General features: G+C 39.4%; 3 protein-coding genes across 3 annotated transcripts; all 3 read right to left on the reverse strand.

The window, feature by feature from the left end:
- Positions 1 to 24972: 24972 nt before the first annotated feature.
- LOC116265808 (probable LRR receptor-like serine/threonine-protein kinase At3g47570) lies at positions 24973 to 27740 on the reverse strand. The gene is made up of 2 exons (XM_050080747.1): positions 27108 to 27740; positions 24973 to 26937 (listed from the first exon to the last, which is right to left on the reverse strand). The coding sequence occupies exons 1-2, from the start codon at positions 27217 to 27219 to the stop codon at positions 26582 to 26584; spliced, it is 468 nt and encodes a 155-aa protein (XP_049936704.1). The 5' UTR covers positions 27220 to 27740; the 3' UTR covers positions 24973 to 26581.
- On the reverse strand, positions 27292 to 28408 carry LOC126409209 (receptor kinase-like protein Xa21). Its single transcript, XM_050080881.1, has 3 exons — positions 27771 to 28408; positions 27509 to 27654; positions 27292 to 27464 (listed from the first exon to the last, which is right to left on the reverse strand). The coding sequence occupies exons 1-3, from the start codon at positions 28406 to 28408 to the stop codon at positions 27292 to 27294; spliced, it is 957 nt and encodes a 318-aa protein (XP_049936838.1).
- LOC126409200 (LRR receptor-like serine/threonine-protein kinase EFR) lies at positions 28395 to 29845 on the reverse strand. The gene is made up of 2 exons (XM_050080746.1): positions 28599 to 29845; positions 28395 to 28490 (listed from the first exon to the last, which is right to left on the reverse strand). The coding sequence occupies exons 1-2, from the start codon at positions 29757 to 29759 to the stop codon at positions 28467 to 28469; spliced, it is 1185 nt and encodes a 394-aa protein (XP_049936703.1). The 5' UTR covers positions 29760 to 29845; the 3' UTR covers positions 28395 to 28466.
- Between the last annotated feature and the right edge of the window lie 42244 nt (positions 29846 to 72089).

Below are 72089 nucleotides of genomic sequence, written 5' to 3' on the forward strand. Positions count from 1 at the left end.
CTTAGGTTGTCTTTTTTTCTTTTGATCAGAGGGCTCTCCTTCTCAAGGCACAACTTTCTTTTTCTATATGTCTAAATGACAGATATCTCGGGTTTGAGATATTGGACCAATTCTCGCAAGTTGGTGGAAATATTTTTTCCTCCGGTTCTGTTAGGACTTATCCCGACTTAGACCAAATCTAGGCAAAGATCAGCCCTAATAGCCAGGATCTCCGAGTTCGAGCCTATCTAAAACCGAAACCTAAGAAAGTTAATTACAAACAAGCTACCTGGCCGGACAGACACCCCGATGCAAAACCCTTAGGACAGAGATACAGGTAAGTTTTCTCAACCCGAGAGGTATAACTTACTACAAAGACCAAAGGATAAAGGCTTTACAAAACGCAACGATACAACAAGACACTCACAACTCACTCAACATATATCCACAAACCATGCACACCACAACTAACGTCACAATCCACACCCAGAAACCCAGTAGGTGGCTAGCTGCCCTTCGGTTGTGTCCTTGGCCATGGGCCTCAGAGGAACCGTGCAGGGTAGCGATCGCTTGTGCCGGGCTAAAGCAGTAAATACAAAAACAATAAAACAAATACTACCGCCCCGGAAACTACAAGGGGGAGCAAGAGAGTTGCCGGCCGAGGTGATCTCGGCAATCTGCAAGTGACTCTAGGGGAAAACCAGTGGCAAGCCGCTCCCTGAAGTATCTCAGCTTCGGGGGTAGAGGGGATGAGAAGGCTCGGTCCGCCTGACCAATTGGAAGAGATGAGTTGAGGAGACAGAGGTCTCGGCCCACCTGGCTGAGGGAAGAAGAAGTGCAGAAGCAGAGAGAGGTCTCAGCACGCCTGGCAGAGAGGAGAGCTGCGTGAGGCACGATCAAGATGCCGACGCCAAGAGGAAGCAACTATGGCCGGAGGCAAGACTGGCAGGGACTGGCGCTGCAAGGTTCGGCCCGCCTGGCCGAGCGTTGGCGACGAAGGCTGACGAGTGGCAGCCCACCTGGCCGCAAGGACTAGCTAGGCAATGATTGCCTAGAGACTTGATTCGATTGGACCTAGGCTAGACTTGGGTATGACTAACTAGGTTCGGGTGGGAGACTAAGGGATAGGGGTAGGTCACTGGCCTTCTTATTCTGGATCCTCTCACAAGGGAGTGAGGTCGAGAGGTAGACTCAAGAAGGTTCAGACCTAGGTTGGTCTAGACCGGAGAAGGCTAAGTCAAGGTTAGGGGTTGACTAGACCGATTGGGTTAAGAGGGTAGGTTGGGTCCGATGGGGTTTGACTTGGAATAGGTTTGACTGGGTTCAGACTTAGCTTGAGGTGGGCTAGGTCCGGGCTAGGGTTGACCGAACAAGGTAGACTAGGGTTTGACTTAGGGTTAGACTCGGATAAGGCTAAGGTTGACTCTTGGCGATATGGCAAGGGGAGACCTAGGTGGACGGCGGCTATGCTAAGGTAAGGGCTGCCGTTTCCTAACTAGGGAAGTTACACGAGAGGGGGGGGAATGAATAAGGAAGGAAATGGCTCCAAGGGGACAAGTGGCGCTCAAGAGGAGGGCCCTTATCCGCGTGTGACCGTTAAGTAAAGAAGAGGAAGGGGTTGGCGCTTTGGGAGCATCGGTTACTAAAGAGGAAAGCACATGGGGGTAGAGGCGTGTGATAAGAAAGGAAAGAAGAGTTATGAGGCGCACAAGGAAGGTTATGGATAAGGAAAGAGGAAGGGTTGGCGCTAGAGCTTACCAAAACGGCCAAGGCCTTGCGTTAGGGAAGTTACGCACAAGGCAAGTGGTGCAATTAAGGAGTTAGCGCTAGGAGGGGAAAGTGAGGCTAACGGGCACCGGTTACCAAATAGGGAGATTGGCGCGCCCATTAGGGAAATGAATGTTATGGCAAGTAGATCACGCAGCCTGGCTAGAGAGCTGGATGCGTGACACGTGGCACAATGACCGGTGAGGATTGAGAAGATGGAGGCGAGAAGCTTACCCTAGCTCGCTATGGTGTTAATGGATAAGGCAAGTGAAGAGGCAGCCGGTGGCTAGGGGAACTACACCCTAAATGCCGAGCTGAAATGGATGAACTTGCCCTTGCTCAAATATACTTAATTCAACAAATAATAACTCAAGCAAGGGGCAAATCAGGCAAAGGAATCCGGTAACTTCCGATGATCGGAATACTAACAACGGCGGCGGAATAGAGAGGGATCCAGCCGAGGCTAGTTCTCCCACGAAGGTACTCCAACAAACACCCAAAGTATACCGAAATGAACTTTGGCTTCGGGCGATCACTTGTGTATTGTTTTGACACAAGAATCTAACCCAGAGCAAGGATGAAGACACCGATTTCTTGGCTGATTTCCGGCTGGTTGAGCAGGCCCAAAACTGAGAAGACAAGCTCCTGATTTAGGACTAACTCGTCACGAATCCGAACATCCAACCGGTAAACAAATCTAGATTTCGCTTGGCCAAGATCTAGGGGCTTTTCGAAGGAGTTTCACCTTGATTTTGTGGCTGTGGCTGAGACCAACCTCTCGGTATTGCCGAGGGGTAAACCTAGCTTTTATGCCTTGGATCTTGCTAATACTCCTTCTTAAGATTATACCCAAATAACTTAAACCAAGGAAATCGTGTACTTGCCTCTAGAAGGACGACAGGGATCGATTTTCTTCTTTTGAAGGAGCCGGTGCTCAAGAGTTGATCCGTCGTCTTGGTGACTTATCTCAAGCGAGTGCTGGCCTCTAATCTCCCGGCTGGTTTGGGAAGATTGCACCGTGTACACTAGCTTTTGCCCTTGGGGGACTTGCAGGGAAGAAGAATCGGATGCTATCAGAGACACCCGAAACTCCTAACTTCGTAGTTCTTTGGACACGCGATTTGGAGGAGGAGGTTGATGTGCGGGATTGAGAAGAAGAAAGCACCAAGATCCTTTTGCTTGTGGGAAAACGTCGCTCACCACGTTGGAGAGGAATAGCTCCTCGGTTGGCACCGAAGAGGGTAATGCAAGAGGAAGAAGAAACACACACTCGAAGATGGGTGTGAGAGAGCAAGGACGATAGATAGAGAGGAGAGAGAATGTTGATGCTCCAAATGATTTCTCTTCAATTCAAAGCATACGAAATACAAAGAACGGAAACAATTTATACTTCCTAATGTGGATTGGGTCCTACGTGCTTGACCCACCCACGACTCAAATCCAAATGCAAAAGCAAACAGCACGAGGCCAAATGTCTTGGAAGTTCAAACACTAAAGCAAACAAAGCAAATATTGTCTTTCGGCCTTGCCGCTAGGCTTAGCCATTAACTCACCTAGGTTCGGTGCTAGGCTCACCCGAGTGACCTGGGTTGGACTAAACTCTTGACCTACTTGGTCTAAAACCGGGAATAAGTCCTCTTAGCCCTGTATATCAGTCCTCTGATGCTCGTGTCCAGCCCTTGGTGCTCCGCTCGCTGTGCCCTCAATAGCACCTTAGATCACTTTCTTTACCTCCTTAGGCGCATCTATCCCTGCGCCTAAGCTAGTTATTGCCCTGGCCTCTGCTGTATGACTGGTTCCTGCCCCTTTGGCCGTGGATTTATATCTCCTCGCAGAAAGGTATCTAACAGGTTCGAAGTATTTCTTCCTTTTTAATTCCCTTCCACTTTGATTCTATATTTTCCTCTCCACACTACGCCATTTTAGATAAGCGCCGACAGGCAGCCAACCGTCCGCAATAAGAATGTACATTTGCCGTCGACTGAAACCATCGAAAGTGAAGGTCGTAACATCAGTCTACAGTAGAGACCATTGAGCGCCTGAGAATCAATTTCTCCCCAACATCAGCGGCACCATCGAGCTCCTCCACACAAACCCTGATTTCACCTTTCTCATCTCTCTCTCTCTCTCTCTCTCTCTCTTTCTCTTTCTCTCTCCCTCTCCTGTGCATAGTCAGACTTTTGAGTGCTTTTATGTGGTAGGCCCTCGGACGTCACAGGTAAACCGCCCCTCGTCGCCTGCCAGAAGCTTCGCTTTCGGGAACTGTTGAAATTGTTGTAGTAGTAGATGGAACATGAAAAATTCCCATTCTCCGATTCATAGAAAAAGTTTAGTTGCTTTGCTAATAAAGATGTTGCGGTAGTAAAATGACAAATTTTTCCCTTGTGATAGTGCAACAGTGCTATTTCTATGCAGAGTTTCTTGGATTACAGGTACTTGCCAAAAGTTGTGATTATTTCTCTTTTAGTGAGATGTACATATTAGACTATCATTGAATCTAGAAGAAGGACGCTCTGGAGATGTTCCAGTTTTCTGAATCTTGATTTTCTCATAACCTTTTTTTTTATGAAAGACAGGGAGGGGGTTCGAATGGCCGATGGTTGTTCACTTAGAGATTTTATACTTTTTATTTGATTATTTGCATGTTCATGGAGATATGACTGTTTATGATTTACTTATCATGTTGGACGTTGAATTGAGTGTCACAATTTAAAATGCTAAGTATAGCAAGGCTTTCAGTAATTATTTATTTTGCATGTATATTTTTAGGGAATGGTTCACGGGTAATCTTCTATGTGAGCCAAATAGAACTTTTAAGGGTAACCTTCTCTTTGCTTTACTTCTGTGAAGCTATACTGCCAGAGTACATACTTTGTATATTCATACTTGTAATTTCGTCTATATGTCAAACCTTTAAGAAGTCTACAACTTCTCATCTTTCATTTCAAGCGTATGGTTTTTTGCAGGATGTTGTTGGTGAGGGTATGACAAAATGTGGATCTTTGTTTACACTGTAATCCTTTGCTGCATTGTCATTGCCAGTAAGTAGTTAGCATACATTTCAAAAGTATGCTAGCATCTCCATCCATGTGACATTCTGTTACAGCTCTTGTGGCCAAATCTGGATTCAACATAACTCACCATACCCATACACCAATCCATAACCGTGCCCATGAGTTAGCAGTTAGGTCTTATATCAACCAAACTTACATTTGGTTTAAAAATTCAGCTCCGAGGAGAGCTTAGGCAACAGAACGATAAGAGTAAAATAGAATTTGGCCTTGCGGCCATCAACTAGACTGTCTTCACATTCTCTTTCTACATCTAAGTAATAAAGTGCAATCTTGAATTTTGAATCTAAACCATGTTGCTCAAAGTAAACTATAATTCAACTTTCTTCAAACTTAAAACATTTTCTGATGTTGTCCTCTTAACATCCAGACCAAATACTAACTAAACTTTGTCGGTTGACAGATGTTGTCGTCATAACATGGTGGTCAAGAATATTCAACCAAAGTTTTCTAACCGGTATAGGAGCATATCTGATAGTGTTGTGTTGCATAAAAAGGCCGTGCTCCATGGAGTTCCACAATATGGTGGGTCCTACAGGGCATTCGAAACATCAGACTGAGGAACAAGAGGAGCCCTCCGCACAAACAGCGGCGATATGCGTTGCCTTTCTGGCATACTCCTGTAACATGAAAGAGAGAATAGGGCATTCCCTGGCTACATGTTCATGAGATTCTCACATGTTGCTGCATTCAATATTCTTATTCTGTTATAGTTTATTAAATAAGCAGAAATAACGTTGTTTTTTATTTGTTATATAATTCCAGGTTATTGATGCCTTTCACCATAAACTGGAGGCCGGTAGGCATGGTAGGGAAGAGGAGGGTGTCGGCCTTGTCTCCTTGGCAACTGAAGCTCAGACCAGGGAAACCACGTGATGTCAGATGTAGAGGAAAGGGAGAAGGGATAGTTGACGGGGATGCCATTTTAGGACTTTAGGCCATAGACCATGTACTGTTGCCTGTCTGCTGCTGTGCAGAGTGGGAAAAAATAGATCGACAAGAAGGAGAAGGAGAAGGAGAAGAAGACATATTTCAACTGACTTGCGAAAAATGGTCCAATATCTCAGGCCGGAGACATTCTATTAACAGAGATAGAGAGAGAGAGTCGTGTATTGAGAAGGAAAGCTCTCTGATCAAAAGAAAGACAAGCTCAGGCCTCGTACTCCTCTCTTTGGAGTTCGACTGCTTGGTGGAGTGACGCCCACAACATGGTTGTGTGCAATAAGAAAGACCTCCCTAAGAGATCAACAAGAAGATTAACCCGGCCGTGATTATGGGGACTTGTGTCTTTATGGATTCATCCCTTCTACCAAGTGATCTCGTGAATCTCCGCATGCGCAACGATGAATCTCCGCATGCGCAACGATGAGACACTTGTGCCTCCATTGATTCCTTCCCTTCTACCAAGTCTCGTGATCTCTGTACACATAACAACGACATCCTTTGTATGCTTCTCATTGTTTGTGTTACCTTTCTAGGTGATGACAATTGGTCCTGTACAACAAAGGTGCATGAGAGATGGTGAGAGAATGCATCTATAAAACCACATGGCACATGAGAAATCTCTCTCACCTAGACCGTTCCTGGACTTTGGCTAAACCTGGACCGACTTGGACCAGGTTCTGATTGAAAAACACAATCATGAATTGGGTATTCTAATTCCCATAGCTAATGGCTCGGGATCACTTAGATATTTAAATTCAGATTCAGATTTATAGATTTGGTTTTGGATGTCTCCTTTTTATTTATGTGTGCCCAATTGGGTTTTCAATGTAAAAATTTTATGAATTTTGAAAAAGAAGAAACTGACAAGGAATAAGTTATGAAATTCAAGAAACAATTTCAAAAGGACAAACCAACTCCTGAACTGTTTTTTTTCTCATCAGATGAATTTTCATCGTTGCAATTGTGCATTAAGTTCTATGTTGGTATAATAACAGACCAATCTACTGAAGGTTTCCAAAAGTAAAACCAACAAGTATCAAGAAGTGCCTTATTAGATCTAGACCGGAACTGAGTCCTGTTTCCTTAAATTCCCCTGTTTTGTGTCTGGGTCTGTTGGAGTTATTTGAGCATTGCCCAAATATCAATTGTGCTGATGGATCGGGCGGGGATTATTTAGTTGATAACAAACCTGACCATCTGGTATAGATGATATATACTTACTCAAAGAGGGAATCAAAACCCAAACGACGATGAACATGCTCTTTTAGAAGCTGGGCTTCAAGTGAGAGCGTGTGATCCATGTTAGCCAACACTAGCATCCATGTTTCCCTCCACCGGTTCTTCAAGTTCTGTAGCTGCCATTTTGGATAATCATCTGTCACTGCGTAATGATCTGCCGTTCTTCAAAACGTGCCGATTTGCTCTGGTTTTTAGGTTATGATTGTGTAAAAGTTTACTATAAATTTCCTTAATTATATATATATATATATATAATGCTTGTTTGTCTGGCCTCTTGCTTAGGTTATGCTTCAAAACCTCCAATTTTCCCTCTTGCTTATGCCATTGCTGTTAATTTTTGCATAATCTCACTATGTTGTTAAGTGTTAATCGTTATGCCCTCATAGTTCTCTCTATTATGCAACATAAGTACGTCTTCCTATTATATTTGTGTTGCTTGTTTATTTAGTTAACGTTGTTTGTAGTATTTTTGTTTTTTTAACTTAAAGTCGATTTATGTCTTAACTTAAAGTTTATTTATGTTTTTATGAGATTATACATATGATTTTTTTTTTTGGAATTTATAAATTTTACCATACCACCGTACCAAGATTTTTTCAATTCACCATATCTGTGTCTGCTTACTCATACCCATACCTATGCGACAGGATCCAGGCCATCATGCCATAAAAACTGCGTAAATTGATGGACTTGATTTCCTATCATTATAAACTATCTGAAGTGAAAAATTTGTGAATATAAACATACCACAAAAGACATTAGGAGAAAATGGAAAAACCATGCGGATCCTCCAAACTATGACAGAAGTTAAAATTGGATCTTACTGAAGAAAAAACCAAAATGCAATAGCAGTTCAATTTTTAGAGTCTTTCGCTCAAGCAAGAAGCCAGGTGTCGTACCAAACACAGTTGACATGTATATCAGTAGTTAACATTCCTTCCAAATCAACTAGAATTTATCATCTTTTTGCATGTAAACCACAATTTCAAACTCTTTTTTCTCCAGCAACAGGCAAAAGTTTGAGAGATTGAGCTAAACTGAATTTGGAAGAACAACAGCACCAAACCCACTCCTTGCAGTGCTTTGAATCAGACCCTCTACATTCCACGATCCCCAGAATAAGACTAATGGAGAAAAAAGGGAAAGGAAAGCAATTGAACGGTTAATTGCAGAACATGTTCCACATGTTGCCATACTTCAATTACAGTAAAAACAGTATGCGTAAAGCCATGATGGGAGTTATAACTTTTTGAACATACAGTTTATTGGTTTTTGCCACATGGAGACGATGATTTGAATCAATTTATGAACCACTTCTCTTGGTTTTTTTTAAGAACAGTTTGTCAACACACATAACAACAAACTATTCTAAAAAATTTCCATTCAAAACTAGATATGCACAAAAATCAAGATAATAAAGGCCAATATCTTCACTATAAATCCTGAAACCACAAAATTAGGAACCAAAAGTCAACGTTTGCAAAGGAAAACGAAAGATGGAAAAAATCTAAACAAAATACCTCAATTGATATATATGATTGTTGTTAACTTGTTATCGAAAGGAACTCAGCTAAATTCAAACAAATCTGGTATAATTCATGGAATCCTAAGAAGAAAAGGAAAAACTCCAGACTGTTCACCTAAAAATCAAAACAACATGATATAAGACAGAGAGAGGGAGAGGGAGAGAGAGAGCCAGCGAGAGAGAAAGAGAGGCCGGAGTGACCTCTGCCCAGGACGTAGTGGGACGAACTATCCACCGAAGAAGATGATGTTGCTGGTTTTTTTTTTTTCTTTTTCTTGTAAGGAAAAAAAAGGACTGAAACCCTTTTTTCATCGCCTAAGGTGTGCAAGGTAGAGAGAAGGGCTTGAAGCCCTTTGCTGAAAATAGAGGGCTTCGGCACCTCTTCCTACCACAGAAAAGGGAGTCAGAGCCCTCATTTTCGACAAGGAAAAAGGGCTTGCTGGTCAGTAAAAGGGCTTCGAAGCCCTTTTTTCCAACCGGCCAAAGAAGGAGAGAGTGGTTTGAGGAGAAAAATAGAAACCCTCTGCCCAATCGAAGGCTTGTGAGAGGGAACGGTACACGAATCTAAACCCTAACTTTCACTCTACACACACCCTCTCTCTCGCGTCATATTTGCTGTTCATTACCGTGGTTCAGTTTCTTCTTTATTATTACATGGGAATGGGTCCAACTGATGCACCCGATTCCATTGAGCTCTAGGCGAGGTTCTCATGCTGTAGCTAGAGTTGATATTTCTTGCAGTGGTTGCTCAACAATGCCATTTTGTTCAGGCATGTGAGGATATGACAATCTATGCACAATGCCATGGTCTCTAGGAATGTAAAGAGGCCTTGATGTATACTCTCCTCCCCAATTAGAGTGGAGATATTTGAACCAGAACTCAGCATGTGACTTAAATTTATGAAAAACGTGCAATATATCCAAGAACATTTTGAGAGAGCATCAACAAACAAAACACAGTTTCAAAACCCATCACAAGTAGGGACTAGAGCTGAGATCTGAATAAACAATATCAGGCAGTCCAATAGCATGCAAGAAAGTCTTGTTGAATGGGAGATAGTGAATTTTTCCCAGTTGACAAGATTCACACGCTTTATTTTCAACTAAGTTTTCAAATAGCAAACTAAATTTATGTAAAACAATTGTTCACCAAGAATAAGGCCAGATGCCCCAACTGCTTATGTCTAGTATCCAATGAAACCTTCTTGGAGATATTGACTCTTTCTTGCTAGTTAATGACACCTTATACAGTGCATTTTTACTTTCCTTTGAGAGGTCTTTTGATTGTTGTCCATTGAAACATGATAGACAAAATGTCCTATCCATCACGCTATTGTCCTGTCCTCATGGACAATAATGTTCCTTGTCTACCTTTTGATGATTTTAGAGACAACATACTACGTTCTTCTTATCTGGCATTTCTTTCGCATATGTCTATTCTGCATATTCTGTCTGTGTTGTTTGACGTTTGTTTTTATTCTGTCTGATCTATTTGTTCTGTCCGATGTTTGCATCTTTCATGGTCAGTTCTATCTGTTATGTTTGTCCTGTCTGGTGTTTGTTTATGTTCGGTTTGAACTATCTGTTTTATTCGGTGTTTATGTATTCTATGATCAGTTTTGTCTATTATATTTGTTTTGTCCGCTATATGATGACAAAAGTATCTCATTTTTTGAATCTTTTATATCAAAACAAATATAAAATTCATAACATGTTATATGCAAATCAATACATTCGATAACACGATCCATAATATTATAGCAAAATCAACTCTTTCAATAGATTCATATATATAAGAAAAACATCATTACTGTTAAATGTTCAAACATCCATATAGTCACTAGTCAGTATCAAGTAAAACTACAAAATACAAATAGTCTAAAATGTTCAACTGTTGTGAGCCATATGTTGGAGTACATTAATACAAAAAAGGCATAAAAGTTTAGACTGAGTTATAAATACAAAAATAGCTATGACAACTCGTATTATATAACTAGTCTTTTGTTTTGTCTGCTATATGATGACAAAAGTATCTTATTTTTTGAATTTGTTATATCAAAACAAATATAAAATTCATAACATGTTATATGCAAATCAATACATTCGATAACACGATTTATAATATTATAGCAAAATAAACTCTTTCAATAGATTCATATATATAAGAAAAACATCATTACTGTTAAATGTTCAAACATCCATATAGTCACTAGTCAGTATCAAGTAAAACTACAAAATACAAATAGTCTAAAATGTTCAACTGTTGTGAGCCATATGTTGGAGTACATTAATACAAAAAAGGCATAAAAGTTTAGACTGAGTTATAAATACAAAAATAGCTATGACAACTCGTATTATATAACTAGTCTTTTGTCCTACACACAACTCTTCCCATCGAAACCATGCAATACTTGAGAAGAGGCGTCACCGTCTGGTTTCTGTATTTCAGAAATTAAAAAGACAAACAAATAATTAGATTATCACCATAAAGTATTAAAATAATCAAATATAATTAAAACAATGACATATAATATAATGAGAATGTTAGACAATGAGTATCTTACTTGAAACATAATTATTCCACATTGTTGAAGTAATTTGTTCATGAAGTTCATTGTTGCTACCACATATTTGGTTTCTTTAGTATTTTCATCATCATTTATAATTTCACTTACTTCACTATCATTTATATCATCAGAAAGATATTGGCTTTTAGAAAAAGAGACCAAAAGAGAGAGAGAGTGCTGAAAAGAACTATAATAAATGAGACAACATTCAAAAGAGAAATGAATGCCAATAAATGAATAAAAGAAGAAGAAAAAGTGTCACAATGAGTAAAAGCTGGTGGCCAAAAGCCTTGACCACAGCTAAAACGTTTGATCGAAGAGCATGTAACAAACGAAAAAAATCAAAATGCATCCCATTTCAGCCCAAGCCCATTGAGCCAATAAAAGGAGATATAGGAGGCCATGGGCAGCCCAAAAAATATGGCAACACTTGACTTCATGCAATGAACAAGTGAGATGACCTACATTAACATGCTTTCGGCCATATTTGTTTAGTGATGGAGTTTTTTTTTTGTTTTTGTTTTTGTTCCACCATCAAATTTTCATGTGATCCAAGTCACTGACTTCCACCTCTTTAAAGCACATAGATATAAAATGTAAAGTCATATATTCATACATGTCTTCTATTAAATACAACATCACATTTTATATATTTATACTTTCAAATTAAACAAAATTGTTTTCCAAGAAGTGTTTATACGTAATAAAATAAAATCCTGTTTGGATTTTCTATGCTACAATGTAAAATTGTTTCTTGTCTCAGTTTTGTAGCTTAATTTCTCTCACTAACTACAACAAAAGAGGCCAGCAAGGACTCTAAGATGGCAACAAAAGAGGCCGGCAGTGTCTTTAATATTTGGACCATAAAAAAGAAAAAGCTAATAAAAGTTGGAGCTGGCAAATTAGAGTATGATCAATCTGATGGTGTTCTTGGAATGGGTAGAACATGACGTCGAGAGGACGTCCTTTTTGTAGTAACTATAGACTAATAGAAGTAGCAGAAACATTGTTCTTTCTTCACATGTCTGTTCTCCCATGTATTTGGTTTTTCTATCATAATTCATAATAGTTTAGACAATGCGCGGATGGTGCATTTTCTGCATTCTGAATTCAATGTTACTTGTGTCATGGGCACCGTATCTGTGTAACATCATTTTGACACAGTGGCTGCACGAAGTTCTTAAATGTGAAAGGGGGTTTGAATGCTATGGACAATAGAAAATGGTAGAGTACGAAACCCCAAAACAGTAATGGAAGCAAAATGGCAGAAGTCCAAAGCAGCATATAACAACTTTTGAAAATAGAATGTGGCTGCACAAAGAATATCATCACCATGAAAGGAAATACCATAGTTATTAAGGACCGAAGAAGGTTATGTGCATAATTTTGTGAGGCAATTTGGTTAAAGAAACGTGTGTTGGCATCGTCTAATTTCAATAGTCTGACTCTAGATCGCTGCTTTTAGTAGCTTTCATTGCACGATCTATGGAAAGTAAATTGACTAGCCAAAGAAGCTTGCTGTATATGGAGTTGTTCCAATTCCGACATCTTAAGTGGCATGGAGGAGAAGAGAAGAGACTGAATATCATGAAGCTCAAAAAATGAGAAACATTTGTTTATATGATGTGTTTTGATAGTATATAAGAAGTGAATAAACTTTAAGCCGCTATCATTCTTAGAATACGTGTATGAGAGTCATGTCCATATTGACCACATGGTAATTGTGAAAATATAATTTCTTGAATCATGGAAGTAGGATGCTCAATGAAAAAATACTTGCTCAACTATAAAAGACAGACAACCATGATCATCATTTTTTTAATTTAACAAATACATAGAATACTTAAACCAAGCAAACAAAAAGAAGCACTAATGCATATATAAAAGTCCACTTAGTATGTTAATATTAAATTAAATAATATATTTCTAATATTTCATAGTCATTTAAATCTCAATTAGTCTCACACTTAACCTTTAACCAATTCAATTTTAGATTGTGACATAAATAGAATAGGTCATGAGACAAGCTAGAGCAAGCTAAGTTGACTCAGTGATGTAGATCAGCCTAGTCCTGCACTAACCAATGGTGAAGCTTCAAGATGGGGTTTTGGATTCGATGCATTTAGATCCACATAGTTAAATATGGATCTCACCATTTAGATACTTTGACTTTCATTAAGAAGAGAGAGAGAGAGAGAGAGCCGAGAATGTATATCAAAATTTAGGGACAAGAAGTCCCTTAGATACTCCCTAGATACTAAAATTGGGGACAACAAGTCCCCAAGTTACAGTAACAAACTGCAAAAAAGAAGCAAAAGAGAAAATATACAATACAACTCACAAAAAACGAAATAAGAGGGGTGGGAAGAGAGTGGAAGGACGAAACGATATCATCACCCAGCCATAGAATGAGGACACCGCCGCAGCCGAATGGCAAAATGAGCATCTCCCTTCACAAGCCGAGCGACAGACTGTGGCGAAAGGAAGGTGCCCCTGAAGACCCTATTGTTGCTCTCTTTCCAAATGCGCCACCAAGCTGAAATGAGCTACAACCTCCAAACACGATCTCAGAAAACAGCCAAGTTGGGGGAAGGACACAAGAGAAAAAGAAGACGAATGGAAGGTGGGTTTGGAAGACTACTTACAAGGGAAGGCCAGACAGAGGTAAGGACACTAAAAAAGAATGGACAAGAGGTAAAAAGGTGGACCCGAGACTCAGCCACGGCGAGACAGAGGGGACACTGGTTAGCTAAACTGATGCCAAGGCATTGCAAGTGGTCAAAAGTGTTGATGTGGCCAGCAAGAAGAAGCCATGTAAAAGCAATGACATGATGAGAAGGGCCAGGGGACCAAAGGGATCGGGGTGGGAGCGACGCCACGGAAGAACCAAAGGAAGCCAGGTAGCAAGAGGAAAAAGTGAAACTCCAAGAAGGTGAAAGAGGCCAGGAAGGGAGTGCAAACGTTGGGAGGTCAGCAAGGCAGAGGAAAAGAGGAAGGGCGGAAAGCAGGTCGCACCAAAAGTGAGAGGGAGATGGAACCATTCCAAACACTAGAGGAAGACAGGTCAAATTTGGAGCAAATGAATAGGGTGATGAGAGAGTGATCAGTTGGTAGACGCCACCACCAAGAACACAGAGAAGACTCACAAGCCCGACTAAGGTTGGTAATCCTAGCACCCCCAAGAAGACGCGGAAAGACAACCATATTCCAGCGCGTAAGGCGATCTGAAGGCCGATCACCATCCCAGATGAAATTACGAATAATTCTGTCAAACCTATTCAGAAGAGCCATAGGAGGTCGAAAGATCACCAGAGCATGGAGGGAGACAAACGCAAGATAGTGTTTAGCAAGAGTAATACGACCTGGGAGAGAAAGCAGCTTTCCCTGCCAACACTGAAGGCGATTAACATACTTCTGCTCCACTCCATCTCAAAAGAGGGAGCAGGAGAGGACAACGAAATCTAAAGACCTAAATAGTCCATAGGCAGGCCAGCAGCCATACACCCAAAGCAAGCTTCTGCAAGAAGTACCATGGCCGGATCCGCATAGATGAGGTAAAGATGACACTTAGAAGAATTAATAGAAAGACCTGAGATGAACTCAAAAACCCGAATGATGAGCTAAGTTCTCACAATCTGTTGGCGAGAAGCGGTGCCAAACAGGAGAAAGTCATCAACATACTGAATGGTGGAAAGGTCTATAAGTGGGGGAGTGAATGCGGTGTGAGGAAGTAAATGGCTGCCGCGTGATGCAATAAAGCAGAAAAGCACTCGGCAACCAAGTTGAAAAGCAAAGGCGATAATTGACAACCATGACGAAAGCCACGACCAAGACAAAGGAAATCACCACACAACCTATTGAAGGAGACCGCAAGCAGGGCCCCAGTAACAAGCGAAAGGATCCACTGCCTAAATGACAGACCAAAAGTAAGACGAGTAAGGAGGTCAGAAAGGAACTCCCAACTAACCGAATCAAAGGCCGTAGAGATGTCCAACTTCAGGATGAAGGAAGGAAGATGCAAACAGTAAAGGGAGTGAACAACCTCATTAGCGAGGACAACCGCGTCATGCAAATGCCGACCATTGATGAAAGCAACCTGGAAGGGGTTAATGATAGAAGGCAACACAGACGCAAGCCGTAAGGAAAGCAACTTAGTAATAATCTTATAAGGTGTGCCTAAGATGGAGATCGGGCGAAAGTGGGTGACGTCCGTAGGGTTAGGACGCTTAGGCACCAAGACGTAGGTGGCTTGATTAAATTCTTTAAGAAAGACAGAGTTGGAGGCAAATTTATCACAAAACGTAAACACATCAGTGCTACAAGCCTCTCAAAATATGCGAAAAAATTCAATAGGAAAACCATCAATGCCGGGTGCTTTACCAGAACCAAGGGCCCAGACAACGTTTTTGATCTCTTGGTGCAGAAAGGGCCACTCAAGAGAGATTGCACACGAGACGGAGAGGGAGGAGAGGTGAAAGTCTGGCAATGGGGTACAAAAGCGAAGAGGCTTAGAGTAGAAATCTAAAAAACGAGCAGTCAAAGCTGGGAGAATGTCATTACCAAGAAAAACCCTTTGCCCGATAACCATGGAATGGAGCAACGCCTAGCGGTGCCTTTGAGAGGCGGCCAAGTGGAAGAATCTAGAATTCTGGTTTCCATTCGAAAGCAAACCCAACCTAGAACGCTGCTGCCAATGGATGGACTCCCTAACCCGCCACTCCTGAGCAAGACACTAGAGACAGAGGAGATGAGAAGACTGATCCGTAGAAATATTGTCAGAAGTCTGAATGGACAGGATCTCCTCATCCCAAACGGTCACCTCAGAAAATTTGCCACTCCAAAAAATGCGTTTCTAGGTGAATACCTCCTTCCTGATGGAGTGCAACTTCCGTGAGAGCGTAAAAGCAGCACACCTACCATTGATGGTGCGAGCCCACCATTTAGGGACGGCGGCCACAAAGGACTCATCACAGAGCCACCAAAATTCAAAACGGAACCTGGCAGGCCTGGTACCAGCCCTACCTCGAAGAAAGAAAATGAGCAGCGAAGCATGATCAGACAAGTGCCTCGGTCTTAGAACCAAGGAGGACGAAGGAAAAGTAGAGAACAGCTCAGGCGAGAGGAAGACACGATCCAACCTACAGAGAATGGGAGGATTCCTATTGTTGGACCAAATAAACTCACCATTATTTAGAGGCACGTCAAAAAGACAAAACTCTTCAACGAACGAGCGAAAAACAGACATAGACGGACCAGAAGTGATAAGGGAGGAAGAATCAGCAGGGCTAAGCAAACAATTGAAGTCTCCTGCCAAAAGCCAAGGCGAAGGAGCAAGCTCAGCCCACAGCTAGTCCCGCAAAGCCCCAATGCAAGGGCCATAGACCGCAGTAACTAAGACCGGGCCATTGGGCCAGAGACCATTGAGAGAGGCAGAGATAGAGTACCTACCAACATGCACAACCACCCCTATAAGAGCTGGAGACCAAGCAAGTAGGATGTGCCGCCAGTGGCCTCATTAGTAGGCAGGAACCCAAAGGACAATTGACGCAATAACGTATGAACACAAGCATGAAAGATCAACAACAACTTGGTCTCAACCACGATAAACACTGAAGGTCCATGTCGACGGACCCAAGATGAGAGATATCTACACCGATAACGGCACTTAGGCCCGCACATTCCAGCATGCAACCCTCATGGGGAAACCACGCGAAGCGACGTACACCTGGTGTCCTAGCCGCATCGGGGGGGAGGATGGAGGCTACAGAAGCCCCAATCCTACGCAATTTCCTCCGCAACCTAGCGAGGCTGGAGTGGGAGATCGGCGTAATAGCGGCAACAAAAGAAGAACATAGGAAATCAAGTTGTTCCTGTGGGAGTGAAACCTTAAGAGCGGCAAGCGCATCTGGAAAGGAGATGCCTAGCTCAATATCTAACAAGGGAGAGACAGGTGGCAACCCATTGGGCAAGGGGGGACTAACAACAGGTCCAGTGGTGGGACCAGACAATTGAGCAGGAGAGAAGCGAGGACCGGGGGAGGGGGGGCAGTGGACAAAGAGTCAGGATGCAGGGCAGGGGAAGAAGTGTCAACATAAGGGAAGTGGGGGAGGCCAGGGCTAACATTGGGAAGGGGTTTGCAGGCGGGGTTGCAAGGACAACCACGACTGAGTCCAGAGAGCAGTACGTGTAGGGAAGGCAAGGCGGTGGTAAAGCTACAGCCAAAGGAAATAGAAGAAAGCCTGAGTAGGTGGGCGAAGGAGGTGGTCCTGGTAGGTAGAGGAGGCAGAGGGGGGCCAGTAACCAGGGTAAAGAGCAAGGAACAGGCAACAGATGGGTATGGGCTAATTGGGGGTGATGAAACACTAAAGGTCAAGGCAACCGAGGCCGTAGTAAAAAAAAAGTGAGCAACAACAGCAACCTCAAGGGGATGACCCCAGCAAACAGGCGGGCAGCCGGCTGTGATGGTGCAAAAGACCAGACATAGCCAAGATCAGACTGACCAGCGAGCAGCGCCGTGTCGGGGAATCCCGAGGTGGACACGCGCGAACCCCCAGCACACAAAGAACAAAAAGGAAGGGACGAGCAAGGTACCTCAGGGGAGTGCAGCAGAGAGTAGGCAGGACTCCATGAGAAGGCGAGGCTGGTTCCAGTGGTGAAGGAAGCAAGGGCGGGAGCTGTGACGACAGGAGCTCGGCAAGCAAAGAACACTGGTGCGATAGACCACATGGGCTGAAGATCTGCGAGACCTCTACTGAGAAAGGCAGACCCCGTGTGCCAGGAAAAGCAGGCCCAGGTCAAGGAAGTTTGATAGAGCAAAAAAAATAAAGCTAGCATCTGAAGAAGGCGACAGAGGAGCAGCTGGCACAGGAACCCAGACCCAGAAGGAGGAAGCAACAGCTGCAAAGCCATGCCACTGACCAAAAAGTTACAGATCATTCTGACAAGCAGGAAAACGACAGCGAGAACACGTAACGGCCCGACGGCCGTTCAAGGTAGCACACCTCTGACACCACCACTAGCACCATCTGACGCGAATAGAAACGACAGACCGAAGAAGGTGACGAAGCCTGGAAGCACGACAGGAAGAGGGGACACACCAAGGCGAGGGGGTTGGCCTACCGACTGAGACCACCTTAGGCTGCCTCTGCTGCAAGGAACAATCACCCACTTGCAAAAGGAGAAACCAACAGCGTGTAGGAGGCCGTGAGCATCTTGCAGCTGAAGCGAGCCGGTGAAGACACAACTGAAGATAGTAGACTGCCAACTGAAAGACAACATGAAAGCCTGATGGGCCCTCTCAGCTGAACAAAGAAAACTGACCGCAGCATGACAAAGTAAGCGATTAAGGGGGAGGGAGTTACTCGGCTTGATACCATGGAGACTGGTACCACCAACCCAAGCCCCCTACTATGGACGCAAAGGCGGAGGAGGAGGGAGGGTGGCCATTACACCAACCCCACGCAAGAACAAAGTGGTCGGTCCAAAACAACGAAGTCAATCACACGTGTGTGCCCACCCACTGCCAAGGCAGCTACGTTGGACCCACTCAAAGCCTAAGCTGAGCACGGTCCCGTAGGTTGGTGAGACACAACTTAGCACAACGTGAAAGCAAGACACCGATAGAGGACTAGTCAGCTAACAAAATGATGTAAAAGACAATTCATCGAACAGTTGTCCTACAATTCCAAAGAGGTGAGAAGATGGGAGATGAGCAGATGGGCGGGAGGTGGGCAGGCGGGAGGTGAGCAGACAGGAGGAAGGAGACGAGAGGTCAGTAGGCGGTCAGGCGGGAGGTGAGGAGACAAGCAGGTGGGAGAGACGGGTGATCAGGCGGGAGGTGAGGAGACGGGTGGGTGGGAGAGACGGGCGAGCAGGTAGGGAGGCAGGTGAGGAGATGGGCAGGTGGGAGAGAGAGAGAGAGAGAGAGAAGCTTTGAGATCTCAATAATTCCTACAACAACTGTGGTGTAAGTACTAAATAGTGATGAGGGCTTACACAGTAGCAGTTTAAATGGCACCAACTGTGACAAGTAGCAGGTGTTTGAACAGTACCCCAAGTTGCTCTCTCTCTCTCTTACATTCATTGTTTCTTTCAGTAGTTGTACCCATTGAACTAGAGGAAATCATGAACGAACTTCACTTGTACTAAACGATATTAATTGTAAAAACGGCCAATGGAGCAAAGGGAATCTATCATTTAGTTGGGGAAAAATTGAACTTGTAGTATCTATTGGAGCCAGGGTTGTACGATATGTACAATACAAGGCCATACGTGCGATACGTATCTTTTACAAAATACGATACGATACACGCCCCGTATCGTACAATACAGGCTAATTTCAAAAAATGGGGGCTGGAACCCTCCTTTTTGAGTTTTTTTTATAAAAACACGGCGCTTCTTCATTTTTAACCTAGAGATTGTGCTGCTGCGGAGGGAAATTATCGATTTTCATCGTTAAATCATCGATTTTCAAAATGAAATCATCGATTAAACCATGGATTTGTGCGTGGGTGGCTGATTCTCGTGGGGAGGATAGAGGTTTTTTTAAATCGTAAAGATGAAAATGAAGAAGATGGAGATGAGGATGAGAATGAATATGATGAAGATTATGAATGAGAGTCAAGAGTGCTTTCAGTTTATATGTATTGACATTGAACATTTTCATAATTTCATTATCATCTTGTGTTGTAATACATAACATCTAAAACTTGTTTTTTGATGTGGTATCTCATAGACTTATAGACCTTATGACTTATAAATCTATGTGTTTCTATGAAGAACATATTATTCTTGTTTTTTACTGATTTTTTATGATTTTTTTGAATTTTTTTCCTATTTTTTGATTTATTAAAAAAAATGATACAGTTACGATACGTTACGATATTTTACGATACAGTGTATCTTAAAGCCAGACCGATACGGCTTACGATACGCTTTTTACAACATTGACTGAAGCTATAATTCTTGAGCTTGCGCAATAATACGAGGCACCGACATGAAGTGTTTGAATGGCAAACTATAAACCCTAGAATGACATAAGTTGGACATGCTAGATAGCCTTTTTCACGTAGACAAGCCATAAATATGAGTACCACCTAAATAGTAGAGTTACAGAAAGAACAGAGTTATATGCACAGTGCTGACTTCTTCAAATCACAAGAAGATGCCAATATATATATATATATACTTTTGATTTTATTTATATCTGGTAAGGATGTGCTTGATGCATTAATAATTTTTGCCTGGTGCTGCCATATGCGCTTAAAACAGTGTTTGGCCTTCCCTCCTCTCAAGTTTCCATGACACTAATATCAAGATCTGTAAGTACTACCAAAATCTAGCTATTCATGGTTTCATTTCCTATACTGCCTGAGATCTTAATTTAGGAGTACCACTGTAGAAATGTGAAAAGTAATAGCTATTCCTATGCAGGCACTATTGCAGAAGCAACTACCTAGAAGAGAACAGATCGGAATCTTTCTGGCAGAAGGAACAACTAGAACGAGAATCCCCAAAGCATGGCCATTCCACATGCTCTAGTCGTCCCTCATCATGCCCAAGCCCACATTGCTCCTCTCATGGATCTCGCATTGCCTAGCATGTCATGGTTACCTTCGTGAAAATGGAGTACATACACAGACACGTGTAAATGAAGTCATTGAGGTTAAGTGACCTAAAATGTTTCAACTACATGTCTAGAAAAAAACAACTTTTTCCTTGGAATGATAACGATGAAATAGAGTGGCCTAGCCAGTTGCTATCGCCTTACATTCAAAGAATAAAGCAACTCAAAAATGAAGAACAAATTTTCCTACTAGAGGAACCTACGGCTTTCCTCAAGAACAACTCAGAGAGTAAAACAAGAAGCATAAACATCGCAGACAGTAATACAACAATAGTTTCATTCAAAAGCCCCTAAAAAAGTTGTGTTTGAATGTAGATGTCAAGGCAAAATCTTACAATGGAGAAGCAGCCCCTGAAGACCCTGTTGTTGCGCTCCTTCCAAATGCGCCACCAAGAAGAAATGAGCCACAACCTCCAGACACGACCCCAGGTAAAAGACAGGTGGGATGAGGGACAAAAGAGAAAAAAAAGATGAATGGATGGTGGGTTTGGGAGGTTATTAATGAAGGAAGGCCATGCAGAGGTAAGAATACTATAAAAGAAAGGACAAGAGGTAAAAAGGTGAACCCGAGACTCAGTCGTGGCGAGACAGAGGGGACATTGGTTAGTTAAACTAATACCAAGGCGCTGTAGGTGGTCAAAAGTATTGATGTGACCAGCAAGAAGAAGCCCCACACCCCCAAGAAGACGCAGAAGGGCAACAATATCCCAACGCGCAAGACAATCCGAAGGGTGATTACCATCCCAAATAAAGTTACGAATGATTTTGTCAAACCATCTCAGTACAACCACAGGACGTCGAAAGACCGCCAAGGCATGAAGTGGGATAGACGCAAGACAGTGCTTAGCAAGGATAATACGTCTTGGCAGGGAAAGCAGCTTACCCTGCCAACAATGGAGACGATCCGATAGCTTCTGCTCCACACCATTCCGAAAGGAGGGCGTAGGAGGCGACAATGTAATCTAAAGGCCCAAGTAGTCCATGGGTAGGCCAGTAGCCTTACACCCAAAACAAGTTTCCACAAGAAGCACTGTGGCTAGATCCGCGTGAATGAGAGAAATGTGACACTTCGAGGAATTAATAAAAAGGTCAGAGACGAGCTCAAAAACTCAAAGGATGAGCCAAGTTCTCACAATCTATTGGCGAGAAGCAGTGCCAAATAGGAGAAAATCATCTGCATATTGGAGGGTGGAGAAGGCCTCCAAGTGGGGTAGTGAATATGGAGTGATGAAACCAACGACAATTGCGTGACGAAATAAGGCAGAAAATCAATCGGCAACTAAGTTGAAAAGCAAAGGTGATAGCGGACAACCCTATCGGAGGCCGCGACCAAGACAAAAAAATTCGCCACACAACCCTTGAAGGAGACCACAAGCTGGGCTCCAATGATGAGCGAGAGGATCCACGGACGAAACAATGGACCAAAAGCAAGGTGAGTGAGGAGGTCAGATAGGAACTCCCAACTAACTGAATCAAAGGCCTTGGAAATGTCCAATTTAAGGATGAATGAGGGAAGACACAAATAGTAGAGGGAATGAACAACCTCATTGGCAAGGACGACAACGTCATGCAAACGCCGACCCTTGATGAACGCAACCTTTAAGGGGTTGATGATAGATGGCATAAGAGGTGCAAGTTGCAAGGAAAGCAACTTAACGACAATCTTATAGGGAGTGCTTAAGATGGAGATCGGGCGAAAGTGGCTGACGTCCATAGGGTTAGGATGCTTAGGCACCAACACACAGGTGGCTTGATTAAACTCTTTAAAAAAGACAGAGTTGGAGGCAAACTCGTCACAAAACTCGAACACATCAACGCTACAAGCCTCCCAAAAGGTGCGAAAAAACTCAACAGGAAAACCATCAATGCCAGACGCCTTACCCGAGTCGAGGGCGCAAACAACATTCTTGATTTCTTGGTGCAGGAAGGACTGCTCAAGAGTGATCGCGCAAGAGATAGAGAGGGATGAGAGGTGAATGTCTGGCAGCGGGGCACAAAAGCGAAGAGGTTTAGAGTAGAAATCATGAAAATGAGCGGTCAAAGCCGGGAGGATGTCGTCACCAAGAAATTCCCTGTGCCCAATAACTATGGATTGGAGCTATGCCTGACGGCATCTCTGAGAGGCGGCCAAGTGGAAGAAACGAGAATTCTGGTCACCATGCGCAAGCCAACCCAACCTAGAACGCTGCTGCTAGTGGATGGATTCTCTTATCTGCCACTCCTCAGCAAGACTCTCGAGACAAAGGAGACGAGAAGACTGATCCGCAGAAACATTATCAAATGGCTGGAGGGACAAGATCTCCTCATCCCAAACGGCCACCTCAGAAAATTTTCCTCTCCAAAAAATACGTTTCCAAGCAATAACCTCCCTCCTAATGCAATACAGCTTACGCGAGAGCCTAAAAGCAGCCCACCTACCATTGACGGTGTGAGCCCACCACCTAGGGATGACGTCAACAAAGGACTCATCCCGGAGCCACCAAAGCTCAAAGCGAAACCGGGTGCGCCCGGTTCCAACCCTACCCTGAAGAAGCGAAAGTAGCAGCGGAGCATGATCAGACAAATGCCTCGGTCCTAAGACTAAAGACGACGAGGGGAAAGCAGAGAACAACTCAAGTGAGAGGAAGACACGGTCCAGTTTCCGAGGAATGGGAGGATTTTTATTGTTGGACCAAGTAAACTTCTCATTATTCAATGGCACGTCGAAAAGGCCGAACTGATCAAAGAACGAGCAAAAGACAGACATAGACGGACCAGAAGTGATGGTGGAGGAAGAAAATTGAATTCCCCTACCAAAAGTCATGGTAAAGAAGCAAGCTCACGAGCATGACAAAGCTCAGCCCACAGCTGGTTACGCAAGGCCCTAACGCAAGGGCCATAAACCACCGTAACTAAGACCGGGCCATTGGGCCATAGACCATTGAGGATGGCCGAAATAGAGTACTTACCAACATACACAACCTTTCCCGCAAGAGGAGGAGACCAAGCCAATAGAATGCCGCCAGCAACACCATTAGCTGGAAGGTTCCCAAAGGACGGCTGACGCAATAAAGTACGGACGCAGGCATGAGAAACCACAGAAGGCTTGGTCTCTACAACAATAAGCAAAGTAGGCCCATGCTGACGGACCCAAGAAGAGAGGTATCTACGCCGATAACGGGCACTCAGGCCACGCACATTCCAACAAGCAACCCTCATGGGGAAACCATGTGAAGCGACGCATGCCTAGCCGTCCTAGCAACACCGGGGAGTAGGATGGAGGCCGCGGAAGTCCCGATCCTACGCAATTCCACTGCAACTTGGCAAGGATGGAGCGAGAGGTCGGTGCAACAGTGGCAACAAGAGATAAACGTAATAAATCAAGTTGTTCCTGAGGGAGTGAGACCCTAAGAGAGGCAAGTGCATCCAGAAGAGAAATGCCCAACTCAGCATCTAACAAAGGAGAAACAGGCAGCAACCTATCGACCGAGAGAGGACAACCAGCAGGTCCGGTGGTGGAACCAGGCAACCGAGCATGACAGGGAGGGGAGGTCGGGGAAATAGGGGCAGATGCAAAATCGGAACACAGAACGGGGAAAGCAGTGCCAACACAAGGGACATGGGGGAGGGCAGGGCTAGTGAGGGGAAGAGGCAAGCAGGTGGGGGTGTAAGGGTAGCCATAACCGAGTGTAGGGAGCAAAGAAAGTATGGAAGGTAGGTAGGTGGCAAAGCTACTGTCAATGCAAACAGAATAAGACCGGAGTAGGTGGGCGAAGGAGGCGGTTTTGGTTGGTAGAAGGGGCAAGGGGGGCCGGTTAGAAGGGTGAAAAGCAAGGTAAAGGCAGTGGAGGGAGATGAGCTGACAGGGGGTGATACATGGATGGAGGTCAAAACAACCGAAACTATAGTCGAAGAAGAGTGAACAACAACAATGGCCTCAAGGGGGCGACCTGCAGACGCCGGGAGCACGGGGGCACACGCATATGTAGGGGAGACTGAAGAAGGCGGGATTGCCGGCGCACAAGGTGGTAAACTGTCCAACGGGCGGGCGGCCGACTGTGCAGGCACAAAGGACCAGATGTCGACAAGAGCAGACGAAGAAGCAAGAAGCATAGGGTCGGGGCATCCAGAGGTAGGCGAGTGCGAACTGCCAGCTCTCAAAGAAGAAGAAGGAAGGAGCAAGCTGGGTACCTCAGGGAAGCGCGACGGAGAGCAGGCAGGGCACCATCGAGGAGGCAAGGTGGGCTCCAGCGGTGAGGGAAGCAGGGGCGGGAGCTGTGATGGCGGGGGCTCGACACGCGAGGGGAACTAGTGCGGTAGTCCTCCTAGGCTGAAGACCCGTGGAACCTCAACAGAGAATGGTGGACCTCGTGCACCAGGAATAGAAGGTACTGGCCAAGGAAACTGGATAGAGCCAAAGAAAATAGAGCTAGCATCAGAGATGGGCGACCGAGGAGCAACTGGCAGAGGAACCTGAACCCAGAAGGACGAAGTGACCGTCGCAAAGCCATGCCACCGACCAAAAAGCTGCTGATCATTCTGACAAGCAGGGAAACGACAACGTGAACACGTGGCAGGCTGGCGACCATTCAAGGTAGTACACCTCTGACACCACCATTGACCCCATTTGATGCGGATAGAAGCGACTAACCGAAGAAGGTGCCGAAGCCTGGAAGCACGACGAGAAGACGGGACACACCAAGCTGAGGAAGTCGGCCGACCAACAGAGACCACCTTAGGGCACCTCGGCCGCAAGGAACAGTCACCCATCTGTAGTAAGAGAAACTCACAGCGTGCGGTAGGGAGGAATGCTTGGAGGAGGCCGCGAGCATCAAGTAGCTGAAGCGAGCCGGTGAAAACACAATTGAAGATGGTAGACTGCCAACTGAATGATGAAGCCAAAGTCTGATGGGCCCCTTCAGACGAGCAGAGAAAATTGACAGTAGCACGACAAAGCAAGCGATTAAGGAGAGGGCATTACCAGGCTAGATACCGCAAAGACTGGGACCGCCAACCCAAGCCCCACACGGTGACTGTAAAGGCGGAGGAAGAGGGAGGGTGGTCATGTCACCGGACTTGCCAAGAACACATGTGTGTCCACCCACTGCAAAAGGCAGCTGCGTCTGGACCCACTCAAAGCCTAAGCTGAGCACGATCCTGCAGGCTGGTGAGGCACAACTTAATACAATGTGAAACCAAGACATCGGAGGAAGACAGAGAAGCAAAAGTAGCAAAAGAAAGTCTCAAAAGCTGACCCACAAATACTGCCAAAGTTGCCTCAACACAAGCATACCAAAACCACCAGCATTCTCATTCTAACATTACGTCGAACAGTTAATAGGCAGCCTCAAACTAAAGGCTTGAGCAATGACAAAGGCGAAGCAGGCGGCCGGCTAAATCTTCATCATCCAATCTCACTGCCAGGAACGGGAGGGAGGAGAAGCTTGTCACATCCATCGTCGGAAGAGTCTGAACAAGAGCGTCCTCCATTGCTGGCTACAGTGGTTCTCTGCTAGCTGGCGCGCATTGTCGAAGTAAATGCTTCAACAGGAAAGACCTTTGTCACCCCGATGGTCGATGGTTTACCAGAGACGGAGACGATGAAACGGCGACCCCAGAGGAAGCACCGAAACTCGTCGCTCTCCAAAACGAGCTCCGTCAGAGAGAGAGAGAAAAGGAGTGGATCTATGAGTGACAAGAGAAACATTACAACAACAGCCTAATCTCCTATGATATAGTAATAGCTAAAACAAATCATCAAGCGATTCCTGTATGGAATGATCCTTGCGCTTGACTTGTTATGGTTGCGCTATTCTCAGGATCTTCTGTTATCAGCAGATTGGTATTTCCTCTTACACATCGTAACAACAAAACAACACCTTGTCTAGGCAAGGGAATCTCTTATCCTTTTCAGTTTTGGAAGAATCATCCTCATGGACATCCGATCTTGTGCACATTCAACAGCACATGATAAAGCAACTTCAATGACTGCAGCCAAGCAAGCAATCTGTTTCTCTTGGATGGCTATTTCACCGCAATGCATGACGTTCATCCTTGCTTCATCCTGGACGATCTGCAAGATCTTACCAAGGATTCTCTCCCTTACCCACTTCTGTAGATTCAGATCGGCAGAAAACATCTCATGGGTGGTGAGTCTCTTCCCTGTAAAAAGATCCAGTAGTAGAATTCCATAGCTGTATACGTCACCCTGTGTGGTTGGTTTTCCACCCATTCCGTACTCTGCAATGAATACCAAGATGAACTTAAGGAAGTTAGTCATGAAAAAGAAGCAAGTGAAGGTCCAAATTCACGGCATGATTGGACAATGTTGAATTGCTTTCACAAGTCTCAGTCAACGACTCGATCCTGTCCACTTGTTAGTTGGCAAATAAAAAGGAAGTAGTCTGTACCTGGAGCGATGTAACCAATAGACCCTTTAAGCCCTCCTGTACTCAGTTCATTGACGAGAGATCCTTCATCAATCAATCTTGCAAGACCAAAATCCCCAACCTTTGCAGTCATATCTTCATCCAACAGCACATTGCTTGGCTTGAGATCACAATGAACAACAGGGGTAACAGAATCATGGTGGAGTTATTCCAGGGCGCATGCAACATTGATAGCAATATTTAACCTTGACAGAAGGCCAAACGCCGGTTTGTCTCCTCTACCATGGTTGCTATCAGGATACAGCCATTGCTCAAGGTTCCCATTAACCATATACTCATAAACCAATGCCTTAAAATCTTCATTCTTGAAATTAATCCCTGACCAAGCAGTGATGAGTTTAATGAGGTTCGATGTCGAATGCCTCGTAATGCTTCACATTCTGCAGCGAAACTGGTGGCAGCACCATGACGTTGCAGATCAATGACCTTGGTAGCAACTGCAGTTCCATCCCCAAGTACACCTCTGAAAACAGAACCAAAGCTGCCGCTGCCGAGAAGGTTCTTCGAACTGAAATTTGATGTCAAGGCAAGAATATCATGGTATATGATCATCTTGTGTTGCCCTTTGAATGAATCCACACTTTTGATTGCTGACTGTAGCTTCTTTCCGCTGCTTAGACTAACCAAGCGCAGGAAAGAAGAATAAAAATGGTTGCAAGACTTGCAAGCGCAATGGCAAGTTTGAGAGCAAGTATCCTTTTTGAATGAACATGAGAATGGCAAACTGGCAACATCAGAACTCTGGGGCCCCCACAGACCCTGTCATTGCCTTCAAGATCTATTCTGTTGAATTCTAAGAACACACCAGAGTTTGGGACTTTGCCTTCAAGATTATTGAAAGAGAGATTCAACAGTTGTAGATCATCAAGTAGTCCAACCTGTACTGGAATTGCACCAGAGAGATCATTAGATGAAAGGTCCAGGTATTGGAGGCCCTTGAGCTGACTAAGGGACTTGGGAATACCACCTGACAGAGCATTGCCATTGAGAAGAAGTCGCTGCATGCTCTTGCAATTTTGAATTGAATCAGGGATTTCTCCAGATAAATGGTTTCTAGAGATCTCAATGACAGAAACATTAGCTAAACTCCCAATGCTGACGGGCAGTTTCCCAGTGAATGAATTTTGAGAGAGATTGAGAAACATACTTAGGCTTGGGAGTTGGAAGATCTCCTCAGGAATGCTACCATTGAGATTGTTCGTTGAGACGATGAATAACAGAAGAGATCCAAAGTTTCTAAAACTGAAGGGTATCACTCCCATGAAATTATTGACAGACAGATCGAGCTGACTTAACTTGGTGAGGTTCCTATGGAAGTTGCTATGTCCCCTGTGAGCTTGTTCCCTGCCAGAAACAAAGCCTGAAGTTTAGGGAGACCACCAATTTCCGGTGGAATATTTCCCTCCATTGAATTGTAGCTCAAGTTTAGCAAAGTGAGACTTTTCAACTGACCAATGGAATCCAGCCAGAGATCATGTTCCCACCCATGTAGAGCTTAGAGAGCTGCCTTGACATGTTCCCTACAGAAGCTGGAATTTCTCCCTCAAACAAGTTCCCATCAATGGCAAGAAACTCAAGTTTGGTAGCATTGGTAAGGGATTTAAGCAAACTCAGCCCCTTCTCTTTGCTGTTAACAAGATGGTTGAATCCAATGGTGTAGAGAATAAGGTCCGCTAGCCTTTCCAGGCCTCCTGGCACAGTACCACGCAGCAGGTTGTGTGACATCCGGATGCTCTGCTTCTTTGTGAGATTATGCAGACTTGGGGGGATGGTGCCAGTGAATTTATTGAAATAAATATGGAAAGACAACATTTTAGGCATGGTGAAGCCAATGTCCGCAGGGATTTCTCCCCACAATTGGTTTGAGGCCAAAGCAAACGTGTTGATTGAGGACATATTGTAAAGAGAAGTTGGGACCGTGCCACTGAGGATGTTCAAGGAGATTTGCAAGTGCTGCAGTTTCCTCAGACGACTTAAAACTTCTGGTATGGGACCGTGAAGGGAATTGGTGGCCAAATTTAGGGTGGTGAGGGACGAGAGATTACTAAGAGCAGGAGGAATGGTACCTGAAATATTGTTCTGCGCTAAGTTCAAGACTTTCAGGTGGTATAGACGGTCAAGCTCAGGAGGTATGGTGCCGGTGACTTCATTGTCGGTGAGGTCAATGACTTCAAGGCTAGAGCATCTGGTGATGTTCATAGGAATGGCACCACTGATGGCATTGTTGCTCAAGTTCAGAAATTTCAAGCTGGAAAGCCCTCCAATATTCTCAGTAAGACTGCCAGAGAATTTATTGTTCTGGAACTCAAAGAAGGAGATATTACCTATCCTGGACGTCATCGTTCCTTCCAGGTGCAGCCCTTGTAGATCAATTCCAATGACTCGTCGGCTGCAATTGTTGCAGGAGACCCCTTTCCAGTTGCAGTAGCTAGAGCTATGGTTCCAAGAAGCCAAAGAACCAGAAGGGTTGCTCACGAGGCTCTTCAAGGACAACAAGGCTTCGTGATCAGCGATGGAATCACTGGGAGATGAACCAACAAATAAAGAGCAAGAGAACAACAGAAATATGACAGAAGCAGCCGGAGTTGGAAGCAAAAATTTGAGAGCCATCATGGTGGTACGTAAAATTAGTTGAACTTTGTGGCGGCATGGACAGGGAAAGAGCTCCTTGTTTGTAGGAGAAGAAATAAGGCACCTAAATTTTGATGCCACTTGAGTCGAGCACTAATTGTCGATCTTCCTCTAGCATGAAAATGTAGGAAAAAATAGTTTGCGTTTGTGGATTGGCCACTGCATGCCGGCGAAGACTGACAAAAAGGAAATTCACAATCTAGCGGGTCCCCCTTTTCTTTTCACAAAGAAATGGCGATAATTCTTTTGAGCCACTCTTCATTCTATACGGAGACTCATTATCTTCACTTCTCTTTTTTTATTTACAAGTGATATTAGACATGGTGATATTTAATTTTCTTATAAGATCGAAAAATAGTTTTTAGTGATTTAAAAGATGACGTCAGTGAGCATAAAGTTTTCACTGCAACAAGACTTAATTTGAATTTTTTTAAACTGTCATTATAAGTTTAACCTATTTATTCTAAAGAAAACCCAAAAAAGAGCTTAATAGACTTTTTATTTTAGTAAATGAGGTCAGTTGCTCTTTTTCTTCCATTCAAGTTTTTCTACAAGAAGAAAAAGGTGTCAAAAGTTTGATTCTTAATGATTGATGACATACGTACCCGTCTTTTTTGAAAAAGAAATGGACGTTTTCATGGTTGATGACTTAGGTACCTGCCTTTTCTAAAAAAGAAATGGACATTTTCATCCGCTATCCTGCACCATCATTTTATATGGAGTCTCTGTTTCTTCATTTATTTGACAGGACCTTTGATGTTTGACTTTCCATTCACAAAATAAAAATATTCTAACTAAAATTTAAAGAAAAATGTAATTTAGTATTTGTAAAAATTTTGAAAAATTCAGTTAGCTTCTACAAAAAGTTTTCAAAAATAGTATTTCATATCGTTTATAATGACCGGCCACCCAATAAAAAAATTATGACACATTTAACTATGCCTTCTCAGCTCTATTTTATATATATGGCTAGGAAAATTGAATGGTGACTCCGTTTTGTAGATTCACTCAACCATCTAATCAAGTCTGTCCAATCCATTATGATGGGCGGTTAAGAGAAAAATAAGGAAAAAATTATGGGTATTTTCGTTATATAGTAATAATTTATACTTTTATCTCATTGTTTATCTTTCAACCATTCATTTGCTTAGATGATGGTCCTAATTAGATGGTTGGGTGACTCTAGATAGCGAAAGTGACCATTTATTTTATATATATATATATATATATATATATATATAAAGACCATTTGACATATATATGAGTAATTGGTAAAAAGCAGACATTTAGGTCAAGGATAAAAATCAGTCCCATTGATTTTTTATTAAAAAAAATATTTTAAATAAAATATAAACATCTAAGGCTATTTTGATATAAATCATGCTTTGATTCAAGTTGTTTTAATGAAAAATGTTGATTTTTTTTTATCATGTCATGGAAACGGTTTATCTTTTTAATTATAAAAACACAATCGAAGTCTAACAAATGATTAACTTAGTGTATGTTTTGCATCAACTCATTCTTAAGATCATATCAACAAGTTCATCAACAAGTTCAGATTGCAAAAAAAAACATTTTAGAAATCAAAATCAAATGGTCTATTGTTCGCATCTCCAAAAATCTTTGGTATTTTGGTTTTTGGAGTGCTTCAGAAAAATGAGTTTTGTTTAAAAAAAGAGAGAGAAAGGGACTCTTCCGTCCGTACGAAGATCAACCGTTGCCGGCGCCTTTACCAAGGGTAATCAATCCAAAAGCTATGTTTATTATTGATGCGTTTCATTTTGGCTTAAACATCTTTTCACTCTATATGCAGTGTAGTGTTTGAGAAAAATGTTGAAAGTTTGAAGTTTCAAACTTTTGAAAAGATTCTTGAAGAATCACTTGAAAGTGTAGAACATTTTTGTTTGAGAAAATCATTACAAATATTGTTTGAAATCACTTGAAGATCATTTTTTTGGAAATCATTTTGGTGATCTCTTAAGACTTTAAGTGGGTTTGAGATTTTGCTCTAATTCAGTTACCACATAATTAGAGCTCCATCTCCTCTTGCTTAAGTTCTTTGGAGTGGTGCTTGTGACCACAAGTGATGTTAAGTGAGTGTAATGCATGAATGCATTGATCTTATATGATTAAAGCATTCCTACCACAACATTCATATAAAAACATTTATACCACCACATTCATCTAAGATTTTTGTTATAAATATTTTTGATGAAAAAGAAAAGTTTTTGAAAATAGAATAAGATTGTAGATCCTCAAACATGATTCTAATATTAGGTCATTACTTTGAGTTTTGGTTTTAGTGAAATTGACAATTGAAAAATTAAAATCTTAAATAATAAAAATATTGAAAGAATGAAAAAGATGAAAGACTTCCATAAAGAGAAATGTAAAGAAAGAGAGAGAGAAAGAGATAGCAAAAGTTGTACATATACGTGTACATATCATCGCATATGCACGTATATGAAAGTTTATGAAAATGAGGTTTAAATCAAATAGATAAAAGAAGATCATTTTAGAAAGAGAGGGAGATTTAAAAATGGAGTACATGTATACATATTCATATATACGTATACGAGAGTTTGTAAAAGTATGTTAAATAAAAAAGAGAGAATAACAAAGAAAGATATTCATGTGCGCACATATGTATATAATATGTATATACACACATGTCTTCATGAATATTAAAATCAAGGAATGAATTAAAAATAACCGACTTCAATTTTTGATATAGGCCAGAGAGGAACTTGGGCTCACGCAAGAACCTAAGTTAAGTCTTCAAGGCTGCAATAGAAAGGGTTTTTCGAAAATATTTTAGAAAACATGATTTCAAATATTTTTGGTATATGAATATAAAACATAGTTACTTAGTTTGTTATAGGGGAATATGTTTCTTCTACCATTGGGTATAGAAAAAAACTAAACCACACGATAAGGTACTTATTAGGGTTCCTAATAGGATGATTAGAAATGAAACTAGCACAAGATGACATGCAAATGCATATTAACATATACATATTCGTGAGGGTTTTCTCCGGGTTGGACAAGCCCCAACCTCAAAAATCCACATGAAAATAGAGAGTCCCCAAACCACACTTTCATTCTCACTGTGTATTCACATGTAAATAACTATACATGGATAATATCTTAAAATAAAGCAATATTCAAAGAGAAAAAGAAAGCATGATTCAATCATAAAAGGAAATATCATTTCATCTTGTCATGCTCCCAGTGCACTTAAGCATAGCCTCTTGACTCTAAAATAGAGATTAAGAGCTATCTCATATGACTATGGGGAGATGAAGGTGAGAGAAAAGAAAAACATCAAAACAAAACTACATTCAAGAAAAGAAAGAACATTATGCAATCATAAAATGAAATATCATCTCCTCTTCTCACGCTTCTGGTGCACTCGAGCATATATCCTCTTGACTCTAAGATAGAGATTGAGAGCTATCTCCTATTGCTATGGGGAGATGAAGAGAAGAGGAAAATGGAAAAAATGAAGTGAGATTTTGGTTACATATCTCTTATGAGAATGATTTTTAGGAAAATGATCACTCTTTGGTTGGAATAATCTTAGATTCCCTTTGAGTGAAGCTCCAATAAGATGCCTTCAAAAGAGTTGTAACTTGATGATGCTTGTTCCAAGTTTGAGAAGAAGAGAGAAATGAAAAGAGGAAGAGGAAGAGGGAAATGGAGGAAGAGAGTTTGAAAACTCTATGTCATCAAGTGAGAATGCACTAAAGCTTTTCCAAGGGCTAACTCATGCCCAAGAGAGAAGATTGTGGATGTATTTATAGAGAGTTTCGGAGCCAAAACTCAAAATTTGAATTTTTTTAATTTAACACGAATTTCATGCGAATTTCAAGTATTTTTGAATAATTTAATTTTTTAAAAATAGGCTTTGACTAAGTGGGATTGACCACTAGCCCTACAAACACCCATTGGGGTATGGGTAGGGCCATTGCCCACCCAAAAATGCCAAAACCGCCTTCCAAATGGCAGTTTTTTTCATAAAAATGGAGAGCTCGGCGCGCCAGGTGCTCTATTCGCCTGATGCGCAGAGCACTGCGCACGACAGTGCGCATCCCGCTGCCACAAGCATCGCTTTGCCAAGTGCCTCGCATGTGGTGCTCGCTCGTGCAAGCGCTCATGTGCGATGGTGCGCTAGTGCGCGCCGACGAGTGCTTCTCCATTCTTTTTTTTTTTAAATAAATAAATAAAAAGGTAAAACGGAATAAAATAAGATAAAACCAAATAAAAAAATATAAAAAATGCATAATCGATAAATAAATAAAGGTGGTTTGTGTAAGAAGCATAAAACATTTTTTTTTATTTAAAATGTGTAAAAGAAAAGTTTTTGTTAAAAATGGGCGGCTACACCGTGCTCGTTTTGAATCCGGATTTAGTTCAATTAGCCATCGACATCCTCTAGTGAGTGGGTTAAGCTTCAAAAACATATTTTTGGTGCGAAAATGAAACATAAAACAAGAGGAATGTCTAAGTACGTGCCCGATGCTCATAGCACCAGACTTTATCATTTTGAACTTGATTTTGGATTTTGAGTTTGAAACGCTAGATTTGGATCTAAACTTAGGTTTAGAAATTCATTTTGAATCGAACAGTCACAAATTTGTTTTAAATCTAAATAATAAAATAATGACCTTTTTTGTTGAAAAATTTGGGGTGATAATAGATGCCCCTCTTTGCTGCTAAGCCATTATTTGTCCTGCTTAGTGGCCAAGATAAGCACCCCAAATTTTGACTGACTAAAATTTTGGCTAAAAAGATTAAAAATGTTGGAAATGCATTTTAGGTTTTAACCCCTTACCTGAATGGGTTGTATGAGCTAATGTTGCAGGTCTAACCCCTTGCCTGCACGGGTTTGCTGATATCAAATTCAGGTTTAGCCCCCTTGAATGGGCTGCCTTGATTTGCATCGCAAGTTTAACGCCTTACCTGTGTGAGTTGCTTTGGCTTCTATTGCAGGTTTTACCCCTTAACCTGCGTGAGTTGCTTTGGCTTGCATTGCAGGTTTAACCCTTTTACCTACGTTGGTTGCTCTTTTGTCCATAGTTTCAGGTTTTACCCATTTCCTGAATGGGTTGCTCGATAACAAGTGGCAATGCCAAGAAAGAACCTTCATCACCTCAAACGCCTTTGTTGAAGCAATGGATGAGACCCTATTGCTCATTCATTGGTTGTGACAAAAAAAATTCCTATCACCTCGACTGCCTTTTGGTGAAATTTTTGTTTTCACCCAAGGCTGGATTTCGAACTTGTTAAAATTCCTGGGAGGATTCAGTTTAGTTTACACTCAAATAAAATTGTGTTTACAAGGATGTATTAAGCACTCAAAAAATTAAATGCAACCACACTGTATGGACTAGTTTTATGATAAAAAGGCATTTACTAAAAGGTAATAAACAGTCGGATAAAACAAATTACGATAATGCAACTGCAAGATTCAGTTTACAATGCACTCAAATAAAATTTTGTCTACAAGAACGCGATAAGCACTCAAAAAAAAGTAAATGTGACAACGACACTATATGGACTTATTTGATGATGAAAGGACATTTACTAAGAGATATAAGTACTTGGAGAAAATAGATTGCAACACTATAAGATTCGTTTTGCAATACACACAATTGAAGTCGTGTTTAGAAAGATGTGATAAACACTAAAAAAAAATAAATGTGAGAATGTCACTATATGGACTGGTTTTATGATAAAACGGCGAATACTAAGAGTTGATAGGCAATCAAATAAAATAGATTCCAATAATGAGACTGTAGGATTTGTTTTATGAGACACTAAAATAAAATTGTGTTTAAAATGATGTGATAAGCACAAAAAATCACGTGATAACACAACTACTGAATTCATTTTTTGATACACTAAAGTAAAATTGTGTTTACAAGGATGTGACACTATATGGATTAGTTTATTAATAAAAAGGCATTTACTGAGAGGCGATAGACAATCAGACAAAACAGATTGTGATAACACTACTACAAGATTCATTTTATTACACCTCCAAATAAAATTGTGTTTACAAAGACACAATAAGCACTCGAAAAAATTAAAAGTGGCTACGACACTGTATGTATTAGTTTCACAATAAAATGACATTTACTAATAGGCGATAAGCAATCAGATAAAATAGATTGTGATAATGTAACTGCATAATTCATTTACGATACACTCAAATGGAAAGGTGTCTAAAAGGATGTGATAAGCACTCTACAAAATTAAATGCGACAACGACACTAGAAGGATTAGTTTACAAGGACAAAACTCGCACTCCAAAAAATTTAAATGCCACAAGGACACTGTATGGATTGATTTTACGAAAAAAATGTGATTACTAATAGGCGATAAGCAGTCACACAAATCAAATTGCGACAATGCAACTGCATGATTAATTTTTAGATACACTCAAGGAAGCGATATGTACTCCAAAAGAAAATTAAATGCAACAATGACACTATATGGATTGGTTTTATGATAGAAAGACGTTTAATAAGTTGTGATAAGCATTCAAACAAAAATCGTGTGATAAGGCAACTACTGGATTCCTTGTATGATACATTAAAATAAAATTGTGTTTTTGAGGATGTGATAAACATAAAAAATCATGTGATAATGCAACTAGAGGATTCATTTTACGATATGCTCAAGTAAAATCATGCTTACAAGGACACCATAGGGCACTCGAAAAATAAAAAGTGACAATGACATTGTATGAACTGGTGTTTTGATGAAAGACATTTACTAAGAGGCAATAAGCACTTTGACAAAATAGATTGAGATAATGCAACTAGAGAATTCATGTAGGGATACACTCAAATAAAATCGTGTTTACAAAGTTGTGATAAGAACTCAAAAAAATTAAATGCAACGACGACACTGTATGGGTTGTTTTTTCAATAAAAAGGCACTTACTAAGAAATGACAAGTAGTGAGACAAAAATAGTTTGTGATAAAGCAATTATAGGGTTCATTTTATGATACATTTCATTAAAATAATGTTTACAAAGATGCAATAAGCACAAAAAAATATGCAATAATGAAATTACAAGATTTGATTTATGATATACCCAATTAAATCGTGCTTACAAGGAATGGACTGGTTTTGTAATAAAAAGGTGTTTACTAAGAGGTGATAAGTAGTCAAACAAAATAGATTGTGATAAAGAAACTACAAAATTTGTTTGGGATACACTCATATAAAATCATGTTTGCAAGGACACAATAAGCTATCAAAAAAATGAAATGTGACAATGACACTGTATGGTCTGGATTTATAATAAAATTATGATAAATAGTTAGACAACATAGATTGTGATAAAGCAATTGCAGTAATCGTTTTTCGATGCAATCAAATAAAATTGTGTTTACAAGGATGTGGAAATCACTTAAAAAAATTAAATGCAACGACACTGTTTGGACTAGTTTTTTGGTAAAAAAGGCGTTTAGAAAGTGGCCATAGGTAGTCGAACAAAACAGATTGTGATAACAAAACTACATAATTCATCTTAAGAATAATAAAATAAAATCATATTCAGAATGACGCGATAAGGACTCAGAGTAATTGATCAACATTGTATGGACTTGTTTGACATAAGAAGTCATTTACTAAGAGGCGATAAGCTGTTAGACAAAAAATTGAGCGCTAACAGAACTACATGATTCATTTACGATACACACAAAGAAAAACGTGTTTACATGGATGCGATAAGTTCTCGAAAAAATTAAATAACATAATGACAATGTATGGATTGGTTTTACGATAAAAAAGCATTTTATAAGAGGCGATAAACAATCACACGAAACAGATTGCGACAATGCAACTACAGGATTCATTTTGTGATACACTCAAATAAAACTGTGTTTACAAGTCCACGATAAGCACTCAAAAAATGTAGGATTTGTTTTATGATATACTCAAATAAAATCATGTTCAATGATGATTGTGTGATAATGCAGATGCTCGATTTGTTTTACAATACGCTCATGTGAAATCATGATTATAAGGATGCGATAAGCACTCAAAAAACATAAATGCAATGACACTATATGCACTAGTTTTACAATCAAAAGGCATCTACAAAGAGTGGATAAGCAGTTAGACAAAATAGATTACAATAATGTAATTGTATTGTTGATTTTACGATGCACTCAAATAAAATCATATTTACAATGATGCGATAATTACAAAAAAGCATGCCATAATGTGTACGTTGCCCCCTTGCTATAAAATGAAATGACAATACAACATATATTATTTGTAGCTATGCTTAGTAAACCATAGGTATTAGTTAGAGGGAGTGGACCCATTCTTGTCACACACATTCCCAAACATTAATTAAACTAAAAAAAGATGACCCCACTTCATCTCTCTTGATTTTTCCCTAAGAGGGACAAGGGGTTCAATGTTTAGCCAACTCTAGTAGTTGTAGAGTTCGTGTAGCTAGCTCTGGCAATTGCCAATGCATTAGACTGGTAGCTGGGCAGCAAAGGTGTTTGCATCCCCAAAATTTTGGTTGGTTTTGGAGTGCTCCAGAAAAATAATGTTTTGTTTTGAAAAAGGAAAGAAAGGGACTCGTCCGTCGGTACGAGGATCGACCGTTCCCGGCGCCTTTACCGGGGGTAATCAATTCAAGGGCTATGTTCATTGTTGATGCATTTCATTTTAACTTAAACATCCTTTAGATTCTATATGCGGTGTAGAAGATATTGAAAGTTCGATGTTCTAAACTTTTGAAAAGATTCTTGAAGAGTGACTTGAAAATGTGAAATGTTTTAGAGAAAAAGTAGAATTAGTAAATATCATTTGAAAAGCTCGTGAAACCATTTTGAAATCACTTTAGTGTTCACTTAAGACTTTAAGTAGGTTCGAGATTTTGCTCTAATTTGGTTACCACCTAGTTAGAACTCTATCTCATCTTGCTTAAGTTCTTTTGGAAAGGTGCTTGTGATCACAAGTGAAATAAAGTGGGTGAGAATGCATAAATGCATTGATCCTATATAATTGGAAAGAAAAATTATTCATTCCTACTATAACATTCATCTAAGAATTTTGTTTTTGTAATTATTATATATAAGAAGGAAAAGTTTTTTTTTGAAAGGGGATTGGGATTGTAGACTATCAAGCATGATTCCAATATTGGGTTATTACTTGGTTTGTAGTCATAATAAAATTGGTAAATAAAAAGATCATGAGAGGAGAATGTTAAAAAGAATATAAAAGATAAAACACTCTTATGAAAAGAAAGAGAGACAGATAGAGAAAGACATGCATATATGTGCACATACCATCACATATACGTATATATGAAAGCTTAAGAGAAAAAGATATATTGGTTTGAAGAGAAAGAGATGTTTTAGAGGAAAAAAAAAATACACACACATATATGGGTATACATAAGAAATTTTGTAAGGAAAGATATTTATCTTGAAAAGAAGAATAAAATATTCGAAAGAGAGGAAATAGAGCACAAGTGCATGCACATTCATGCACATATAAAAATTTGTAAAATGGATAGTGAAAGCATAGAAAGAGAAAGATGGGGGATCATCACGTGTGCATAGATGCATATAACATGTATATACATACGTGACTTTACAAGATTAGAAATTAATGAATAACTTAAAATTACCAACTTCAAGTTCAATGAAGGCCGGAGGGGAGCTTGGACTCATGCAAGTGTCTAAGCTAAGTCCCTAAGGCCGTATTAGAAGGTTTCTTTTGAAAATATTTTGGAGAATATGATTTATACATAAACATAGAATGTTATTACTTAGTTTGTCACAAGGGTTATATTTCTTCCACCATTGGGTGTGGAAGAAAACAAGCAATATAACGAGGCACTCATTTGGGTTCCGAATGGGGTGATTAGGAAGGAAACTTATATGCAACGACACGAGAATGCATTTTTAATATGTACATATTCGTGAAGGTTTCCTTGGGTTGGACAAGCTCAACCTCAAAAATTAATATGAAGATGAAAATGAAGAACCCCAAGCCACACTCTCATTCTCATCATACATTCACATATAAATAGAAAACCAATCAACTATGCATGGTTGATATATAGACAATATTCAAGGAAGGAAAGAGAGAGAGAAAGAGAGAGAGAGAGGATGATGGGAAGAGAAAGATTCAACTATGAATGAGGGCATGACGTAACTATGAAATGAAAGATCATCTCATCTTTCCATGCTACCGGTGCACTTGAGCATAGCCTCTTGTCTCTAAGAAGAGAATGAGTGATATCTTCTTTAGCTATGGGGAGATAAAGATGCGAAGAAAATAAAGAAAGAAAGATCATGCTATATTCAATAAAAGAGAAAACATGATTCAAACATGAAATGAAAGATTATCCCATTTTTCCATGCTCTCGGTGCACTTAAGCATAACCTCTTGTCTCTAGAAAAAGGTTGACTGCTATCTCCTTTAGCCATGAGGAGATGAAGATGAGAAGAAAATGAAGAAAGAAAGACAATGCTATATTCAATAAAAGAGAAAACATGATTCAATCATGAAATGAAAGATCATCTCATTTTTCTATGCTCCCGGTGCACTTGAGCATAGCCTCTTGTCTCTAAAAAGAGGTTCAGTGCTATCTCCTTTGGCCATAGGAAGATGAAGATGAGAAGAGAAAATGAAAACAACAACAAGACTATATTCAAGAAAAAGAAATAACAATAATAATAATAACATATTAATAAAGAGAAAGAACAACAACAACAAGAATACCTGAAAGAGCATGATTTAATCATAAAATAAAATATCATCTATCTTCTCATGCTCCCGGTGCACTTGAGCATAGCCTCTTGTCTCTAAAAGAGGTTGAGTGATATCTCCTTTGGCCATGGAGAGATGAAGATGAGAAGAGAAAGAAGAGAGAAATGAGAGGGATGATGATTACATACCTCTAATGAAAAATGATCTAAGAAATATGAAAACCTTCACTTGAAGATCCCCTTTAGTGAAGCTCCAAGATGATGCCTCCAAGTAAGTTGTAGCTCACTCCAAGTTGGCGAGGAAAATGGAAAGAGGAGGAGGGGAAGAGAGAGAGCTCAAGAGAAACCCTAAGTCTTCAAGTGAGAATACTCTAGAGTATCTCCCAAGAACCACTGTTGCCCAAGAGGGGGGGAAATGGGGCGTACTTATAGAGGATTTTGCAGCCAAAAGCCTAAAATTTGAATTTTTTTAAATTTCACAACATTTCATCCAAATTTCACATAATTTTGGATTATTTTGAAAAAGAAATGCTTTAAAATGAGTATTGATTGGCCATTAGGCTTGTAAAAACATTTGTTGATGTGGGCAGAGTTGTTGCCCACCCAAAAAGACCAAAACCAATCCTTAGAGGGCATTTTTTTTGTCAAAAGGTGGGGGGAAAGGGGGCAGCCCTGGGCACCAGGCGCAATAGCGTCTGGCACTTTGTCGTGCGCCATCACACGACCGTGACACGCGCGGTCGCGCACGATGCCGTGCGACCACGACAGCTCGCGTGCGCGTGTCACGACGTTGTGTGTCGCGCGACTGCATGCCTGGGATGCGTGAGAACTCAAACATTTTTTTAAAATAAAATAAAATTTAATAAAATCTAATAAAATAAATATGAAATAGAAAATATTTTTTAAACGTTCATTTTTATTTAAAATATGTAAAAAAGGTTCTTTGTTAAAGGAAAATGGGTTGTCAACTCCATTTTGAGTGATTCCAAACTTGCTCCAAATCCGATTTTGGTTTAGTCGATTGTCGACTCGTTCGAGCATGCGACTTGGGTTTAAAAACACATTTTGGTGTGAGAAATGAGTTTTTAAGACAATGGGAAGGTCTATGCACGCATGACGCTCAAATTTTGTGGTTTCAAACACGATTCAAATTTTGGATCTGAAATGCTCGATTTGGATCTGAACTTGGGTTGTGGATCTATTTTGGATCTTCAAAAATTTTCAAAAAATTGGGGTGATTACAAAAGGGCACAAGAAGAAATCCAAAGCTCAAAAACAAGGAAAACTATATGAAGGGTGACAAACAATGTTCAACAGATCTGCTGTCAATCTCGCCAGAAAAAGCATGTAATTGTGATCCTTAATAGGGCAGGAGCACAATCGAGGCTTCTAGACTTCCTCGAGTTCTCCTTACCGTAAGTGTTGAAGATATGAACTTGATTTCATTTTTCTGACAGTGAAACCTTTGGTCATGCCCAAGAACTCCAGCAACCTTGCACGGCCCTTGGTTGTGAAGCTCTACAGCATCTTGGGCAGGCTCACTGCAAGGGCTGATTCCCAGAGGGCCAAGGAGCACGTCTGATTTCTCCCTTCAGATAAGAAAAGGAAGAACTTCATGTCACTTTTTCCTTCTTCAGACCTTTGGTCGTGAAATGTGAACTTACATCTAAATGGCTATTTGCTTTCTGTTAGTTATTGAGAGATTACAAGGCAGACTTGCTTGCTTGGTATGCAAACAGAGATTATACGATCTGAAGTGAATGCAACACATGAATTACCTATAGTTTTAGTACAATTTCTTTTGTTCTCACTTATTGTTTCTTTAAGTTGATTTTATCAAGTAATATTAAGCAATGATGTCATATTGTGTTCTAAATACGATTTGGTAGAAGAGCATTTTCCACATTTGCGTCAAAACTGGAACACCTTTTAGAAGGTGATGTTAATGCACTTGTTGTACTCTAAATCTCATAAAGCAAATAGAGTTTTGATTAGTTTTTCTTCATTTTCTAAAATCTTGTCATACATCAAAAGCCATCCATAGGCTGTCTATGTGTTTGCATCTCAAAATTTTATTGGTTTTGAAGTGCTTCAAAAAAATTGAGTTTTGTTTTGAAATAAGAAAGAAAAGGGACTCGCCTACGAGGATTGACTGTTCCCGGTGCCTTTAACGAGGGCTACGTTCATCATTGATGCATTTCGTTTTAATTTAAACATTTTTTTGATTCTATATGCAGTGTAGAAAATATTGAAAGTTTGATGTTTCAAATTTTTGAAAAGACTCTTGAAGGGTTGCTTGAAAATGTGAAATGTTTTGAGGAAAAAGTGGAATTAGTAAGTATCATTAGAAAAGCTTGTGAAATCATTTTGAAATCACTTTAGTGTTCTTTTAAGACTTTAAGTAGGTTTGAGATTTTGCTCTAATTCGGTTACCACATAGCTAGATCTCCATCTCATCTTGCTTACGTTCTTTTGGAGAGGTGCTTGTGATCATAAGTGAAATAAAGTGGGTGAGAATGCATAGATGCATTTATCCTATATGATTGAAAGAATGTAAAAAACATTCCTACCACAACATTCATCTAAAGTCATTCCTACTACAACATCTAAGGTTTTTCTTGTTGTATATAAGAAGGAAATTTTTTTTAAAGGGGATTGAGATTGTAGACCATCAAGCATGATTTCAATGTTGGGTCATTACTTGGTTTGTGGTCTTAATGAAGTTGGTAAATAAAAATATCATGAGAGGAGAATGTTAAAAAGAATACAAGAGATAAAACAGTCTTATGAAAAGAAAGAGAGAGAGATAGAGAAAGACATGCATACATGTGTACATACCATCACATATACACATATATGAAAGCTTAAGAAAAAAAGATGTATTGATCTGAAGAGAAAGAGAAATTTTAGAGGAAAAGAAAAATATCATACGTATATATGGGTTTGAGAAATTTTATAAGAGAAGATATTTGTCTTGAAAAGAGGAATAAATATTTGAAAGAGAGCAAATGGAGTACATGTACATATGTATTCATGCACATATAAAAATTTATAAAATGGAAAATGAAAGCATACAGAGAGAAAGATGGGGGGTCATCATGTTGGTATAGATGTATATAACATGTGTATACATCCATACCTTCACAAGATTAGAAATCAAGGAATAACTTTAAATTGCCAACTTCAAGTTTAATGTGGGCCGGAGGGGAGCTTGGACTCATACAAGAGTCTAAGCTAAGTCCCTAGGGCCACGTTAGAAGGTTAATTTTGGAAATGTTTTGAAAAATAAGCACAAAATGTTATTATTTAGTTTGTTGTAAGGGATATATTTCTCCCACCGTTGGGTATGGAATAAAACAAGCAACATAACGAGACACTCGTTAGGGTTTCTAATGGGATGATTAAGAAGGAAACTAGCGCAAAATGACATGCAAATGCATATTAATATGTACATTTTCGTGAGGGTTTATCCCAGGTTGGACAAGTCCCAACCTCAAAAATTAATATGAAAACAAAGAGTCCTCAAACCACACTCTCATTCCCATCATACATTCACATATAAGTAGAAAACCAAGCAACTATGCATGAAAAATATATAGACAACATTCAAGGAAGGAAAAAGAGAAAGAGGATGACGGAAAGTGCAAGGTTCAATTAGGAGGGAAGACATGATGCAACTATGAAATGATATCTCACCTCATCTTCTCATGTTTCCGGTGCATTTGAGTATAGCCTCTTGACTCTAAAATAGAGATTGAGAGCTATCTCGACCATGGAGAAATAAGCAATAGAGGAAAATAAGAGGAAGCAAAATAACAACAAAAATGTATTAATGAAAAGAAAGAACATGATTAAAATGAAAGGTCATCTAATCTTTCCATGCTCCCGGTGCTCTTAAGCATAGCCTCTTGTCTTTAAAAAGAGATTGAGTGCTACCTTCTTTAGCCATAGGGAGATGAAGATGAGGAGAAAATATAGAAAGAAAAACAATGCCATATTTATTAAAAGAGAAAAAATGATTCAATCACGAAATGAAAGATCATCTCATCCTTCCATGCTCCCAATGCACTTGAGCATAGCCTCTTGTCTCTAAGAAGAGATTGAGTGCTATCTCCTTTGGCTATGGGAAGAGGAGGAAGAGAGAAAAGAAAATAACAAGAACAAGGCTATATTGGAGAAAGGAAATAACTATAACAACAAGAATATATTCAAGAAGGGAAAGAACAACAACGACAAGAATACTTGGAAGAGCGTGATTTAATCATAAAATAAAATATCATTTCATCTTCTCATGCTCCCGGTGCACTTGAGCATAGCCTCTTGTTTCTAAAAAGATGTTGAGTGCTATCTCTTTTGGCCATGGGACGATGAAGATGAGAAGAGAAAAAGAAAACAATCAACAAGACTATGTTCAAGAAAAAGGAATAGCATAATAATAAGAACATATTAATGAAAAATAACAACAACAAGAATACTTGAAAGAACATGATTTAATCATAAAATAAAATATCATCTCATCTTCTCATGCTCCCGGTGCACTTGAGCAAAGCCTCTTGTCTCTAAAAAGAGGTTGAGTGCTATCTCCATTGGCCATGGGTAGATGAAGATGAGAAAAAGAAAAAAAGAAATGAAAGGGATGATGATTACATACCTCTAATGAGAAATGACCTAAGAAAGATAAATATCTTCACTTGAAATCCTCTTTGAGTAAAGCTCCAAGATGATGCCTCCAAGAGGGTTGTAGTTTGCTCCAAGTTGGAGAGGAAAATAGAGAGAGGAAGAGGGAGAGAGAGAGAGCTCAATAGAAACTCTAAGTCTTCAAGTGAGAATACACTAGAGTTTCTCACAATGGCCAATCTTACCCAAGAGGGGGGAAAATGGGGAGTATTTATAGAAGATTTTGGAACCAAAACCCTAAATTTGAATTTTTTGACCTAAAAAGACTAAAATCACCCTCTAAATGGAGATTTTTTGGTCAAAAGGAAGGACAAATGGGTCTTGTCCACCCAAAAAAGGCTAAAATTACCCTGTAAAAGGAGGTTTTTTTGGTCAAAAGGAAGGGCAAATGGGTCTTGTCCATCCAAAAAGACTAAAATCACCGTCTAAAAGAAGATTTTTTTGTCAAAAGGAATGGCAAATGGGTCTTAAATGATCGATTTGGATATGAACTTGGGTTTTGGATCTAATTTGGATATGAAAGTTGTATTTTGGATTCAATTTGGATCTAAATTTGAGTTTCGTGCTTGGATAAAACATCATAATCTTTTAAAAAAATTTAGGGTGATTACAGATGCCTCTTTTTGTTAATAAGCCGGTGTTAGCCATGCTTAGTGACAAAGATAAACACCACAAATTTTTTAAACAAGACATTTTCATAGAGAAGACTTTACCCCTTACATGAATGGTTTGTTTCAGCTTAAATTGCAAGTTTAACCCCTTACCTGCACGGGTATGCCGATTTCAAATTCAGGTTTAACCACCCTGAATGGGTTGCCTTGACTTGCATCACAAGTTGAACCCTTTAACTTTGTGGGTTGCTTTGGCTTGTAGCACAGGTTTAACCCCTTTGCCTAATTGGGTTGCTTTGGCTAGCATTGCAGTTTTAATCCATTGCCTGCATGAGTTGCTCTCAAGCCCTGAGCGATAACAATAATAATAAAAACAATGCCCCAGTGAAATTGTCATGTTTTACGACTGGGAAGAATCTAGATTGAATAATCGAAGTGGAAACACAAATGTTTGGCATTGATTGGAAAGTTAACACAAGAGAACTAAACATAAAATTTCTTGAGGTGAAGGGCATTAATAGGATCGGCAAATTCCACCCCGTCAGCATCGATTAGTCGGTATCAATTGTGGGGCAAAGCTTCCTTAATGACATACGAGCCTTCCCAATTTGGTGCTCACTTGCCTCGTGGTCGCCCTCTAAGGTACACCGCAGATCGTAGGACCGAATCATTTACTTTGAACTTTCTCTCGATAACTGACTTGGCCAATTGTCTGGCTACCCTTTGGCGATAAGCTTCAGCATGTTCAGCCGCTTTTAGCCTCTTTTCATCTAGCAAATCGAGTTGCATTAGCCTTTTCTGCTGATAATGAGTTAGAGGGAGCTCTATGAGAGAAGCGAACTTCAAAGCTGGTTTCAACACATGTAATGGTAGAACCACTTCTGTTCCATAGACTAGCTCTACTAGAGTAGCATTTGTTGGAGTTCTCATAGTGGTGCGATATGCCCATAGAGCGTTATGAATCTTCTCATGCCAATCTCTTTCAGTTTCTACTGTCTGTTCCAAGATGCAGATCATGATCTTGTTTGTAGCCTCTGCTTGTCCATTGCCTTGGGGGTAATAAGGAGCTGAAAAATGGTGCGTGATGTGGTACTTGCTGCACAATTGCCTCATCTTTTCATTCTTGAAATGAGTTCCGTTGTCAGATACTACATCATGAGGGACTCCAAATCTGCAAAGAAGATTTTTGTGAATAAAGGACACTACATGACGTCCTTCCATTGTTCTGAGTGTGACGACTTCTACCCACTTGGTAAAATAATCGGTTGCAGCAAGAAAATACTTATGACTGTTAGAAGCTGCAGGGGATATCGGTCCGACTACGTCAAAGGCCCACATTGAAAATGGCCAAGGAGATGTCACAGAATGCAAGTGAGAGGTTGGGGCATGAATCACTGGAGCATGCAGTTGGCATTATTTGCATCTTTTGACGTATTGGTAACAGTCTTTTTGCAAGGTAGGCCAATAATACCCTACTCGAATTATTTGTTTGGTGAGGGTTTGGTAACCAACATGGCCCCCACAATCTCCTTGATGTGATTCTTCGATGACTTCCTTCGCCTCGTCTTCATCAAGGCACCAAGAGTATTCAGTGCTAAATCCACGTCTATATAATACTCCTGCTAGGATAAAGTACCTCGCTGACGTACGTTGTATTGGTTTTTGTTCATTTTTAGGCATTTTAGCTGGGAATTCTTCGCTTTCAATGTACCTTTTAATGTCATGGTACCAAGGCGTATTCCCCCCTTGGATATGAAGAACATGCGCCATCGTTTCAAAACCAGGGTTTTCTAATCTTCCAATCTCAAAAGAACGGATTGTTTCATTGGTTCGAAAAGTGATGGTGGATCCAAAGCTCGCTAGGCCATCCGCAATAGGGTTACCTTCTCTCTTTATGTGAGCCAACTGTACTTCTTCAAATTAATGGATTAAAGAGGTAGCAATTTCTTGATATGACACCAACTTTTCGTCTTTGACTTGCCATTCTCTATTCACTTGGTTTATAATAAGTTGTGAGTCGCCGAAGGCATGCACTCTTTTCACTTGAAAACTCAATAAAGAACGAAGTCCTTGTATGAGGGCTTCATATTCATCCATGTTATGGGTACATGAAAAATCAAGTTTCAAAGAGTATGAGATCATTTCGTTTTCTGGAGTGATGAGTAAGATGCCTATGCCTGCTCCCATCACATTTCTGGACCCATCAAAGTACATCTTCTATGTCGGAACCGTTTCCAATCTTAGTACATGTTCATCTGGAAACTCATCATTTGTTCTGATTTCTTCATACTGAGGGAAGTCTGCTAACTGATCCGCAATTGCTTGTCCTTTGATTGACTTCTGAGATACATATTCAAGATCATATTGCATCAATAGAACTTGCCATTTGGCGATACGCCCATTAAGGAATGGTTGTTTCAAGATGTACTTGAGAGGATTTAGCTTGGAGAGTATCTTGACCTCACAAGCTAATAAATAATGTCTCAACTTCTGACACATCCAAACCAATACCAGACAAGTTTTCTCTATTGGAGAGTACTTCTTTTCGTACTGAACAAAAGTCTTGCTAATGTAATAGATTGCATGTTCGATGCGACTTCCTTCCTCATATTGTGCCAAAAAGCCGCCACATGCTGACTCATTTACTGTGATGTAAAGCTGCAATGGTCTACCCAACATTGGTGGTTTTAGAATTGGTGGATTTAGAAGGTATTTCTTGATCCTTTCGAATGACTGTTGGCATTCAAAACCTCATTCAAACTTGACACCTTTCCTCAGCAGCTAGTTGAATGGCTCACATCTCATAGCCAAATTGGAAATGAATCGTCTGATGGATTGGATTCGTCCTTGCAAGCTTCGCAACTCCTTGATATTGGTAGGTGGTGGCATATCGATTATTGCCTTAGCTTTGGTAAGATCCATTTCAATCCCCTTATTACTGACCATGAAACCCAAGAGTTTGCCTGACTCAACCCCAAACACACACTTTTAAGGATTCATGCGAAGCTTGTACTGTAAAAGCCTCTCGAATACTTGGGCAAGAGTTTCAATGTGATCTTCTCTCGTCTTGGATTTGATCAATATGTCATCGATATACACATCCATGATTTTGTGCATCTGGTCATGGAAGATGGCAGCCATGACCCTTTGATAGGTTGCTCCAGCATTCTTAAACCCAAATGGCATTACCGTGTAACAAAAAGCGCCCCAGGGTGCAGTAAAAGCGGTCTTAGGTTGATCTTTGACTGCTAATTTAATCTGGTTATATCCCAAATATCCATCCATGAAAGAAAACATTGCATGGGCTGCAGTACTATCTACCAACAGATCAACGTTTGGAAGAGGATAATCATCCTTCGATGTGGCTTTGTTCAAGTCTCGAAAGTCAATGCACAACCTGACTTTGCCATTTTTCTTAGGGACCACCACGATGTTTGCCAACCATTCGGGGTAATCAATGGCACGAATGAATTTTGCCTTTAGCAAGTCCTCTAGTCCTTCTTTTACAGGGTCTTCTAGTCGAGGGTCAAGCTTGCGCAATTTTTGCTTAATCGGCTTGCAGTTAGGATTTAAGGGCAAACGATGTTCGACCAACTGGGGGTCTAAGCCTGACATATCTTCATAAGTCCAAGCAAAAGCTTCTTGGTTACTTACAAGAAAGTCTGCCAATCTTTTCTTCTCATCTACTGACAAACTGGTGCCAATTTGAAGAATTTTAGGATCTTTACTGGTTCCAATATTAATTTCTTCAATTGGATCATTAACCAAGGATGAAGGATGTTCTTGTTTTTGAATCTGAGTAAATTCTGGTAATTCTAACTCGGGTATTGCCATAGGTTTCATTTCACCGACTGCTTGTTCGATAAATGCTTTCTGAAGGGACTTTCGAGGAAAAAGAATAAACTGAGACATATTGAGTTCCGACATCCTGTAAAGAGGATAAAGAAAAGAGTTGGACAAAATTAAAATCGACAACAAAAGATTACTTGCATTTGCATATATATATATATATATAAAAAAAGGTTCTTAGTTCATAGAATGGGTCCTCTTCATCAATGCCTGAAATGGGTGTTCTTCGTAACTTGCACGATTACTTGAAATAGTATGAGCATTCCCGGATGGTTCCCCTATCTCCATGTTCTGCATCTATTCTTCCAAAGGTCTGTCCTTTGTTGTTCTTATGCTCGGTACATCCACCGGATCAATTGGCCTAGGGAGCATGGGTTGCATCAACTTCTCGACCGGATCCTCACCACGGACAGTGATGACTGATAGACCAAAATTCCATTTCAGGCATTGATGAAGAGTGGATGGGATCCCTCGTACTTGATGGATCCAAGGTCGTCCCAAAAGCAAGTTGTATGATGGTGGTACATCTACCACGTGAAATACAATGCAATGGCTATTATTTTCAATGATCACATTCATGTCGAGGGTACCTTTGTTGTTCATGCCTCGGCCATCGTATCCATAGATCTTGGTATTATCGGAATGATATTTGTCTTCACGAAATTCCAAAGCTTTGGCCGTGAGATCGGGGCAAATATTTAAGCCACTTCCTCCGTCAATCAATACATGTGGCACAATCATTCCATTGACTTGGACGACGATGTAAAGAGCATCTTCATGAAAATATCTCCATTTTGAGAGGTCCTTCTCTGAAAAGGTAATTGACTGGTCCTTAGAGGGTCGAATCCAATCTCCTTCAACTATACATTCTTCCAAGGGGAGGACCTTACCCCAGTAGCATGAATTTTCATCCAGAGAGTCATTTGATGATTCATCATCACCGCTTTGTAAGATAAAAGCCTTTGGGATTATTGGAAGTTTTTCGGATGAACCTTCTATCTTTCCGTTCATCAGAGCAATAAAATCCAAAGGTTTCCCACATTGATCTGTCACCATGACTTTATGTGAACTACTTCCACCACAAGGTTGGATGTGCTCCTGCGGATGATATGGAAGTGGAGTGCCTGTGGTGATCATGACCACTGCCGCCTTTCCATGGTCAGGAAATGGATTCTTCAACACCTCAGGGACGGTATCATCACCAATCTTGAGATCCTTGTTGATGAAGTCTTGAATAATATTTTTGAGGACAAAACAAACTTCAATGTCATGACCAGGGGCACGATGAAACTTACACAGTTTTTCTTTATTTCCTCCCATCATTCTCGGAGGCTCAGATACTTTTGGCAAGACGATAGTTCCTATGGCGAGAAGGTATTCGAGGATCTTCTCACGAGATTGGCTGAGAGGAGTGAATTTTTTGTCGTAGCTCCAACCTGGGTGTTTGTTTTTCCTTTCATCGTCGCCTTTAAGAAACTGCAAGTTCTTCTTGAAACTGACTTCCTTGTCATGCTTGTAGTTATTGCCATGATCTTTTCTAATGTCAGCATTGACCATAAAGTGTGGGCAACTGTGCCCTTCCTCCTTTCTTTCCATCTTCTTTATATTTAGAAACAATAATTCCATCAAAATCTCCTTCCTCAATTCCTTCTTCTATCGAGTTTGCTTGTTCAATCAACTCAGCAAAGGTTTTGATCGGGGCGTTGCGGATGAGACTTTTCAAGGGTTGGGCAAGGTTTTTCCTGATGAGTGACAAGGCTTGTGTCTCAAAAATGGGCTCTTTCATCTTATTGCATTGAATTCTCCATTTTTGGATGAATTCTCGAGCCTTTTCTCTCTATTTCTGATGAAGACTGCAAATGGTACTGAGGGTTGGAGCCATGGGAGCATTTTGTTCAATTCTTTCGACAAACATGTTAATGAATTTGTCAAATTCCTTCAGCTCGATTGGATTGATGTTTTCTTTGTACCATTGTGTGGCAATGTCTTCAAGACTTCTTGGAAAATATCGGAACAAAGCTCTGTTATTTGTCTGAATTTTGTAGCAATCATTGAAAAAACGTTGAAAGATGAAAATGCAGGCAAGTGGTTCCATCATATTTGATGAATTTCTGGGCAAGCCTTTCACGTCTTCATCCCCTTCAATGCCAAGGTAGTAGTCCTCACATGAGTATGAAAGTTTCCCCTTCCCCTTAAGCTCAAGATTGTTCATTCTTTTCTCCATTTCATAGAATCTGTGCTTAGTTGGACTTTCATCATCACTTGATTCGACCAATTTTTGCTTGGTCTTTTTCTTCTTGCCCTTCATCTCCTTCACTTTTTCTTCAGAACTCTCACTGTCTGAGCTATTGTTAGTGATGTACTTCTTTGTCTTTTTGACTTTCTTGGTAGACTTTTTCTTCCTTTTCGGGTTCTCTTCCGAACTTTCAGTGGTGATAGGACTGGGTGAGCTACTTTCTATCACAACATCTTCTCCCTTCTTGCTTTTCTTTGTTGTCTTTTTCTTTTTGAGAGAAAACAGTTCGGGTTTTTCTTCCTTACTAGTTGTCGAATCCGAACCCAAATAGTCTTCATCCTGATTTTCAAGAGAAGACTTATTGTTTTTCTTCTCTCTTTTCTACTTGTCAGTCTTTTCATTATTTGGCTCTGGAGTAACCATCAAGGCCTTTTGCTCTTCTTGCTCTTTCATGAGTCGCTCCATGAACAAACGAAACATATGGTAAGCTTCTGGCTCGATTGCTGGGAGGCCAAGTGTTTCTGGACGGAGTTCAGAGGATGAAGCCTCGTTTTGAGGAGTCTGCTTAGCTTGCGAACTAGTTTCAACCATCTTGTTGGCTTTCAAGTATTCACCTGACACAAGAAAATAGAGTTATTGGACGGAAATGATGACAAAATGAAGGTTTATATTGTATTACAAGTTTTAAAAGTTACATCCAAAGATACTAATAAAGATGACAACGACAGAAGGAATACAAAGTTGACAACATAAAACTTTTAGGAAAGGATGGATGGTGGTTGGTTGGCATCCCACTACTCAGCATATTCCTTCTTCACCACTGGGCCTGTGAACCAAGTGTATGATATTTGTGTCTTCCATTCTTGTCGAGCTATTGTAAACAATGCCGTCCATTGAGGAGAACTAAGGTTGAATTCGGAAATAGCTCCAATTGGTGCATGCACAAAGACCATCTTCTGCCTTTGAGAGAATTGTCTCATACATTTATCAGCACAATAATCAACTATGAAGTAAGGGCCCAAGAGTGTGGTACGTCCATGATGATGTGAGTGTATCGGGGTAGGCTCTGTCGACGATCACAATAATCCCAAATGATCTCTCCTTCATTCAATTGCTCGATCAAACGATGGTATTGCTCCAAGGTTGTCAATGATCCATCAGTGTTTTTGAATAGACTGGCTTGGGGTCCCACATGCTTGAGGAACCATAATTGTAAAGCATATGTGCATCCTTCTATGAAGTTGATATCTCCAATGGTAAAGCGGGTGAGTCCTCGGTAAAGGAAGGCTAAAGCTATCATTGCTACTGACAAGTGTCGGGTCCCTCTATGCCCCCATACCCGAAAAAGTTGGGCAATACGGATATCTAAAAGGTCACTTCCATCGGTAAAAATGGTCACTGCTACTATGCAGAGCATCATACAATGTTTAATTCTCCCTATGGCTTTTCGAGGTAGGGTAGAAGGTTCAACATAGGTTCCAAATTCTTCATACAAATTTTTCATGTTGATGCTTTGATTTTCATGGTTTTCTACTAAAGGTCAAGTTTTTCATCCAGTAAAGTGAGCAATGAGGTCATTTGCATTGACCTTGGTTGGGTTCATAAGGAATTATTTTTCCAATAGATCATTTGGGTCGCAAGTTATAGATCATTTGGGTCGCAAGTTGGGGTAGAGAGGTCTACTATTTCGGCAAATTCATCTAGTAATATTGTCATTTCTCTCCATGGAAACCAAAAAGAGGAGGTCCTTGGGTTCCAACGCTCGGCGATTGTATGTACCAAATTTCCATCAACTGACTGCATTCCTCCAACTGCCACTATCTCTAGACCACATTCTTCAAAGTAAGAAGGAAACATCCGAGAGAAGGTGGGATGCCAAGTCCGATACCATTCGAGAGCCAAAGGTTTAGACTCAAGAGAAATGTAGGTGGATCGTTCGGGACCTTCCCCAAAGTAGATGTGATCATAAGGGAATGTGACACCACGTTGGAAAGAATACATCTTGAATGATGACTCTAAAAGATAAAGATTGAATTAGTGGAAAACATTGACTAGGTTGACAAAGACAATATGAAGTAGATGTGTGGAATGAGGTTGTAAATCATCACATAAGGTTTCACGAACATCAACATCTATCATGAAATAATTTTTTTTTTAGAAAATTGGGTATAGGAACCTAATTGAGATAATTTTGTGTCACGATAATCTGATGTCAAGTTATGCTTATATACCTTAGCCAAATGGCTTAGTACGAGCATAGATTCTTCCTTAGGCAACTAAGTGTAGGGTTCATCAACTTCTTCTTGATCACTCGTCGATATACCATAAATTACCACTCATGGTACTAACGAGGGAGCTTTTCCATCCAAGGTGTGGTCTAGTTGTAAGGCTTAGTCTTGTGCTACCGCCAAAGACCAAGCCCGACAACATGATGACCGGGACAAATAGGTATGAAGAATTTTGAAATATGAGAAATCATAAAAAAATGACTTGTCTCTAATGCAATGTTGCCTAAGTTTGATGATTAAAATAGAAGAACAAACATGATTTTCAAACAACTCCTAAATTGAGAAGGGTGGTATGTGATCATAGATATATGTGAACATGATTGGTCCTCATCAATTAGTCCTATGTGCAAGAAAACAATCACAATCACCAAACAATGCAATGAAATGCCAATGGGGTCGAGGCCAAATTAGGGGACATGCTTTATCATTGGCAATATACGAGATGTTCAAGTTTGTAGAAATGCATCAATTATAATCATAGCCACACGATGATGGGTCCCATCACGGTCGTCATCTGTTTGCATCCCAAAATTTTATTGGTTTTGAAGTGCTTCAAAAAAATTGAGTTTTGTTTTGAAATAAGAAAGAAAAGGGACTCGCCCATCGGTATGAGGATTGACCGTTCCTGGTGCTTTTACCGGGGGTAATCAACCCAATGGCTATGTTCATCATTGATGCATTTCGTTTTAACTTAAATATTTTTTTGATTCTATATGCGGTATAGAAAATATTGAAAGTTTGATGTTTCAAATTTTTGAAAAGACTCTTGAAGGGTTGCTTGAAAATATGAAATGTTTTGAGGAAAAAGTGGAATTAGTAAGTATCATTTAAAAAGCTTGAGAAATCATTTTGAAATCACTTTAGTGTTCTCTTAAGACTTTAAGTAGGTTTAAGATTTTGCTCTAATTCGGTTACCACCTAACTAGAGCTTCATCCCATCTTGCTTAAGTTCTTTTGGAGAGGTGCTTGTGATCATAAGTGAAATAAAGTGGGTGAGAATGCATGGATGCATTTATCCTATATGATTGAAATAATGTAAAACATTCCTACCACAACATTCATTTAAAGTCATTCCAACCACAACAAACATCTAAGGTTTTTCTTGTTGTATATAAGAAGGGAAATTTTTTGAAAGGGGATTGAGATTATAGACCATCAACCATGACTTCAATGTTGGGTCATTACTTGGTTTGTGGTCTTAATGAAGTTGGTAGATAAAAATATCATGAGAGGAGAATGTTAAAAAGAATACAAGAGATAAAACACTCTTATGAAAAGAAAGAAAGAGAGATAGAGAAAGACATGCATACATGTGTACATACCATCACATATACACATATATGAAAGCTTAAGAGAAAAAGATCTATTGATTTGAAGAAAAAGAGAAATTTTAGAGGAAAAGAAAAATATCATACGTATATATGGGTTTGAGAAATTTTATAAGAGAAGATATTTGTCTTGAAAAGAGGAATAAATATTTGAAAGAGAGCAAATGGAGAACATGTACATATGTATTCATGCACATATGAAAATTTATAAAATGGAAAGTGAAAGCATAAAGAGAGAAAGATAGGGGGTCATCATGTTGGCATAGATGTATATAACATGTGTATACATCCATACCTTCACAAGATTAGAAATCAAGGAATAACTTAAAATTGCCAACTTCAAGTTTAATGTAGGCCAGAGGGGAGCTTGGACTCATACAAGAGTCTAAGCTAAGTCCTTAGGGCCATGTTAGAAGGTTCCTTTTGAAAATGTTTTGGAAAATAAGTATAGAATGTTATTATTTAGTTTGTTGTAAGGGATATATTTCTTCCACCATTGGTTATGGAATAAAACAAGCAACATAACGAGACACTCGTTAAGGTTTCTAATGGGATGATTAAGAAGGAAACTAGTGCAAAATGACATGCAAATGCATATTAACATGTACATTTTCGTGAGGGTTTATCCCAGGTTGGACAAGTCCCAACCTCAAAAATTAATATGAAAACAAAGAGTAACCAAACCACACTCTCATTCCCCCCATACATTCACATATAAGTAGAAAACCAAGCAACTATGCATGAAAAATATATAGACTACATTCAAGAAAGGAAAAAGAGAAAGATGATAACGGAAAGTGCAAGGTTCAATTAGGAGGGAGGACATGATGTAACTAAAAAATGATATGTCACTTCATCTTCTCATGTTCCCGGTGCACTTGAGTATAGCCTCTTGACTGTAAAATAGAGATTGAGAGCTATCTCGGCCATGCAGAAATAAGGAATAGAGGAAAATAAGAGGAAACAAAAGAACAACAAGAATGTATTAATGAAAAGAAAGAACATGATTAAAATGAAAGATCATCTCATCTTTCCATGCTCTCGGTGCTCTTGAGCATAGCCTTTTGTCTCTAAAAAGAGATTGAGTGCTACCTCCTTTAACCATAGAGAGATGAAGATGAGGAGAAAATATAAAAAGAAAAACAATGCCATATTTAATAAAAGAGAAAGCATGATTCAATCACGAAATGAAAGATCATCTTTTCCTTCCACGCTCCCAATGCACTTGAGCATAGCCTCTTTTCTCTAAAAAGAGACTGAGTGTTATCTCCTTTGGCCATGGGGAGAGGAGGAAGAGAGAAAAGAAAATAACAAGAACAATACTATATTGAAGAAAGAAAATAACAATAACAACAAGAATATATTCATGAAGGGAAAGAACAACAATAACAAGAATACTTGAAAGAGCATGATTTAATCATAAAATAAAATATTATCTCATCTTCTCATGCTCCCGGTGCACTTGAGCATAACCTCTTGTCTCTAAAAAGAGGTTGAGTGCTATCTCCTTTGGCCATGGGGAGATGAAGATGAGAAGAGAAAATGAAAACAATCAACAAGACTATGTTCAAGAAAAAGGAATAGCATAATAAGAACATATTAATAAAAAATAACAACAACAAGAATACTTGAAAGAACATGATTTAATCATAAAATAAAATATCATCTCATCTTCTCATGCTCCCGGTGCACTTGAGCATAGCCTCTTATCTCTAAAAAGAGGTTGAGTGATATCTCCTTTGACCATGGGGAGATGAAGATGAAAAAAAAAAAATGAAAGGAATGATGATTACATACCTCTAATGAGAAATGACCTAAGGAAGATAAACACCTTCACTTGAAATCCTCTTTGAGTAAAGCTCCAAGATGATGCCTCCAAGAGGGTTGTAGTTTGCTCCAAGTTGGAGAGGAAAATGGAGAGAGGAAGAGGGAGAGAGAGAGAGCTCAAGAGAAACTCTAAGTCTTCAAGTGAGAATACACTAGAGTTTCTCCCAAGGCCAATCTTACCCAAGAGGGGGGAAAATGGGGGGTATTTATAGAAGATTTTGGAGCCAAAACCCTAAATTTGAATTTTTTGACCTAAAAAGACTAAAATCACCCTCTAAAAGGAGATTTTTTATTTAAAAGGAATGACAAATGGGTCTTGTCCACCCAAAAAGACTAAAATTACCCTCTAAAAATAGGTTTTTTGGTCAAAAGGAATGACAAATGGGTCTTGTCCACCTAAAAAGACTAAAATCACCCTCTAAAAGAAGATTTTTTTGTCAAAAGGAATGGCAAATGGGTCTTGTCCACCCAAAAAGACTAAAATCACCCTCTAAAAGAAGATTTTTTTTTCAAAAGAAGGGGCAAATGGGTCTTAAATGATCGATTTGGATATTAACTTGAGTTTTGGATCTAATTTGGATATGAAAGTTGTATTTTGGATTTAATTTGGATCTAAATTTGAGTTTCGTACTTGGATAAAACATCATAATCTTTTAGAAAAATTTGGGATGATTACAGTATGAAAAGAATATCATTTTAATGAGAATAATGTTATGAGAAAAGTAAAGGAGATCATTTCTTCTCTTTGACTTACAAGTTAGATCAGTATGATCCCATTCCTTCGTTTGTGTTAGGACAAACTATTGTTTCAGTTTGGCATGATCTCCTTCAAGTATGAGGCTCTCTATTGCATGAACTTTCTTTCTTTCATTCTTTTGCAATTTTTCATGCATTCCCTTTTGTTTTGTATGTCCTTGATGCTTGTAGAAAATCTTAAAATTTGTATTAGTATCCATTTGTTATTTTTTTTTTCATTATCAGAATTTAGATGCGTTTTTATTTTGGAAATAACTATCAATTCCTTGATTTATCTTTATCCTCTTCCTTTTTTTGTAAAACTTTTTACTTAATGAACTAAAAAAGAAAAAAAGGATATGAAAGAAAAAGCTACCTTATATGTTATTTTATTTTTTTCGTGTTCACATTTCTAACTGAAGTCAACTTTGGGACTACATGTATAGGCATGTCTATAGTTTTTCTAACTAGATCATAACTGATTGGCATCGAGTCTTAACTCAGCGTGAACATGAGCTGGGTGGAGACCGAACTTTGCCAGCTCGACCCAAGCTCGAGCTTGAATCAAGCTTAAGAATTTTAGCTTGAGCTCAAGTCCATCAGAGCTTGAGGTTGACTCGTCCACTCAATTAACCTCATTTAGCTAGAGACTCTTTTAGTATGGAAGGAAAGAGGCACTTCCTGCTTTGTAGGGAGATGGAAGCAGTGGAAGGAGGCATTGCTTCTAGAAGAGGTGGAAGGTGGTATCAGGTATGCATAAAAAATTCTAAAAAGAAACCTTAGAGATTGATATCTTGAAAAGGAGGGTCTCAGCATCTCAAACCCTTGATCGAGGGTGGGACCTTTGAAACCCCTGATCAAGGGAATGCCCTTTGAAACCCTCGATCAAGAGAGAGTGCTTTTAAAACCATCCCTCAATTGAGGGTTTTGTTTCTTGATCTCAGTCAATAGTTCCAAAGAAACTCTCAATCAGAGCCCTCAATTTCTGTAGTTATCCATCTAAAATCCTTGTTTAAGAGGGAGGGTTTTTGAAAAAGGGGTTGGAGGAGAAAGAAAGAAAGAAAGAGAGAGCAAAGGGCCCTTTGAAACCCTCGATCAAGAGGGAGGATTTTTGAACCCTTCTCATCAACTGAGAATGGGTTTCTAAAACCCTCATTCCAGAGGGAGGGTTATATAATGAGAGAGAAAACCTTCTCAGAGAGAGAGAGAAAGAAGAGAGAACTGGCTTCTACCATGGACCTCTACTTTATCTACCATCTATGTGTAATGGGATACGATGCTACTGAACATGAATGAAGAGATGGGGGATAAGGGGTTTCAATGCATATTAACAATAAAGTGAAAGAAGACCCCGAATTGAACATTTAAATGGGGAATCATGGAAGCCGGAATTTAGCTTGTAAGACCCAAGCCGAGTCCAGTACTGCAAACTCAAACTCAACTTAGCTAACTTAGTGAGTTGAGACAAGAAACTTGAGCTTGACTCGTTTGGAAAAAGACTGGTCAAGTTTGACCTTGAGTGACGTTTTAACTAGTCCTAAGAATGGTTTAACTTGCATTTCTCAGCTTGTTGTTGAACCTTAGTCCTAAGAATGGTTTAAAGCAAGGAAAGGCTCTTGTTGGCATGATGTCTTCATACAAGCTAGGGAACTACAATATAGAAGAGTTTTGCAATCATATACAAAGAAATCCTTTAGAGGATGTGAAGTATGCACATGTGATATCCACAAAATTGTGGAAATTCTTATGTTTCCAGGACAAGAATGCAGTGTTGACGGTAAAGAAAAGCATAATTTAAGCAATTTGTCATGTTTGAAGTGTTGTCTAGCAGTCCACTTAATATTAGCCTTTCAGGATGAAGTAAGTTAAAACAAATGCATTAGAAAACTTGGAACTATGGACAACTATCTACAAGTTAATGCTCACCATTGAGACCTTAAAATAAACATCATGTTTCACTTAGTTCTTTCAGATACATCTTTATCGCAATAACTAATTACCCATCAACTTTCCTAACTTAGACTTGAACTCTCATTAGCATTGTGGCATATGGAAATTGATCTGCCATGTGTAACATGCTTGTCTGTTATGCAATTGCATAACCTTGACAAATTCTTTTACTTGCATCTTCTGGTAGTTGAAAGGCACAACATGAAGGGAAAGATATCATGAAAAAAATGTTCATATATAAGAATTTCTAGTGGAGGAAACTATCTTTCTTTGGGCACATCCTAGAATCTATCTTGAATGGGAATAGAGGATGGGGCACCGCATTTTATGATCTAGATGAAACTTTTCATATGAAGAGCTGCTGAAAATGATTTATACAATTTTTTTTTCTCTCTTTTGAAAACAAATGGAAAGGTTATTTGCTTTTCCCTGATGTAATTCTTCCTCTCATGTTTGCACTGCCAAAAGTCAATCTTCAAAGAAATTGACTATGATTTGACCCTGAAATCTTGCTTCAATACAAAAAGGTTGTTCACGAAAGCATATTGAATATGCTTTTGGGTGCTTCTTAGGAGGGAAGGAGCTGGAGGGAGGTTGAAGTCAAAATACAATATGTCCTACTAGAATATCAGATTTCATGAGGTGCACCATGAAGACATGATGGGAGTGAAGTTTGATTTTTTTTCGACTGACTCCACCAATCAAACTTATTTCTTTGTTCAAGGCTTTTGATATTTCATGGTTTCCCTTCAACACTAGTTGTGGCAGAGAATACTTCAAGCATCTAGGAAGCTTCAGTTGATGAACAAGTATTATTAGTGAGTACTGTCAGTAGTCTTCTCTTCATGTTTTAAAGATTCAAACATGGGTTTTTCCATGTCCCCTTCCCATTATATTAACTTTTATATTGAGGTTGCATTAAAAAAATGAGCAATTTTTGTCTAAGACTTTGCGAAGGCTTCTCTGAATATTTCTGGTGGTTCAAATAGCAGATCGAACCAATGAGTTAGAAATCTCTGAACAAAGTGGCACTGACATTTTAAATTTAAAAAATTTAAATTTTAAGGGGCACTCTATACGAATAAGTAAAATTAATGAGGCACTAATGTATAATTAAAGCATCTGTGACAGGCTGGTATTGGCAATTCCCATACCAGTCCATATGTGCCTCCACCACTAGATGGTACAATCCTTTTATCGCAAGTTCTTACCATTTGATGGAGGTAGAGGCCATTTTTCTTCAACAGGCAATGCACAGACAAGACAATGGGAACTTTTAGAATACTTAATTAAGGACATCTAGTTCTAATCACTAGGTTTTCCAATGAGGAAAATCGTGAAACTGAAATCTTTGTCCTTCTTTCATGTTATTTCCAGTGGGAAAAATCATGAAACTGAAATCTTTGCCCTCCTTTCATTGTATTGATTGCATCAATATTTATCATTTATACCAACTCTAGCAGGTTTTAGACATAGATAGGTAAAATAATGAACTGTGAAATTTGTAATGCTCAAAACAATATGGTATGACCCATTGTACTCATAAGCATGCTTTCGAAACTGTTTGTATTCCAATCTGTATGTTTTCAAGTGGGTTGTCTCCTTGGGGACATCCAATACAAATGGAACGATACAAAGAGGTTCTCAATTGTAGAATTATGTCGAAGGGTGCCATCGAGTAATCCTAATATGCTGTAGGCTTGTGCCTAAAGAAGAGGCCCCCTCAGGCATGTTCTCCTTTTCTTCTATAATTGATATTTCAAAATTATATTCTTCCTCCTAACATCAGGACAGGATCCATTGTCTTACTCAAATCGTTTAGTAGACATTTCGAAATTATATTCTTCGGCCAAAACCCCACTTCTCTTCGTCTTGGAAAGGTATCTTGGGAAGCTGGTCCGATGTCAACCACTTGGCACATTGGAAACTTGGGGATAGTAGAACAGTGTGTTTCTGGTCGGAAAATTAGGGACAGGGCATCATTGAGCATCTCCTCCATGATCATGATCTCGCCTTATGTGCACCATTTTTGAAAACATCAGTACATGACATGCTCTCCTCCCGCAAAGACGAGATCGAGCCTAATACACAATCTCCATGGCTTAAGCACATTTTTCAGCAAGCCACATTTTTTCACGGAGATGACTCTCTAATGTTGGAGCAAAAGAAGGTGACAGAAACTCGACGCCGGGATATTTATAACATGATGCGCAAGGATAGTGACAGAAAAAAAACACAGCCTTGGTTGACGTTGGCCCCCCACTAGAGCCAAATGGTGCACCTATCTTACCGTGGTGGGGCGACTTGCAAGGCAGCTCTGGATCCATAGACTGGGTATTGCCATGGCCAACATATGCCCGAAGTGCGAGAAGAAGTAAGAATTAGCTAAGCATACCTTCATTCAATGCCAGTGGGCAATAGCTTGCTGGAAATTCCTCGTGAGTCCGTGACTAAATTTGATATCAAAATCCCTAGATGGAGGGATGCTAGGGGGGCGAGCAAATGGTGGTGGAGACAGTTAACCAATATTAGATGGATGAGAAGCATCTGGCGCACTTGCCTTCCCTTGGCCTTCTGGCATCTTTGGAAACTCAGAACTAATCTTCGGACACTAAGAACATCACCAGTGGAACTAGAAATCTGTGCATGGATGCCCTTTGCCGTTAGACCTGACCCATGGCCATCTTTCGGAAACTACCTTTTCATTGTCCAAACGGTCACTTTATCCTTCGCACACACTCTGAAATTCGTTATCTGAGTGAAAGACAGGCATGGAGACATATCCAAAAAAGAACGCCCCTTCTTACAGCGTCACCAACAATAGGTGGCAGAGCGGATGTGCAGAGACATTATTGCATCCCTTCCCAACAATCAGCAGCTAATTGCCCTGGTGGCCGCGCCTTGCAAATGGAAAACTCAGTTCCGAAGGACCCTCCGTAAGCTTCATCAGAATGGTTTTGGATACTCACTTTTGGAAGATCATAGCCAGATTTGTCTTTCTCCGCTGTAACGGATGACATTTTAGACTTTAGACGAAGGCATCTCTCGATACGATACGGCTTCAGCTGTAAGGAACACGGTGTAATTTGTTTTCAGGTAGCCGACGCCTCAAGTCTTGTGTATGCTTATTGTTTTGTTCGCGATTCATTTTGCGTTTTTCGATGTATATTCTTCTGTTCTTGTTCCTCTATTTTTTGAGTAATAAATTGGGTTAAGGGGGCCCTTCCCCCTGCAGGGTTGCACCGGGAAACTTTAGAATCTCTGGAGTTTTCATAGCATAATCTTATTTCGTGAATAGATGAAACAAACAAATATATCGTTAGAATTTTTAGCTGAACACCGACAAGTAGGTGCGCTTTACGATCATTTTACGACAGCTTACTAGTAAATTCCTAGTATTCATATGTGTGTATATACATATGTAATATATATAAATAATTTAATAGTGACTTTGGGCTTTTAAGAGTCATCCACCGATTTAACCATTTCGATTAAACATGATAGACGTCTATAGACGGCTAAGAAAAACATAAGGAGAAAAATGTAATAGGCATTTTTGTTATTTAGTATTAATTTCTACCCTTTTCTCATTTTTTTTAAACCATCTATTGTTTAAGATGGGTTGTTCTATCTATGGTTGGGTGAGTCATTATTCACTTTTATATATATATATATATATATATATATATATATATATATATATATATATATATATAATTTTGCCAACTACTTTATTCATTAATTGGAAGAAAAGTATTCGTTTTGTTATTTCCTGAAAATATCTAACCAATTAATTACTTTTGCACTGTTAATATTTCAGCCAATTATCTCTTCGTATCCAATGATCTACTGCCGGTGGACGTACTTGATATTCGCAAGTGAAATTTTGATTCGTTTATTGTTCTTCCTATTAAGTTTTCATTGTCGAAGATTTAATAAGATATAGGAGTTGATCAATTGTCCTAGCGTTGTGTTGTCTGCACTCAATTTCCTTTTATCTACAAAGTTCCGTCAACATGCAAATTAAGTATATACAAATGTCATGTTAACTTGTTTTAAGCTATTCCATCTATTTGACCATCGGGGGCACGTAAAGTTACATTTTCATTAGCATGGACGACAACTCTACTATGAATTCCAATGATAACTTTGCAGGCGACATTTTTTACAGTACCCTCAATCAAGTTAAATGTTCGACTTATGATCAATATAACATAATTATCATATTCTCATATATATATATATATCAAGGCACAGGTCAGGATGTTCATATATCTGGTTTAGATTTGATATCCATCTGAACTATTCTTAAACAAATAGATACGGAAAAAAATTAATTATCTGATTAAGAAATCGGATTGGAGGATCTAAGAAATGACATCTGATTGGGTTTGAACTCTGATCCAGATATACATAAATATGTAATAAGATTAGGATCCAGATGTGGGTCAGATTTAGTTTTAAATAAATGTCTTATATCCAATGCCCTTACATTTTCAAAGTCGGTTGGATTTAGTTTAAAATTTTGGTTCGGATTTGGATGTCAATCTAAAAATTGGATTTGGTTTGTGGAATCGTATTTTGTATTCAGATTCAAATATACATTTTTTCAATTGCATTTCAATCCGAACTTAAATAATGTGAACATTCAAAAAAGTGGATATAATTAAGAATAAATCTTTTTTTAATATGATCAACCGAGATGCCTAAGCACCAGGACTCTACTCCAGCTATCCGGTCCTCTTCTATGGCATCGTGTAGAGGAAGATAACAAAAATGGGAAAAAAATGGCCCCATGGCTGCTGCGACTGGACAATTTGATGGGCGATCCTTGTGCCGCATGAGCCTTAAGGTTATGGTTCCCTCTCTTTCTCTCTCTCTATCTTTATATACATATATATATGTGTAAAAACGGGACCAATTTGAGAGAGACAAATTCAATTTTTTTTGGCTAAAAAAGTACTTTAAATAAAATATAAACATCCTAATATGTTTATAAAAGCTATTTTGATATAAAACATGTTTTGAATCAAGTTATTTGCATAAAAAATGTTGGTTTTTCTGTTATCAAATGTTGATGCTTGTTAAAAAATGTTGATGTTGTGAGAGCGATTCATTGTCATTCATTTTTGCTTATTATAACATAATATATATTTTGCATCAATGTATCCTTAAGATCATATTGATAAGGTTAGATTTCAAAAAAAAAAACTCTAATATCATATTTAAAGGGCCTGGTTTTTGTGCCTGACCTTACCAATATATATATATATATATATACCCTCGGATTGGGGATCTCTTGTTGCATATATAACAAAAAGTCTAGGGTTATGTATATATTAGAAAATTGAATAATAATTTTGACTATCCAGAGCCATCTAATTTATCCATTAAGTTGTCTAATCTATCACTGTCTGATCTATCATTGTTGAGAGAAAAACAAGAAGAAAAAGATGATGAATATTTTTTTCATTTTATATTATTCACACTTTTTTCCTCTTTTTTTTCTCTTAAACTTCATCATGATAATTGAACACCTTCATGAGTGATTTGGTACAGTCACCATTCACTATGTATATATATATAGGGATTGCTAATCATGACAAATATTTACCTGGAAATTGGGCCACAAAAGGTCTCTACCAGAGTTTTTCCAAACCAACTAGCTGAAGGGAAAACCTAGTCCACGCCATTTCATAATAGTGGCTGCACCTATAAAAATTTGTCGGTGACGTCCTTAATTCCAGGAGATATGCACTTGTTCTGCTATGACAAGGAGTAAAAACTCGTGGGAATCGAACCATGAACTGGCCTCCTAATTGGTACTAAATCTGTACCACAGTTTACGAAAGCCGACGCATATCTTGGCTCAAAATAACCCCTGAAATGGTACCAAAATTTTCTGAAATTTTAGGATGTTGCTACAGTTATATATATATATATATATATATATATATAGGCCTCTAGTGTTGACATTTACATGGAAATTAGGCCACAAAAAATCTCTACCTGAGTTTTTCCAAATCAATTAGTTGAAGGAAAAACCTACAGCCACGATCTTTCATTTATTGGCAGCCATAAAAAATTGTGGGTGACCTCCTTCCTTCCAGTAGATGTGCACATCGTTCTGCTTTGGCTGAGAATAAGAACTCATGGGGATCAAAGCATGAACTGGCTTCCAAATTGGTACTAAATGTGTACAGCAGTTTATGAAAAGCCAGGCAAGTCTTGGCTGAAATTAACACCTTAATTGGTATAATTCCGTGGCACTGTTTACGAAAAGCCAGACTTCGATCATGCCTCAATTGTCGTTGCATCTTAATGCATAACTATGTGGACAAATGTAGGATGATAATTGAAAGCATCTTGACTTGGGCCCTTTCAACTCCTTGGAACTTCCAACTTCCACAAACTTTAGTAGAGAAGCAATATTGGAGAGATGCATGAACATGAAGATACTAGAGGATTCGTAGTGTTCCCTACCCCTCCACTAACGCCAGATGACATGTGCACTCAACCTGATCATCTGGTTCTATGTTTAATTAAACGCCGACGGCCCACGTGGCCCAGTCCATCGATTACATAAAATCACGTACCACTTTATAAAAAAGATATGGTGACGCTTTTAAAAATTAAGAGCTGCAATTGATAATACTGATTCAGAATCAGAGTATCCCAAGCAGGGTGGCATGGTCACTGCAGGAGCCTGAAAATTTTATCAGAGGGCAGACAAGGCAGTTAGCTGCCCATTAGGAAGTGTCCCATCGCATGATCTCGTGGGCGCAGATTGCAGCAACAAACGATGACGGTTATTTTTGAAATTTTTTATAAAGCAGTGAGCATTTTAGACTTTTTGAATTTTTTAATCCTTTTTATCCCCTTCAGAAGTTTTTTTTTATATTTTTAATGGGCCCATTTTTGTCATTGCATACTACACAATCGTGCACACTGCACATAACCAGGTTTGTTGTGGGGCGCGCATCATTTCTTCCGTAAACCAATGCTTAGTGCAGTTCTTTCCAAGGAACCCCACAAATATTTTGAGAAATATAAGTAGGACTGGTAGGCGAGGTACAACTAGAACGGAGCATAGTTTATACATGCACTTTCTTGGTTCGTAGATCCAACGCATCGAAATAAAAACTCGCTCGATCATTTACTCCCCACAATAATAAAAAGCAATTATGATGGAATATTTTCTTCTACCATCTGAATTTTCCTCGGTTTCTTACATACCATTAGTAAATGCTCATCTAAGCACAATGCTTCCTGAATCGAACCCTCTTATTCATCAGGACGATGCCATGGATCCAAAATCTTGGTTCCAGCACTACTAGTCTGGCCAACAGCTTATGGACAACTAACCTTTAAATTTTGAGTTGATCAGCTAAAGTAACATTTTTGTGTTTCTTGCGGTGCCGTTCTTGAGGTAGACAAGTTCTCTCGAACCCCTTTCTGTAATCTATTTTGGCCATACATGAATTGGATCCAACCTAGTGAGGACTAGTAAGGGTTAGAAGATAATGGATGCCTACATTGCTCTATTTATATGTGGCTACCTCTTTAATGTTTATTTATTTATTAAATGTCTTTTAAAGTATAAAATTTAAACTATTAATGCCCAGAACTTTCTTTCTGGATCGGCCTCTGAGCAAGTTCTTAAAGCTTTCCTTCAGTTACCTGGATATGATTCAGCCTAAAAATTGGCTCTTCGGTCAGTTTATTTGGGGTCCGGAGAGAAGATTTTGTGGCTTGTGAAACTTGTGGAGTCATGAATTTTGAATTCTGTTAAATGTTTGAACCTTTATACAAGTTCATATTGTAGGCATCAGAAAGAAAACCACCGACAGCTAGTGATTAAGATTCCGAGTCATAATTTCCCCAGCATAGATTTTTCTGGGAAAGCCTCTTAAAAATAATAAATGTTTGAGATACAAAAATGCCGTATCATGAAAAGCTTCAGAGTTTTTGTTTCTTTGCTGACATGTTGTGGCGAAATGTGGCCTTAAATATTTGTCCGAAGAGCCACATAAGAGTCATATATCAAATCACTTTGATTGTGCACCTTTCAGATCGTTTGATAGCAAGGAAACTCACACATTGTCCATTGAATCTACCCCAAATATTAGGGCATGTCTATGGAACAATAGTTCTAGTGTACCATGAACATGCCCCAATATTTGGGGCAGATTCCTTGGACACTTCTCAAGTGTCCTTCCTACCAAAGGACCTCTTTGAGAACACGAGGGAGTGAGAATTCTGCCTATACCTATCACTCTCGTTAAAGAAAGGATCTTCCTTCCTTTGTGCGTCCGCCACTCTTTGGCACCATCTAGCTGAAGCGTTTTGTGATGGCTGACAACTAATTAGTGGAGTTGGTTACTGGTAGTCGTGGTAAAGAGGAAGCATCATCCTCTCTCAAGTAGACTTCTCCTCACAAACCTCTTTCTTTTTCCAAGAACAGTACTTGGAAACCGAAAGGTTTATATTGTATTAGACCTGGTCAATAATTAGAAAAAGGAAAGCAATCGATAAGAGGGAGCCAGAAATTTTAGGCTGAAGGACACTAATTATAAAACCTTCAAAGAGTATCAATATGAACATAAAGAAATTTTGTGGGGCTGAACTGCCCACACCCGCCTATAAATGGCCCCGACACTGGTTGAGAATGTCTTATGTAGTTGAAGAAGTTGATTATCATGCAAATGTCGGTAGGTAGGGATGTCAATGGATTGGATTCGAATTGGATAAATACTTTTCATCCGCTTTTTCATATATGTATATATTCCAATTCAGATTCATGTTCGAATTTGGACGAAGAGAAAATCTATACCATATCCTAATTCGAAATCCAAATTCATAATTTGAATCCGATCTAAACCAAATTGCAAAAGTATTATAGACATTGAATGTAGGAAATTTATATAGAACTATATCCAATCTGAACCCAAATCTAATCAATATTTAAAATCTGAATACGATTGAATTTCGTTTCTTATATTTGAATCCAATCCGAATTGTTAATCAAATGTCAACATTTTTTTCATATCCTATTTTTTTTGTGGTTCTGTTGGATATTGGTCGAAATTGGATTTGTTTACATTCTTATTGGCAAGCTACAGTTAAGGAACGATGAGCAAAAACCAAGAATACCGCTGTTGAACCAAAAGGTTTTTATAATATTAGACTGAGTCAGTGATATAGAGAAAAGAAAGCAATTGAGAATATCTCATGTAGTTGAGGAAGGTGTTCATTAGGCAAATGTCAGCAAGTGGGAATGTCAATGGACTGGATTCAAATTAGATGTATACTTTACCGTATCCACTTTTTCAGATGTCTATATATTTCATTTGGATTCATATTCGAATCAAGGAAAATCTAATATCATATTCTAATTCAAAATCCAAGTTAATAATCCAAATCTAATCTGAATATGATTGTTAGGTTACTCTCTAAATCCCATTCCGGATCAAAACCAAATCCAAACCATATTGTAGACATAAGATATTTATTTAAAACTATATTCGGCTGATCAAATGTCATTTATTATATCCAAATCCAATCCGAATTGTTAATCAGATGTCAATTTTTTTCCATATCCTATTTTTTTATGTGGATCTAAATCGGATTTATTGACATCCATATTAGCAAGCTATAATAAGGAAAGATAATGATCACAAACCAGGAATATTGCTGGTGGATCTTGCAATGAATAAAGGATATTGTTTCCATGACAATGTGGACCCAAATAATACAAATATTTTCCTCACGAGATATGGAGGATTATCAAATTATACACCAAAGAAATAACATAAGTGGAACTTCATCCCTTGGTGAACCACATCCCCAAAAGATTAAGCTCTATTGAAGTATAGATCTAGAGTCACCACCAACAAGTCCAAATAGCTGGTACCAAGTTAAGCAACAGAAATTTAGAAATGAAAATAAGACTTCCATGGGAATTAGTTTCCACTGCCATCTTACAATGCAATAATATTCAAAACTGCATTTGATGGTCTTAGCTAATTGATGCCAAGCCACTAGAATCATTCTAGTGGCAATGCCAGAATCTCTAATCTCTGTTGCAACATTGGCAGGTGACATAGAGCTTTAGAGTGGTAATCATGAAGTACTTCGGCTAAAGGATGTCTATGTTGAGAAGAAAGATGGTAAGGGATGAAAGGGCCTTATTGAGTTAAGAAGGGAAGTATTTGCATGGAGGAATGTAGAGAGTTGCAGGAAACAAGGAGGCATAGAGACTTTCTCACCGCCAGCACATTATTTCAAATAATCGATGTTACATTTGTGAAATCCCCCACAGCATGCTGACCTAACCTCCCTTTCTGCCTCCTCTTCTTTGATGTGTCACATTGATGTCTAACACTATTCCTTATACACCAAACCTTCCAATGCACCATATTCAATAGACTTGCATTTCTTTATGAACAAATTTTTTCCTTAGCAACATTCCATTCTAAATAGAAGTCAAAATGTAGCTTTTGTTAAATCAAAACCAAAAGGCTACATGTCTCCATATATAAGCCGAAAAAGATCAAGCAAACAAAACACGAGTTTGATCCCCTGTTGCTTGACTGCAAGAGGCCCGTAAACCTTGATCACAAACCAGACAACCTGCTAAAAAAGCTAGATTGGCCTGGTTTATTTCATTAACTCTCCTTTGTTTATAAACCAACTTTTTTATTGGCAAAGTAAGCACTCCCCATGAAGTGAGATGAAGGTGATGATTGTCATCCCCACCACCCCATAAAAAACTTTGCATCACATCCTCCATTCCATTCTCCATGTCAACAAGACTAATCACCATTGCTCAACTATTAGGCAAAGGTGCTAGAACCAATTTAACTAAGCAAGTTCTTTTTGCATAGTAATTTGTGTTGGCTAATTTGCTATGCATTCTAAATAAAGCTGATTCCAAACTTGATTTCCGAAAAGCTAGATTGTCCTGGTTGATTTCATTAACACTCCTTTATGTACATACCAACTTTTTTTATTGGCAAAGTAAGCACTCTCCATGAAGTGATGAAGGTGATGATTGTCATCCCCACTGCCCCATAAAAAACTCTTCATCACATCCACCATTCCATTCTCCATGTCAGCAAGACATTTAATCACCATTGCTCAACTATTAGGCAAAGGTGCTAGAACCAATTTAGCTAAGCAAGTTCTTTCTGCATAGTAATTTGTGTTGGCTAATTTGCTATGCATTCTAAATAAAGCTGATTCCAAACTTGATTTCCGAAGTAGTAGAGACTTCATGGCTGACCCAAATACCTTGTGGAAAATTCACCACATTTCTGTTCAAACTTATTTTCAATACCTCGAACTTCTCTGTCTAAGATTGCAAAAGGGAAAATTACATTGTTGTTTAGATTAACTTGCATTTTAGCACCTTTCTCAAAAGTAGACAACAAACTGGCAAAGCTTCTTAGTGACTTATTAAAAATGTTATCAGTAAACATCATAGAAATCACTCTTTGCACACCTCTATACAAGCTTGGATCTGAATTTGTTTTCTCTAAACAACTTCATTTAAACTTCTATAAAAATTTTCATTATAATGACAAAAGATAGGGTAAAAGGGGGTCAGCCCATCATAATCCTCGTGAGCTCAAAAAAAATTCTTTTGGCAATCTATTTAAGATTATACTATAAGTCACATTGGTTACACAAGTAATTAGACACTCTATCCATACAATGTAGAACCCTAAATACTTTATAGTAATCACTAAAAGAGGTCCAATTTACTCTATTATAGGCCTTAGAGAGGTCTATTTTAATACAAACACTTGTAGATCTCTCTTTTGACATGGAATGTATCAGTTTGTCTTAAGGAGATAACTATGATGAATACTTCTACATTCTAAAAAAAACATCCTACTGATTAGGAATTGTTTTTTGCAATGTACTTTTCTTCTTAAGACAATTTTGCTAAAAAAAAACTTCAAAATTTTGTTTTGCATTGCAATAGAACTAAAATCAGATATGCAATTCGAGGATAGATACTTTGGAATGGAAACAAAATGGTTTCTTCTCAG

The sequence above is a fragment of the Nymphaea colorata genome, chromosome 12 (genome assembly GCF_008831285.2).
Source record: "Nymphaea colorata isolate Beijing-Zhang1983 chromosome 12, ASM883128v2, whole genome shotgun sequence".
Lineage (NCBI taxonomy): Eukaryota > Viridiplantae > Streptophyta > Magnoliopsida > Nymphaeales > Nymphaeaceae > Nymphaea > Nymphaea colorata.

Excerpts from the sequence above, each read along its gene's own strand:
- LOC126409209 (XM_050080881.1), bottom strand. The coding sequence starts at position 28,408 with ATGGGAGTGATACCCTTCAGTTTTAGAAACTTTGGATCTCTTCTGTTA. Across the intron at positions 27,655-27,770 it reads ATTCTTCTTTCCTGCGCTTG|TTCGAAGAACCTTCTCGGCA; the intron begins GTTAGTCTAAGC and ends ATCAAATTTCAG. Across the intron at positions 27,465-27,508 it reads AGAATGTGAAGCATTACGAG|GGATTAATTTCAAGAATGAA; the intron begins GCATTCGACATC and ends CTGCTTGGTCAG.
- LOC126409200 (XM_050080746.1), bottom strand. The coding sequence starts at position 29,759 with ATGATGGCTCTCAAATTTTTGCTTCCAACTCCGGCTGCTTCTGTCATA. Across the intron at positions 28,491-28,598 it reads TCTCTGGCTGGATTCCATTG|GGAACAAGCTCACAGGGGAC; the intron begins GTCAGTTGAAAA and ends TGTTTCTGGCAG.
- LOC116265808 (XM_050080747.1), bottom strand. The coding sequence starts at position 27,219 with ATGACTGCAAAGGTTGGGGATTTTGGTCTTGCAAGATTGATTGATGAA. Across the intron at positions 26,938-27,107 it reads TATTGGTTACATCGCTCCAG|AGTACGGAATGGGTGGAAAA; the intron begins GTACAGACTACT and ends TATTCATTGCAG.